Source organism: Nicotiana sylvestris, chromosome 10 (genome assembly GCF_000393655.2).
Source record: "Nicotiana sylvestris chromosome 10, ASM39365v2, whole genome shotgun sequence".
Lineage (NCBI taxonomy): Eukaryota > Viridiplantae > Streptophyta > Magnoliopsida > Solanales > Solanaceae > Nicotiana > Nicotiana sylvestris.
The window spans coordinates 66,122,683-66,194,771 of record NC_091066.1 but is presented as its reverse complement, the minus strand read 5'-3'; the positions used below and the strand labels follow the sequence as shown (position 1 = coordinate 66,194,771).

General features: G+C 40.5%; 2 protein-coding genes across 2 annotated transcripts; both read left to right on the top strand.

Annotated features, from left to right (window-relative positions):
- The first annotated feature begins 47,585 nt into the window (after window positions 1-47,585).
- LOC138879454 (uncharacterized) lies at window positions 47,586-50,628 on the top strand. Its single transcript, XM_070159064.1, has 5 exons — window positions 47,586-47,792; window positions 47,944-48,225; window positions 48,382-48,551; window positions 48,783-48,992; window positions 49,794-50,628. Exons 1-5 carry the CDS (start codon window positions 47,586-47,588, stop codon window positions 50,626-50,628), a joined length of 1,704 nt encoding a protein of 567 aa, XP_070015165.1.
- A 42-nt stretch (window positions 50,629-50,670) lies between these two features.
- LOC138879453 (uncharacterized) lies at window positions 50,671-51,183 on the top strand. The gene has a single exon (XM_070159063.1). The coding sequence runs from the start codon at window positions 50,671-50,673 to the stop codon at window positions 51,181-51,183; it is 513 nt and encodes a 170-aa protein (XP_070015164.1).
- The last annotated feature ends 20,906 nt before the right edge of the window (window positions 51,184-72,089 follow it).

Below are 72,089 nucleotides of genomic sequence, written 5' to 3'. Positions count from 1 at the left end.
GCAATGCTCACACTGGAGGGGCGGGACCCTAGGTGTTATAAGAATTTGAAGTGGATAGTGATTTACAAAAGCAGTTTTAAACTTTCAGGAAACCAGAAGAAGACAGAGTCATTCAATCCCTGGAACTTAGGCAAAGGCTCCAGCAAATAAACAACATTCAAAAATGGGATTACATAAGATAGCTATTACTAAGTGACCAAACACAATGCAAGGCATACTAAGGATCAAACAACCACATACAAAAGGGACGCATGGATTGGCGGTCATATTGGACATGAGAAATGAGCATGAATCTAATTCATATAGATACACAGAAGATTTACTGAAGCAGGAACCAAATAGGTTGAGAGCAAGGTACACAGAGATTCAACCAAATAGAAGAAAACAGGTGATAGCAGTAGACATGCAAGTTTGATCATAACAGAAGGAAAAAGCCTACTAATTATAACGAATCATACAAGTCAAGTCAAATAACAGGAACCATTCAGCATACACAAAGGTGATACATAGGCTGACTGAGAACAGGAGGCATGAAACACATAGGTTCAATTATAGATAGGCTATTCTAGAAGATTCTACTGATTAAATAACATAAGAAAGGACATGTTAGGAACATGCAGTATACAAATTAAATGCTTGCAGAGGTTTACATGATAGTAAAATGGGAGCATACCAGTTAGAAATTTGCAATAAAAGAATGAGGTAAAGAGGATCCAAGACCTAGTCTTGGCTTCCAGTCGACTAGACAGTGCAATAAACAAGTGACAAAAGTTTGCAACAAAGAGAGAGCAAGAATTTTTTAGTGCTTTGTCTTAAGTCCGTGTGTGTATATTGTGAACTGATGCCTTTTTTGAGCCAGAACAATTGGGGGTTTTATAGTATGCAACAGAGTGGGACACATAAGGTAATGAGCCAATCATATGCACCTAAGGTATGGAAATCAATTAACCATCAGTCATGGGTCAATTAAGGGGCCAAAATTTCGTAGATGGTACTTAATTTAGGGAAGTCTCACATGGAATCCCTTAGCAAATCAGAACCAGGTTAATATGGTAAGAAATAATCAGACAATTTATCAAGTGGAAGCAGCCATGAACAAATTAGCCACAAAATCAGACTAGTATCACTTAATTTAAGGAAAGTTATAGATGGAATCAACCAGTAATTAAGGACTAGGCTAAATAAGGCAAGAATCAACTCCGAAATTAATCAGAAGTTAGTTCTGAACAATCAAAGCATAAAATCAATCTAGTAGTATAAATTAATAGTTACACATAAGGCAAGAAGGTAAAATCTAATAAAGAAAGCCCAATTTCAAGCCCTAATTTAAGTAAGTAAACCAATTAACACTTAATTGACAGAATCAAAGGTGAACGGGCAAAAGATAGTAGGATAAATAGTCGTATAACTAAAACCCTAAGAAATACAAAGACATATAGATGGATATTGATTAAATCAAGTAAAAATTAGTCGAAAAGTAAAAATAAGAAAATCAGAGATGAAAACATTTAAACGATAAAACCTTTTTTGCAGAAATCTATCAGAAATCAAAACCCTAGCTTTTTAGGGTAAAATAAAATCGGTTAACGAATACTAGTAAGATGGAAATTCTTAAGGGAGAATTACCAAACAAGCTCAAAATCGCTTCTGATCTAACGAGATCTAAACGGATTCAACCAGAAAATAGCTAGGTTCGTAACAATAGACATAAGAAAATAAAAACTGGTTTGAACCAGAGATTTGAAACCATATGAACACAAAAATTAGTACTCACGGATATCAGAGTGAACATGGACATAATAATCGAGAAATGAGAGACTTTGAACTAGATTTGGTTCGAGTCTCTTGAGATTCACATTAAGAAACATAGAAATCGTATAACCAATAAAGAGATGAGGCCGGATTGGGCATGAAATCGAAGGAAACCCCCATGAATCAAAAGGGATATTAGTGACGGCGGGTTAGGGTTAGAGGGTGAGGAGAGCAGATGATAGAATACAGAGGCAGTGGGTTTGGGCAAATGAGTTAGGGTTTGGGGGTTTTGATATATTAAAGGGGGGCGGTTGGTTTAGGGCCGTTGATCTCAAAAGATCAACGGCCAGGATTGAACGTTATGTAGGGCGGATTAAAACTTACAAGGTATTTAGGTATGGGTTTGGGTCGGACGGGTGGGGGTAATTGGGCTAGGTTAAGTTTGAAATTGGGTATTTTTTGGGGCTATATTTTAAATACTCGATTAATTTAGTAAAATAATTTTATAAAATAATAAAAATATTATTTCTATGTGAAATTTTTTTAAAATACTTACTTAATATTTTAAAAAGATGAAAAACTATTTTTTGTATGGATAATATAATTTTGCATATATATAGGCTATTTTTGCAAAATACATAATTCTAGCCGAAAAATGCAAGTGTGACTGTAAAAATACAATTAAAATATTTGAGGGTTTATATGGGCATAAAATAATGAATTTAAATAATCAATATTCATAAAAATAATATAAAGAATAGTTATTGAATATTTGTTTAAATAAAATACAGAAATATATTGGTTTTTAAGTCCTTTCAAAATTATAGAAAAATTATAAAAATATTTGTACATGTTTGTGAGTGTGTATGCAATAGTTTGAATGTATGTATGCATATTTAAATATATATATATATATATATATATATATATATATATATTTAAATGAAGGAAAAATTGGGTACCAACAACTGCCCCTCTTTACTTGGGAAGGATGAAAGAGTTTTCCGGTAAAGAAATGATGGCCAATTTTGACTGAACGGGATGTCTTGAAAAATATAGGTCGAACCCTGGTACTTGATCTACCTACATATCTCTGATTTTACAGGAATCAGGCCATGTGTAGTTCCGGATCCATCGGTGGAATAAACTGATGATGTCATTACAAGAACGGACACAAGATTTTGGGATGGGTGGTTATGATGAATGTTCAAGTTTGAGATAGTTGAAGGAACTGGAGCAAGGTCTCTCCTACTGGGATAGAGGTTGTTTACCGGTCACCTACAAATAAAGATACGCTACAAACATGTATTTGTGCGAAAATGTTAAACATGATGCAAATTCCCTTTGGACCATGAAAGTTGTTTTTGGACGGTTAAGGATGATGTCCTCAGACCATGATGTCCTGGGCCATGAATTGTTGAGTGAGGGATTTGTAGGCCATGAAATGATGTTCTCAGGCCATGAAAATAGTGCCTCCAAACCATGACACCTTTGAATAATGATATGTAAATTTGTGAGATCCTCAGACCATGGCATGGTGTCTTCCGGCAATGAGGATGATGCCTTTTAGACTATGACGCCTTTGGATAGGTTGGCGATATTTTAGCCCAAGAGATGAAATAATATTATGTTAACAAGACAAGGCTTAGTCTTGTGAAATGGAGGGCAGAGCTTATGTCATGACCCAAACTGGATGGCCATGACTAGCACCCGACCATACTTGCCGATCACCAACGTACATTTTATCTAACCTTTTTTTTATTATCTTTTAGGGCTGACGAGATCAATATAAATGGTAGACCTGGATCATGGACAACCAACAATAAAATATGATGGCATGAACATACATAGCAGGGGATGACCAGACAATCAAGAAACTACATATAAGGTACGAGCTACCACGCTACCATGAAAGACTATAAAACAAAGACCAGCCGACAAGGCATACCAAACTATACATGAGTCGACACTTGTCTATGAGCCTCTAAATGAACATAAGTGCTGCAACGTAGCCGGAACAGGGCCCCGACATACCCATAATGTCTATAACAAAAATGCATACCAAGACCACAGCAAGTCCGGAGAAGGGATCTCGCCAATCACTGCTGAATTGGACAACCTACTGTGGTGGGGGAGCTGCACCTGCCTGTCTATTAGAGCCTGCAGCATGACATGCATCATCCACAAACAAAAGGACGTTAGTATGAATAAAGTACTGAGTATGTAAGGCAGGGGACCATAAATACGAACAGTAATGTAAGCAGGGATAGATAATATACAACCTGGAACATTTGAGTACCTCTGAGGGCTACTGACATAAAATGCATGATACATATGTATGTATACATAAACTTTTAAAACATATGCCTTTGTGGGCATCATCATCAACATATCGTACCCAGCCATTATAGGCTTGGTAAAAACGTACCCGACCGTCATAAGGCTCGGTAGAATCATACCCGGCCACGTGGAGCTCGGTAAAACCCAACTGATCAGTGGTTGCACAATATGTGTCGTACCCGGCCGACTATAGCGCGGATCGGTAGATTAAAATATATACATATATATAATGCATGGCCGACTCATGGAATCACATTCTAAACCTTTCGGAGTGACGTACGGTCGGTATCCTCTGTACATGTTATTAGGACCAACTCTTCATTAAGAACCTTAAAAGAATTAGGAAGTACCAACAACATTGATAACACAAGAATAAGAGAAGCAACATTAACATCAATCGTTCCATAAGAGGGAAAGCAATGTACGTACTGCTAGCTTCTAAGAGTAGAGTATCTTTGGAAGCTCGTTCATTACATTATGTACAATCGGAGTCGTGCAAAAGAAGAATAGGGATAGCCTCACATACCTTGTATATACTGCCCCAATCACAAGCTATGCAATTGTCACAACTCCTTAGTTTACAATAAGAGAAACGATACTATCATTATCATTTAAGCGTCATAACTATTATGTATCGACCACAACCTATTTTAAGTTGAAACGGATAGCACCTCCCCTATATATATGACTTCACACCATTTCAAACAATAACCAAACAGCCCAAACAACATCAATAATAAACATATTGAGCCTCCCAAAACAGTCCACGCACAACCTAATTACATCATACATACGACGACCACGGTAGTCGTGTCAAACGACCCGGAAATGTTACGAATCACTATCAGACCACAACCCTACATATATATGGTGTTCCTCCACACCCTTCCACCTCCAAAACTCCACAAAATAGTAGTAAAACACGCAGCCCAATAGCAACACAAAACAGTCCACAAAACAGTCTGCTACAAGTGAATAACTCGAACTCACGACTTCCGATCACCGTCCCGTGAGTTCTTACATGTATAGAACGAATTACCATGAATTCACAGCAGATAAAAATGTATGAAAGATGGCAGTAACTTGTCTTGCTTGTTGGATAACTCAGCCCTTCCCTTGGTTTTCAAACTCTAGGTCTTACCTTCAAATAGAACTTGAAAGAGAGGGAAAATTGATTAGGGTTTGTGTGGGATTTTTGGGGAGGAGTTGCAGGGGTTAACGTTGGTTTTGAGGGTCTGAAATATGGATGAAATAACTGAGTTCATAACCCCTTAAATTTCCTCTCTTGTCCGACTTAGGTCTTTTAATTTTGTCCTATCATTTTGGCAAGTAGGTGATGCACATACTTGTCATCTACCAATCTGCGCAGGCTTGCAAAAATATGAATATCTCTATACTCCGAGATCGTATTGACAAATGGTTTAATGAGTTGGAAACTAGACTCATATATCTTTAATTTGGTTTGTAGATAACCCTGTAATTCCTTGAAAATTAGGAGAAAAGCTTAGAAACATTCAACCTAATGTTTAAGTAAAATTATGAACCTAAGTTGCGACAACGTTTGTCGACTTTTGTTTCATAACTCGTTTGACTTCAAGACTTATGATACGGATATTATATGATTCAAACACCTTAATACATGACCTTGAGTGTATTAAGAACCTCTAGGTTTACCTGAAAATACGAGTTACCACATCCTTGATTCGTTTAACTTCTAATACTTGTTAATCACCCTTATACACCCTTGTATCACTTAAGACCAATAGGATTAACTTCTTATCATCTCAAAGGTAATTCCTTCTTGAATTTATGTTAACTAATATATGGAATGAACTAACGCGTGTGGATATGGGTTGTAACACCCTTCCACCTTTAGGAACATTCACCCTCGAATGTAAGGGTTCATGGGGAGTTTAAATCATCGTGGATTTCGGTCAAGTTTCTCCCATAAATAGAGGACAAACTTGCAAGCGGTTAACTCAACATATGGCATTACAAGAGTATGCAAAGCATTATTGACATATACATTATCTGCATATCGCCATTTTGTATTAAGGAAGAGTATTCTCAAGTTATTGCTTACCTCATAGAGCCATTTCACCTTCCAATGTATCATGTGTTCCACCAGTATCCTTGTTATCTTCATTCTGGAATAGGTACGGGTATTTAGACTTCATCTACTCTTTTGCTTCCCATGCTATTTATTCCATATTCTTGTTTCTCCACAATACTTTAATAGAAGCTACATCTTTTGTTCTCAGCTTGCGGACTTGTTGATCTAATATAGCCAATGGCACTTCTTCATATGATAGGTCCTCTGTAACCTGTACATCTTTGATAGGGACGACTCGAGAAGGGTCTCCAATACATTTCCTCAACATAGATACATGGAATACCGGGTGGACAAATTCCAATTCGGATGGCAATTCTAACTCATAAGCAACCTGTCCAATCCGTCGAAGAATTTTATACGGCCCGATATACCTTGGACTCAGCTTACCTTTCTTCCCAAAATGCATAATACCCTTCATTGGTGAGATCCTCAGGAAAACCCAATCACCAACCTCAAACTCTAGATCACGACGTCGGACATCAGAATAAGATTTTTGCCTGCTTTGTGCCGTCCTCAATCGCTCCTGTATCACTTTCACCTTCTCAATAGCTTGGTGAATCAAATCTGGCCCATATAATTCTGTTTCACCGACTTCGAACCATCCAACTGGTGATCTACATCTTCTCCCGTATAGTGCCTCGTATGGGGCCATTTTAATACTGGAATGGTAGCTATTATTGTAGGCGAATTCTATGAGTGGAAGATGGTCATCCCAATTTCCCTTAAAATCTAGAACACATGCTCGTAGCATATCTTCCAGTGTCTGAATGGTACGTTCAGCCTGTCCGTCAGTCTGCGGATGAAATGCAGTGCTGAGATTCACTTGTGTGCCTAAACCCTTCTGAAAAGACCTCCAAAAGTTAGCTGTAAATTGAGCTCCTCGGTCTGATATAATAGATACCGGCACACCATGAAGCCTAACAATCTCCTTGATATACAACTTCGCATAATCTTCAGCCGTGTAAGTTGTCTTAACTGGCAGAAAATGGGCACATTTTGTAAGTCGATCAATTATCACCCAGATGGAGTCAAACTTATGATAAGAGCGAGGTAATCCAATAATGAAGTCCATATTAATCACCTCCCATTTCCAGGTCGGAATCTCTATATTCTGAAGCAATCCACCGGGTTTCTGATGTTCTATCTTTACTTGTTGACAATTGGGACACTGGGCTACAAATTCTGCAATAGACTTCTTCATATTATCCCACCAATATTGCTCCTTGACATCATGATACATCTTTGTCGAGCCGGGATGGATGGAATATCGGGATTGATGAATCTCATTCATAATCTTCTCTCGCAACCCTGCCACATTAGGCACACATAATCGGCCCTGGTATCTCAGTGCCCCATCTCTTCCGATCTCAAAAGCCATACTTTTACACTGCTGAATGCTCTCTCTTAATCGTACTAAGATAGGATCTTCATATTGCCGTGCTTTTACCTCGGCTACCAAAGATGATTCTGATGTATTCTGTACAGTAACACCTCCATCATTAGAGTCTAACAATCTGATTCTCATATTGGCTAGCTGATGAAACTCTTTAGTCAACCCCCATCTACCTGCCTCAATATGTACTAAGCTTCCCATTGATTTACGGCTGAGAGCGTCTGCCACAATATTGGCTTTACCGGGATGATACAATATCTCGACGTCATAGTCTTTCAATAATTCAAGCCACCTACGCTGCCTCAAATTCAACTCTTTCTGCTTGAAGATGTATTGTAAACTCTTGTGATCTGTGTAGATGTCAACATGGACGCCGTATAAGTAGTGCTGCCATATCTTCAAAGCATATATTACTGCAGCCAATTCCAAATCATGGGTTGGATAATTCTTTTCATGCTTCTTCAATTGTTTTGATGCATAAGCAATCACCTTCCCATGTTGCATCAATACGCACCCCTAACCTATACCTGAGGCATCACAATATATCGCATAACCTTCTATTCCTTCAGTAAGTGTGAGCACTGGTGCGGATGTCAATCGATTCTTCAGCTCCTGAAAACTACGTTCACAAGTGTCAGACCACTAGAACTTAGTAGCTTTCTGTGTTAACTTAGTCAATATTGGTGATATAGAGGAAAACCCTTCCACAAACCGCCTATAATATCCTGCTAGCCCTAGGAAGCTGCGGACTTCTGATGGTGTTGTAGGTCTTGGCCAATTCTTTACTTCATCGATTTTCTGAGTGTCGACACTAATACCCTCGTCAGATATCACATGGCCAAGGAACTCTACTGAGTTCAGCCAAAATTCACATTTGGAGAGCTTATCATATAACTTACGATCCTGAAGCGTCTGTAATACTATCCGCAAGTGGCCTGCATGTTCCGCCTCCGAACGAGAATATACTAGAATGTCATCAATGAATACAATCACGAACACATCAAGATAGAACCTAAATATAGTATTCATGAGATCCATAAAAGTTGTTGGGGCATTTGTTAGCCCGAACGACATCACCAAGAACTCAAAGTGCCTGTATCTTGTCCGGAAGGCCATCTTTGGAATATCCTTCTCCTTAACCCTCACCTGATGATACCCTGAACGTAAATCAATCTTGGAGAAATACTTGGCACCCTGGAGTTGGTCAAATAGGTCATCAATTCTTAGAAGTGGATACTTGTTCTTTATTGTAGACTTATTCAACTGTCGATAGTCGATACACATCTGTAACGACCCGTCTTTCTTCCGCACGAATAGGACTGGTGCACCCTAAGGTAAAGTGCTAGGTCTAATGAAGCCCTTATCTAGCAAGTCCTTCAACTGCACCTTCAACTCTTGCAACTCTGTCGGGGCCATTCTGTATGGAGGGATAGAGATTGGTTGATTGTCAGGCAACACATCAATGCTAAACTCAATCTCCCTTTCAGGACGAAGGCTTGGGAGTTCATCTGGGAAAACATCTGGGAATTCGTTGACCACGGGGAGTGATTGTAAAGTAGGCGGTTTTGCCTCCGCATCCCTAACGCAAACAAAATGATAAATGTAACCTTTTGAGATCATTTTCCTTGCCTTAACATAGAAATAAACTTACCTTTTGGTGTAGCAATATTCCCTTTCCATTCAATGATGGGTTCACCATGAAATTGAAACCTAATCATCTTCGTACAGCAGTCAACATTTGCATAGCATGAGGCCAACCAGTCCATTCCCATTATCACATCAAAATTAACCATTTCTAACTTAAATAAATTTGCCGAGGTTTGATGACTACAAATCATCACAGTGCAACCTCTATATACCCTTCTAGCAATCACAGAATCTCCTATTGGAGTAGATACCGCAAGGGGTTTACTTATCAATTCATGTTCAATGCCAAACTTATTAGCCACAAAGGGTGTAACATATGATAATGTAGATCCCGGATCAATCAGCACATATACATCATAAGAAAACATAGATAATATACCTGTAACAACGTCTGGAAACGACTCGAGATCCTGTCGACCTACTAGAACATAGGTTCGATTTTGACCATCCCTCAAACTCGGTACTGCACCTCTACCTCTACCACGACCTGTCGACTGCTGAAAACCCCTTGCTGGAGGTCGAACTGATGGGGAAGAAGCAGACACAGATCCAGTCGGCTGAGCCATACCATCAACTCCCCTATTAGGACAATCCCGCATCATATGGCCAGAATAACATGCATCAGAACCTCGACGGCACAGTCCAAAGTGGGCCTTGCCTCATTGATCACAACGTGGTGTTGAGGGTCTCGTCTGACTAGTATCCATGTGATGTTACGAGCCTGATGCCTGCGAACTCTGACCTAGACCAGAATGGGTAAATCGATCATATTGAGGCCTCTGAAACTGTGGGGGCGCACTAGCTACAGGTGGTGCCGAACACCTCAAAGACTGGGGCATGACGTTGCCTCTAAAGTTATTAGAATACCTTGCAAATCTTGCCCTCTTATGTTGGCCCTTATCCTGTTCCCTATCTGCCCTCTGTAGGCGCTTACGATCCTATAGGGTCTGGGCATAAGCCTGAATACGGGAAATATCTATGCCCTCCACCAAGAAGGCTGTCGTGCACTCATTTATCAGATGTGGTCCCAATCCGTTCACGAACAAATGCACTATATCACTCATCTCGGCCACCATATGGGGAGCATACCTTGCTAAAGAATCGAACTGCATATTGTACTCTTGCACACTCATATTACCTTGTCTAAGGTTCAAGAACTTATCAGCTCTAGCTCGTCGTATCTCAACTGGAAAGTAGTGATTAAGAAAGGCCTCAAAAAATTCCTTCCACATAGTTGGAGGAGCGTTCGAACCCCGGGATCTCTCCCAACTATAATACCAGAGAACCGCTAAATCACGTAGCTGATAAGAAGCCAACTCTACTACCTCTATATCACTAACATGCATAATCCGAAGTGTACTATGAACATGGTCAATAAAAGTCTGCGGGTCCTCCTTGGGGTCTGATCCGGTAAACACTGGAGGGTCTAAATTAATAAAATCACAAATTCTCGTACTAACTTGTTTCTTAGAAGCACCTGTATTCTACCTCTGAGCCAGAGCAGCGACCAAGCTAGTCAATAACTGCAAAGCACTCCGCATATCCTGGTCTGTAGTTCCATACGGAGGAACTGGAGGTGCAGGGTGCCTCCTAATATCCTCTAGAGGAGACGGGGTAGATGAGGTATGAGACGACATCTCACTCTGAGCCTTACTTTGGCCTGCTCTGGCTTGGGGAACCTGACTGGTACCCTCTCCCGCAGCTATATCAAGCTATCTACTAATTGTTTGCTTCCTAGTCGAAGGCATCGTTGAAAGAAAACAAGGTGAATATTAGAGACAAACACTTACGACTCAACTCTACGCACGATCTAGATTCAGGAAGAAGGTAACAACCCTATATGTCATGTAGCCTACTGATTATAAATGTGGCGCTCTACACATCCATAATCAAGACTCTACTAGACATGGCTCATAGACAATCCCTAGGACAGACTAGCTCTGATACCAAGATTGACACGACCCAAACTGGAGGGCCATGACTAGCACCCGACCATACTTGCCGAGCACCAACGTACATTTTATCTAACCTTTTTTTATTATCTTTTAGGGTTGACGAGATCAATATAAATGGTAGACCTGGATCATGGACAACCAGCAATAAAATATGATGGCATGAACATACATAGCAGGGGATGACCAGACAATCAAGAAACTACATATAAGGTACGAGCTACCACGCTACCAAGAAAGACTATAAAACAAAAACCAGCCGACAAGGCATACCAAACTATATATGAGTTGACACTTGTCTATGAGCCTCAAAATGAACATAAGTGTTGTAACATAGCCGGAACAGGACCCCAACATACCCATAATGTCTATAACAAAAATGCATACCAAGATCACGGCAAGTCCGGAAAAGGGATCTCGCCAATCACTGCTGAACTGGACAACCTACTGTGGTGGGGGAGTTGCACCTGCCTGTCTATTAGGGCTTGCAGCACGACATGCAGCGTCCACAAACAAAAGTACGTCAATACGAATAAAGTGCTGAGTATGTAAGGCAGAGAACCATAAATATGAACAGTAATGTAAGCAGGGATAGAGAATATACAACCTGGAACATCTGAGTACCTCTGAGGGCTACTGACATGAAATGCATGACACACATGTATGTATACATAATCTTTTAAAACATACGCCTCCGTGGGCATCATCATCATCATATCGTACCCAGCCATAATAGGCTTGGTAAAAACATACCCGACCGTCATAAGGCTCGGTAGAATCGTACCAGGCCACGTGGAGCTCGGTAAAACCCAACTTATCAGTGCTTGCATAATATGTGTCGTACCCGGCCGACTATAGTGCGGCTCGGTAGAGTAAAATAGATACATATATATAATGCATGCTCGACTCATGGAATCACATTCTAAACCTTTCGGAGTGATGTAAGGTCGGTATCTTCTGTACACGTTATTAGTACCAACTCTTCATTACGAACCTTATAAGAATCAGAAAGTACCAACAACATTTATAAGATAAGAATAAGAGAAGCAACATTAACATCAATCGTTCCATAAGAGGGAAAGCAATGTAAGTACTGCTAGCTTTTAAGAGTAGAGTATCTTTGGAAGCTCGTTCATTACATTATGTACAATTGGAGTCGTGCAAAAGAAGAAAAGGGATAGCCTCACATACCTTGTATATACTGCCCCAATCACAAGCTATGCAATTGTCACAACTCCTTAGTCTACAATAAGAGAAACGATACTAACGTTATCATTTAAGCGTCATAACTATTATGTATCGACCACAACCTATTATACGTTGAAACGGACAGCACCTCCCCTATATATATGACTTCACACCATTTCAAACAATAACCAAACAGCCCAAACAACATCAATAATAAACATATTGAGCCTCCCAAAATAGACCACGCACAACCTAATTACATCATACATACGACGACCACCATAGTCGTGTCAAACGACCCGGAAATGTTACGAATCACTATCAGCCCACAACCCTATATATATATGGTGTTCCTCAACACCCTTCCACCTCCAAAACTCCACAAAATAGTAGTAAAACACGCAGCCCAATAGCAACACAAAACAGTCCGCTACAAGTGAATAACTCGAACTCACGGCTTCCGATCACTGTCCCGTGAGTTCTTACATGTATAGAAAGAATTACCATGAATTTACAGTAGAGAAAAATGTATGAAAGATGGCAGTAACTTACCTTACTTGTTGGATAACTCATCCCTTCCGTTGGTTCTTCAAACTCTAGGTTTTACCTTCAAATAGAACTTGAAAGAGAGGGAAAATCGATTAGGGTTTGTGTGGGATTTTTGGGGAGGAGTTGCAGGGGTTAACTTTTGTTTTGAGGGTCTGAAATATGGATGAAATAACTGAGTTCATAAACCCTTAAAAGTCCTCTCCTGGCCGACTTAGGTCTTTTAATTTTGTCCTATCATTTTGGCAAGCAGGTGATGCACCTACTTGTCATCTACCAATCTGTGCAGGCTTGCGAAAATATGAATATCTCCATACTTTGAGATCGTATTAACAAATGGTTTAATGCGTTGGAAACTAAACTCGTAGATCTTTAATTTTTGGGTTAGATCACCTCGTAATTCCTTGTAAATTAGGATAAAAGCTTAGAAACATTTAACCTAATGCTTAAGAAAAATTATGAACCTAAGTTTTTACAACGTTTGTCGACTTTTGTTTCATAACTCGTCTGACTTTAAGACTTATGATACAGATATTATATGATTCAAACACCTTCATACATGACCTTGAGTATATTAAGAACCTCTAGGTTTACCTGAAAATACGAGTTACAACATCCTTGATTCGTTTAACTTCTAATGATTGTTAATCACCCGTATACACCCTTGTATCACTTAAGACCAATAGGATAAACTTCTTATCATCTCAAAGGTAATTCCTTCTTGAATTTATGTTAACTAATATATGGCATGAACTAACGCATGTGAATATGGGTTGTAACAGCTTAGCCCGATCGAAAAGCAAATAGATAGTATCGGAATAAAACGATATTTATGCAAGGAGGAACAATGAATAGTCCCATGCGAATGTGGAGGCAGGGATTAGCCTCATGCAAATATGGAGGTAGGGATTAGCCTCATATAAGTATGGAGGTGGGGATTAGCCTCATGCAAGTATAGAGTCAGGGATTAGCCTCATGCAAACATGGAGGTAGGGATTAGCCTCATGCAAATATGGAGGAGGGAATAGCCTCATGCAAATATGGAGGAGGGATTAGCCTCATGCAAATATGGAGGAAAGTATTATCCTCATGCAAGATAGGGAGGCAAGGATTAGCCTCATGTAGGTGTGGAGGCAAGGATTAGCCTCATGCATTTATGGAGGCAGAGATTAACCTCATGCAAGTATGGAGGCAGGGATTAGCCTCATGTAGATATGGAGGTAGGGATTAGACTCACACAAATATGGAGGCAGGTATTAGCCTCATGCAAATATGGCGGCAGGGATTTTCCTCATGCAAGATATGGAGGTAGGGATTAGCCTCATGTTGGTGTGGAGGCAAGGATTAGCCTCATGCAGATATGGAGGCAGGGATTAGCCTTATGCAAATATGGAGGCAGGGATTAGCCTCATGCAGATATGAAGGCAGGGATTATCTTCATGCAAATATGCGGGACAGGTATTAGTTCCATGCAAAAAATGAGTAGCAAATAAGGGTAGCATATTTCTTAGCTGAAGATATATTTGGTGTCTGATGGCCGGTTTTATACTGATTTTGTTACATGTACATTTGTTTGTGAATGCTATCGCTATGTCAGATGTGCCGGCATTCAAAGAAAAATTTTAAGTTTCGTAGTGGGAGGTTGGTTCGTATCTTTGTCTGCTGGCCTTGCTATGTTCCGTTCTGGAGGCCTTGTTTGAGTTTCCCTGGGTAGCACCTGACTGTTACGAAAATAGAGTTTTTGAAAATATGCAATTATTGATAAAAATAGAGTTATTTAGAAACATATTGAAATATCGAGTAATTTTAGATGAACCAGTGACTGTAACATATTTTAGAGACATTGCAGGGTCCTTCTCAAAATTCTGCCCCAGTTTGGTAGATGATCCTTCTGCCATTTGCGGGTAACGAGCTTTGTTGAACATTCTTTAGAATTTTGGGAATCCTTCTCAAAATTCTATCCCAGTTTTCTTAATCGATTTCTAATCGTCTAACATATGTCGGCATCGGCTAGACTTGCTCTGGAATTTTGAGGGTCCTCCTCAAAATTCTGCTCCAATTTCTGATCTTGGGAGAAAAGGAAATTTTACTATGATATTACCAAACCCATAAGGATGCCTTTATATCCACTCTTAAATGGGAATCAGGTCAAGCATAGTTAAATTACATCAGATGAGGAAATGTAAATAGTCTAAGCATAATATCTTTTGACTATGTCTGAATTGATTGGTTTTGGCCAAACTTCTCTATCCATTTCTGCAAGTATGAGCGCTTCTCCTGTCAGCACCCTGTGAACCATGTAAGGACCTTGCCAGTTGGGAGAGAATTTCCCTTTGGCTTCATCTTGATGTGGAAAGATCTTCTTCAGCACCATCTGTCCTAGTGCAAATTGTCTTGGTTTGACTCTTTTGTTGAAAGCTCTGGACATTCTATTCTGATAAAGCTGACCGTGACATTCTATTCTGATAAAGCTGACCGGATGTTGTATCATGGATGACAAGTTAGCTAATGCATCGGCAAACTCATTCTGAATTCTGGGCACATGCTGGAATTCTATCTTCGTGAACTTCTTTCTCAATTCCTGTACATGGTGCAGATATGGCAATATATTGGAATTCTCAGTGGCCCATTCTCCTTGTACCTGGTGCACAAGCAAATTTGAATCACCGATTACCAGGAGCTCCTGAATATTTATGTTGATTGCCATGTTGAGTCCTAGTATGCAGGATTCATACTCTGCCATGTTGTTAGTGCAGGGAAATATGTGTTTAGCAGACACCGGATAATGATGACCTGTTTCTGATACCAAAACCGCTCCATTGCCCACTCATTTGAAATTTTTAGCTCTGTTAAAGAACCTCCTCCAACCGTCATATACTTCCGTAATGTCCTCTCCTACAAATTACACCTCTTTATCAGGAAAATATGTTTTCAAGGGTTCGTATTCTCCTCCCACAGGATTTTTAGCAAGATGGTCTGCCAATTCTTGTCCTTTGACCGCCTTTTGAGTTACGTAGACGATATCGAACTCACAAAATAGTATATGCCACTTGGCTAGTTTCCCAGTTGGCATGGGTTTCTAAAATATATACTTCAAAGGGTCCATCCTGGATATGAGGTATGTGGTATAGGCACTGAAGTAATGCCTCAACTTCTAGGCCGTCCAAGTCATAGCACAGCAAGTGCGTTCCAGTAGAGAGTACCATGTTTCGTAAGGTGTGGACTTCTTACTCAAGTAGTATATAGCTTGCTTCTTTTTCCCTCTCTCGTCATGTTGTCCCAGAACACATCCGAAGGCCCCATCCAATACAGATAAATAGAGTAGCAAAGGTTGTCCCAACTCTGGCAGGACCAAGATCGGTGGTGTGGACAGGTACTCCTTGATTTTATCTAAAGCTTTCTAACAATCCTCGTTCCAGCTTGTTTCAGCAACTTTCCTCAGCATCTTGAAGATGGGTTCGCATATAACTTTGGATTGTGCTATGAAGCGACTGATATAGCTGAGATGTCCTAGGAAGATCATCACGTCCTTTTCGCTCCTACATGGTGGTAATTCCTTAATAACTTTGAATTTAGATGGATCCAGCTCGATCCCTCGACGACTAATAAATAATTATAGTAACTTTCCTGTGGGAACCCCGAATGCACATGTTGCCAGGTTCAGTTTCAAGTTGTACCTCCTTAACCTGTCAAAGAACTTTCTCAAATCTGCTATGTGATCTACGACCCTCTTGGATTTGATAATGGCTTTGTCCACATACACCTCTATTTCTTTGTGTATCATATCATGGAAGATGGTTCTCATGGCTCTCATGTAGTTAGCCCCAGCATTCTTTAGACCAATTGGCATAATCTTATAGCAGTATGCCCCATATGGTGTAACAAAGGCTGTTTTCTCTGTGTCTTCTTCATCCGTCCAGATCTGGTGATAACCCGCAAAGCAATCTACAAAGGATTAGAGTTCATGTTTAGCACAATTATCAATCAGGATATGTATATTCGGCAGTGGGAAGTCGTCCTTGGGACTTGCTCTGTTTAAATCTCGATAGTCAACACATACTCTAACTTTCCCATCTTTCTTCGGAACTGGCACAATGTTGGCTAACCAGGTTGGGTACTCATCCACCCTGAGAACTTTGGCTTTGATCTACTTAGTAACATTTTCCTTGATTTTCAGGCTCATATCTGGGTTAAATTTTCTGAGTTTCTGTTTCACTAACGGGCACATGGGATTAGTAGGCAACTTGTGAGACACTATGGATGTGCTCAAACCAGTCATGTCATCATATGAACATGAGAAAATATTCTCATACTCCCTTAAAAAATGAATGTACTCCTCTTTCTCGGTTGGCGATAAGTAAATGCTGATGCGAGTCTCTTTGATGGTCTCGGCGTCCCCCAAATTTACTGATTCGATTTCGTCCAGGTTGGACTTAGGCTTATTCACAAATTTTTCAACCTCCCTGACAACTTCCTCGGGTATCCCGTCTTCTTCATCCGAATCACTATCCTTATGTTGCGTTGCCTCATTACATGTCACAGTCACCGGTTCATCAGGAAAAGTAATAATAACACTATAGAAAGAAGAAATATGGAAGATAATAATGAATAATAAAGAGCAATGCATTTGATTAAAACTAAAACATCCAAACAAGTATGGCTCGATGAATCGAGCATTTATTTTGAAATGAGTAAGTCTTTAAAGCAAAATTACTGAAAATCTTAAATGCCTAGAATGGCTATAGAAATAAAATCTACCAAGCTACCCAAGGACTCGGCGGGCCCGGGATGGTGTGGCGGTTCAGTACCTGAGGATAGCTCCCTTCTCCATAGTCTGAATAATGAGGCCTTCTTCCTCCTTCTCTTCAATTATTGCACTGCAATCTATATCCTCATCCTCTAGGAACAAATTCCTTAGCCCAGCTAACACTTCTTCTTTTGTAGTTCCCCATATTGTATCAGCTCGGTGAAAAGTCTGACCCAGATGTGGCACTGGTTGCTCGAGAGGGTAATAAGGTCCACGCCATGGAGGTGACCAATCATCATACTCCTGCCATGTATACTGGTATCCAAACCTGAAGGTAGTACCGTGACACTACAGCTGTATCGGTTTAGTAATACCCTGGAGATTCTTCCCAAGCCCTTTGCCGGGTTCATACCCAGACCATGCTAGTATGCTTTCTATTTTGCTACTCCACCATTTTGTCTTTCTCAACGGTATTGACACGTTCTAAATGATGGTAGGTTTCCCCTCCAAGCCTTCTCATGTTCCCGACAAATGGGATTGTTTGACTGGTGTAAATGGGGTTACTCCCATCTCCGTGAATGATCACCTACTGAAGGCTCCATTTGAATTTTATAGGTTGATATAGCGTGGAAGCCATGGCCCCAGCGACATATATCTATGGTCGTCCCAACAAAAGATTGTATGAGGCTGGTATGTCAAGCACCTGAAACTCGACGTCGAACCATGTTGGCCCCATCTGCAAGCAAAGGTTAATTTCCCCAATCGTGTCCCTTTGAGACCCATCGAAAGCTTTCACGTTCATGATTCCTACCCGTATTTCATGAAAACCTTTGTCCAACCTTTTCAGAGTATCCAACAGACAAATAATGAGGTTCGAACCCCCATCAATCAAGACCCTAGTGATGAATTTGTCCTCAATTTGCACTGTGATATGCAATGCTCGGTTGTGATTCAACCCCTCAGGTGGTAGCTCTTCTTTGTGAAAGATTATCTTATAACTTTTCAGCGCCTGCCCTACCATATTGGCCATCTCTCCGCAGGTGATATTGTTGGGTACATAAGTTTCACTCAACCACTTCATCAAAGCATTCTTGTGTGTCTTTGAATTTTTCTTTTGAGTTGAAAGGAGGTGTGGTTGATACTGTCACCGTGAAAGGTGTAGCCACTTCCACTTTAAAAGGAACAGGGGTGGCCGCAGGTAAAGCTACCTCTACTTCAAATGGATCTGTTGTAGTTACTTCAACTTCGATCGGTGAATGAGTGTGCAGTATAGGAGTAAGTGTGACTACAGGTTTAAAGTCATCGCCTTCTCGAATGAGCCAGATTGACCGCTTAGGATGCCATTCCTCATCCATTTCTATCACTTGTATCCTGCTACCCCTATGATTAGGGAGGGGGGTTTTGCAGACATTGAGTGCAACTTCTTTTGCCTGTATAACCTTGTTGTCAATTAGTGTCTGGATTTTATCTTTCAATGTTTGGCACTCGTCAATGGTGTGCCCTTTCATACCGAAATGGTATGCACAGGTTTTGTTTGGGTTAACCCATTGGGATGGATTCTCTAATGCCACAGCGGGAATTGGGGTGATGTAACCAGCAACTTTCAACCTTCAATATATCCGGTCGATGGGTTCAGCAATGGCAGTATATTGTCTGGGTGGCTTGTGGTCAAAGTTTGGTCGCGGTCTTGGATAATTTTGGTGAGTTGGAGGTGACTAAAAATGAGATGGTTGGGAATTATAGGTATGATAGGCAGTGGCTGGCTGGGAATATCTGGGAGATGAAGGTTGATATGTGGGTGGCGGTGCTTGGTATGTGAGAGGAGGTGTTTGATATGTGGGTGGAGGTGTTTAATATGTAAGTGGTTGTTTCGGGCCCTGAGCCACCATTACTGCCCCAACGTCTCTTTTCTTCGATATGTCGCCTGATTGTAATGCCTTGTTTGTGGTCTGTAATGCCTCAAAGTTTGTCATCATCCCGATCTTGATTCCTTTCTTCGATTCTTTCTACAAGTTTGATGATATAAGAGAATTTATAATTTTCAATAACCATCAACCTTTCATAATATTGTGGATCATGTGCTCTGACGAAGAACTTGTTCATATTTTCCTCGTCCAAATATAGCCTGATTTTGGCTGCTTTTGACCTCCAACGAGTATCGTACTCGCAAAAAAATTCAATGGGCTTCTTCTTAAGGTTTTGAAGGTAGAATACATCTGGTGCATTTTCTGTTTTGAACCTGAATCGGTCCATGAAATCAGACACCATACTCACCCAGTTGGACCATTTCTTAAGATCCTGGCTGATGTACCATGACAAAGCATCTCCTGTAAGACTTATCATAAAGAGCTTCATCCGGATCCTTTCATCCTTTCCAAACCCAACAAGCTTGTCACAATAAGTCCTCAAATGAACCCTAGGATCACCTGTACCATCAAACATCTCGAACTTGGGAGGTTTGTAACCCTCTGGCAGTTCTACATCTGGCTGTATGTTTGAGCACGCGATTTTTTGCCTCATACGAATTACTCCAAAAGAATTCCCAAAATTAGGTCTTTTCTTTAATTATGTGTTATTTTTAGGAATTATTGTGTGATTTCCCTGATTGTTCGCATATATTTGTGTGCATGTTTAATTTTGTTAATGCATTAAAAATACAAAAATATAACATTTTCATTTGAGATTTGATTTTTACATTTTTTGGAATTAATTAATAATTAGATGTTTTGCAAAAATAAAAATTCAAAAAAAAAATATAACATATTTTTGTAATTTTAGTCAAATTGTGTGATTTTCTTTTAATTCGGCATTTAATTATTTGTAATAATTATTAGTTAGAATTAATTAGTATTTTTATGTTAATTTGGTGTTTTATAATTAATTAGGATGTTAGTTTTAATTGTTGAAAAGAAAAAAGGAAAAGAAAATTGAAAAGATAAAGAGAATAAGAAGAGGAAAATCTGGTTGGGCCAATTTAGCCATGCCCAAAACCAAAACTCAGCCAAACCCATTGAGAATAAGAAGAGGAAAATCTGGTTGGGCCAATTTATTAATTGAGAAGCTTATAATAGTGGTAGGGTAGTATTTGCATTATCAAATTAACTAAAAGCACTAATTGAGTGGACAATTAAGTGGATGATTAAAGATATGAAAAGTTGAATTGGTAGTGGAAAATGCACCAATTGAATGCCCATTTAAGGGAGCTGAAAATTAGATTAGAGAAGGAAAAAAAAGGAGGGGGCAGAGAGAGCGGTATACACTCTATATACACTCTGGATACACTGGATATACAGGGGCAGAGAGCTAAGAAAACTTGGACGAGATTCTGAGAGAGGGAGACAAGAAAACATTCTGAAAATACTGGGAAAAAAAACTGGAATTTACTGTTTCATTGATTTCTATTTTCTGGTTTTCAATTTCGAATTGGCTGAAACCATCTTTCATATACTGTTTCATTGAACTATCTGGGGTTAATAGCTGGATTAAAACTGGGACTGTTTTGTTGTTGCTGGTGATTGCTGTTGTTTTTACTTCTGATCTCACCCCCTTTTGACTTTCATTTCCAGGTATTCCTTCATACCCTTTGCTAACAAATGAAGTGCCACAAGTTGGAACCAGATTGAATTTGTATACAGATTTGGATGTTCGAATTGGAATTTGAATAAGAGTCTTGTTTGAATGTTAAATTCTATTAGCTTCTGTTGTTTATACTTTTGTTTTCTTGTTATGATTCATGTGTTAAGTTGTCCAACTGTGCTCAAGGTATAGATTGTATACAACAATAGCTTCTGCTGAAATTTTGGCTATGTATGTATAGATTGCCTGGTCTTAACTGTAACCAATTGATGTTTCCATATAGTTTATGCCTTAGTTTAAAAGGGGATTATTGTTGATTGATATATATAAAGTTCTTATTCATGTCCCGACTCATTTTTCTCCCCTCCTCAATGGTTAAAAAGATTATTAAAGATCACTGGTAGGTATGGCTTCAGGGATTCGATCCTGAAGTCCTTGCTTGCAGCCGGCGTTGTCAAAATATTCAGGCCCTTCCGCTAATAAAATGGTTTAATAAAGCCTTGTTGTTTGGAAGGGACTTCTCAAGTACTTTAGTGTTAAATAATTATGGTCTTAAAAAATGGAAATTTGAGGCAAGCCATAGTTAGACACTCAGTAACAAATGGCTCTTGTGTTAATTTCATAATGTAGAGGTAAAATAATAAATATTCCTAGATAAACCTTTAGGGCCGTTTAAAATATTATCGTGATTGTGGACATATTTGCGTGACATAATTACGAATTTTCAAAAATAAATTAAGGTCCGCATCCGCGCGACTTTGACTAAGTTTTTTTCTTAAATAAATTAAGTGTTGTGAATTGTGTACACGTACGCGTGACATGACTATTGACACGCCAAACCACACAAGTATACGTATGCGTAACTCGATAATTCTTCAAGTACGAGTAAATCAAGTAATTAAAAGCGGTAAAGGTAAAAATGCATGTAGTTTCTAAACACATAATTAAATAATTTAAGCCAAGTATAAATGGTTAAGCGACCGTGCTAGAACCACGGAATTCGGGAGTGCCTAATACCTTCTCCCGGGTTAACAAAATTCCTTACCCGGATTTTTGGTTCGCAGGCTACAATACAGAGTCAATCTTTTCCTCGATTTGGGATTCGAACCAGTGACTTGGAACACCATAAATTATCCCAAGTGGCGACTCTGAATCTTTAAATAAACGAATCCCATTTCGATTGTCCTTTGATTGGAAAAACTCCCTTATACACTCCTTCGGGTGTAGGTAAAAAGGAGGTATGACAGCTCTGGCGACTCTGCTGGGGATCGAACCCAGAATCTCTGGTTCAGGGTTCAAGAATTCGAGCTTAGAATAATTGTTATATTTGGCTTTATTTATTGTCTGGTTTTATTTACATGGTTGGGCCTAATTTGCTAAATGCTGCTTTTACCGCTTTGATATTTGGTTGGACTGTATATAAATTGTTACGAAACCCTCCTCTATCTGAGTCTTCTAAATCATCTGGGAAGTGTGCACTTCGTGTGACTTCTTTTCTCTTAGAGTCATATCCCAATTTTAGAACGAGGTTCGGACAAGTTGCAAAGCCGGTGAAGCTTCTGTATTCCCGGTACGGTGCCCCCCCCCCTCCCGGCTCGAGTTTTCCGCTCGGGTAAGCCAAGTCTAGAACAAACAAACCTAGGTTTTTAAACCTAGTATAACAATACCTCATGTCGGATCCCTAGTAGGAACGCTTGTTTGCATCATGTGCATTTTGTTTTGGGGACTCAACACAGGGGTTGGATCCGTCTAGGACAGGTGTACCCAAAATAACAGACCATCTTGATGCATCCTATGTGCTACATGTTGCATTTCTTCGAGGGTAAAAGGGTCATTTGGCGGACTAATGATAGTTGAGGGAAAATGAAAAAAAAATAAAAAAAAAATAAAACAAAAGAGAGGGTGAAGTGTGAAGATAAAGCGAGTGGGGCCTAATTATGTTTTCTGTTACATTTTTTTAAGAGAAAAGAAAAAAAAAAGAGCTTGGAAAATTCAAAAGATTTTTATACTTTTTCATCATTTTTAAAAAATCAAAAATCAAAAAAAGGGAAAAAGAAAATTAAAAAAAAAAAGAGTTTACATGTTTCATCATTTTTTTAAAAAAAAAAAGAAAAAAAAACATATTTTCTCTAAATTAGTTGTTATTTTTACTTCTCGCCCGTATCTTATTAGCCCGAACTACGCGAACCTGATTCTCATCTCTCGGGGTGGGATACGTAGGAAACCCACATTGGGTTCGGTATTCCTAGTAAATCTTAGGTTCTTGGCTTTGCGGGGTCATAGCCAAATTTTGCACTTCTAGCCACCTTTTGGCCAAATAAGTCATTTTGCAAAAGTAGCCTCAATCATGTCAACCATGTGTCTAGTAAGGAATGTTTTTATCTCACATAGTGTTGGTTTAAGTTTTCTTATACAGGTGTGGATTTATTTACCGGAGTCTAAGCATGACATACACCCCGTGACCATCCAGTCAGGATCGCTCAGTCGGGAGTTGCTTAAGGAGATTTGTTTTATTTTTATGTCCTGAGGTTGTTCTTCATTTTATGTCGTCTTTTACTTTCTACTTTTGTACAGAAATGTCAAGTCCTTTGTTATTGTTATTTTCTGCTTTATATTTTCCTTTATTTAGAATACTAATTTTAGAAATGGAAAAAATTTCGAGGTTGTTTTTCCATTAGGCAATTAATATCTAGTTCTTAAAATGGATATTTTTTATGTTCCCTTTAGTATATTAAGACCAAAAATTCAAAAAAAAAGAGAATTTTCTTTAGTACCCCTTTAAAAGTTTTCTTTTAAGATATTAAATCCAAAAAGATTTTCTGTTGAGGTTTTTCTTTGGGAAATTGATGAAAAATGACTTGAAAAAAAAATTCTTTTATTTTAGGACATTGTACATATAAGAAAAAGAAAACAACAATACTTTTTCTTTGGTTTATTTTCAGAGTTTCTTCCTTAGGTAATCAAAAATTCAAATTCAAATTCAAAAAACAGTATTTTTTATCTTTTTCATTTCTGGTTTCGAAGTCTTTTCTTCAAGATATCAAGTGAAAATTCAAAATATTTTTCTTTGGTCTAGCCTTTAGATTTCCTTCTTAAAAAAAGAAAAAAAATAAATTTTTTTTTCTCTTATAGGGATTTTCCTTAATAATTTCCCATAGAGTATTTATTTCAAAAAAGGGGGGGGGGAATATGTGCTCATTAAGCTTGAGTTTAGAATAGGTTATAGAGCATTCAGTCTAGAAAATAAAAAAAAAAACGATTTGCTTCTTTTATTTCTCTTTTCTCATCGGATTAGTCACTAAGGTAAAAAGTGAAAAAAGAAGAAGAGAATGAAAAAGGAAATGTTGGTTTGTTACTTCGTTCCCGATCTTCCAAGAACTACGCAAAGATCTGATTCATGCGGGGTCATGATACGTAGGCAACCTACATAGGGTTCGATCGAATCACTTTTTTTTATTGTTAAAAGAAAGGAAAAAGGGAAACGGAAAAGAGAGAAAAAAAAAGAAGATGAAGTCATGGGATGTGAGAAATGAGAAGGAAGAAAAAGAGCGATAGTCAGAAAGAAAAAGGGGAAGGAAAATGAGCGAGCTAAGAAGTACCAGAAAAACAAAGAAAAGAGAGGTTGAAATGAACAAAATGGGATGGTGCCAACTGACCTTTGTACCCTCGAAGTCATTTTAGAACCGATAACTGTGGCTAGGTGCATTGCACATGAAGTGAGATTATCTTATGTTAGATGCCCTAACGCTAACGTGATGGTTTCCTTTTGTTATATTCAAGAGCAGAAGGGTGGTTGGTTTGTGGTTTTTAAAGTTGTAACTCTTCTCCACAACACCAAGTCAAAAGGCAATGGCAGACAACAACAGAACTGAGTTGGTTGATACCGGTGCCAGAAAGCAGTTGGTTGAACAGGATAAGGGGTTGGTTGAAGAGGTGAGGATGTTAAAACAACACATGAAGGACATGTATCAGGCCTGGATGACTGGGAGGGCACCACCCTCGCCACCAACTAGCTTCCTAAATGTTACCCTTACCCAAACACCGATCACAGTGCCAAATGATCCCCAAAACTCTCCAGATTCACCCGCTTACCATGGTTTTCCCAACCACCCTAGTAGCTCTGTCACTCATCTTCCAATTACCTTTCCTAAAAATTGCTCTCCTGTCTTTTCCACCATCCCCAACAATGAGCACCCACTCAAAGCTCACGATGCCCGCTATTACCCCTCAGAGGTTGCCCACAAAGTTCCCAACTCATACAAACACAGCCCTCGGGATAAGTTGCATGTTGAAAATGAAAGGTTCACAGGAAGAGAAAGGAAAGAGGGGATACCCAAGAGGCTGAAAAGCATAGAACAATCCTCGAAGAACAAACAAGGAAGGGTAGATCAGTGCAGCATGTCCTACAAAGAACTGTCTGTGTCCCCTGACGTTCGCCTGCCCGCGGGGTTTAAAGTGCCAAAGTCTAACTTGTATGATGGGTGTGAAGATCCAGTAGCCCATTTGAGGGATTATTGCAGTAAAATGAGAAGTGTTGGCGAGAAAGATGATTTGTTGATGTCGTACTTCAGTGAGAGCCTGACTGGGGCAGCTTTAGACTGGCATGCTCGTCAAGATGTTGGTAAGTGGCCTACATTGGGTGACATGACTCAAGATTTTGTTCGGTTCTTTCAATACACATCAGGTTTTACCCTAGACCGCTCCTCCCTATCTAGGATGGGAAAGAAACAGCAGGAAAGCTTTAGAGAGTTTGGGCTCAGATGGAGGGAGCGGGATGCTCGAGTCAATACCCCGATTGGTGAAGAAGAAATGGTTGAGCTTTTCCTACAAGCCCAGGGACTTACCTACTTCAGTTGTTTGATCCCGGCCCTGGGGAAACCTTTCAATGATGTGTTAAAAATGGGGGAGCTAGTAGAAGAGGGAATCAAGTCAGGCAAAATCATGAGTTGTTCGAAAAATATTCACAACATCCCAGTAAACTTGGGTGGAAGAAAGAGAAACAGAAAAGATGATCGAATGGGCTTTCCCGATCAACACTTCCTACCTTGACATCGTCCCCGTGGATATTCTTATGCACCACTCTCCCAGTACCCAGCTCCACAAAATACCTATCCACCCCCACGAGCCTATCGAAAACCCTCTAGATCAGGTTTCCGGCCCAATTAAGAATTTAAGAATGAGAGATTTCTGAAAAAAGAAAAGGCTTTCACCCCATTGGGAGTGTCATACACCAGTTTGTTCCAAAAGTTGAAGCAATTGGACATGTTGAAGCCGATCCAGATAAAAATGTCGAACCCCCTGTACAAGAAGTTTGATTTTTCTCAAAGGTGTGCATATTGCTCAGATGCCCCAGGGCATGACATAGAGAAGTGTTGGAATCTAAAGAATGCGATTCAGAAGCTTATTGATGCAGGCGACATTGTCGTGCAAAATCCAGATGCAACAGACACCAGCCAAAGTCCATCGCCTGTGCATAATGAGACGCATATGGTGGGTATGATTTATTTTGAAAAGGAATGTGAGAATTCTTATGGGAGCCTCAGAGGCTCACATGCTACTAAGCTTTCAGCGTTGTTAGAGGTTGATCTTAAGAATGAGCCGGCAGAAGGAACCCAAAAGCAATTTGTTAAGAACAATGTGATGAAGACGTGTGAAGTTCCTAGTATTGTTGATGCAGAAGTCAGTGGCTAAGATGTTGAGTTTGAGGATTGGAAAGATGCTCTTTTCTTGGTGAGCCAGGGAGGAGCTTTGGTGGCTTAGTTTGTTGTCATTTCTGTTGTCCGGGTTATTTCAGGGTTGTAATCCGGATATTATCTTGTGACTCAAACCCTTCTATCCTTTTATTTTGTCTAGTTCCTTTAGTCGTAATATCTCATTTAGTAATGTCTAGGTTTGTTCCAAGGTTGTATCCCAGTTTGTTTTACTTGTTTTGTTATTCGAACCGTTTCACCGTCTGTCTAATGCAATGTCCTGTCTTTTGTTATTTCCAGTTGTTTTCTTTGTTTAGTTCTTTTCTATCCTTTCATTTTGTCTTTTGTCTAATGCTGGTTCTAGTGACATGACATGCATGCAAAATTCTAGGCCTGGTCTTAAAGTCAGCTTAGTTATGAAGCAATGGAACAATTTTGAAGATGATAGGGACATTTGAGGGAAATAAGTAAAGGCATTTTGAGATCACTTCCAGCCCTAATTGTGTGAAACTGGGGCAGGTAGAACGTAAAGAAAACCCTACTAAAATGCATCATGCCACATCGAGTTGAAGCTAAAGGCAAGTTTGCCCAAATTGAGAGGAGTCGTTCGTGGTAATGAGGGTGAGAGTGTTGTCCAATGGTGCTTTATATTTAACAGATGTAGAAGGCGAATGTGTAGATATGGTTATCAAGACTGGTACAATCAAAAGATGTTACGATTGTTTTCCTTGGTTTGTTTAATTGTGTTGTTTGTACTTGGCATGTTTTGAAGATTGGAATGACGAAGGAATTTTGTTTTGATATCTAAACACCTTATCCTTCGTTACCCCTTTGAGCCTCATTTATTTTCTTTCATACCCCTCTTTCGGAATCAGTAGCAAAGATCAGAAACACAAGCGTGAAAGATAAGTAAAGAAAAAGGAGAAAAGAATAGAACGAAAAAGGAGAGAAGAAAAATGAAAATTAAACAAAAAAAAAGAGAAAAGAAGAAAAAGAAAGAAAAAAAAGAGGAAAAAGAAGAAAGAAAAAAACAACAAAACAACAAAAAAAAAAGAAAAAGGAAGAAAGAAAAGAAAAGAAAAGAAAAGAGAAAAGAAAAATCACAACAATAGAGCAATTCCTATGACATGAACTACGTTCGACCTGATTCCTTTTAAGGATACGTAGGCAGCCTCACGGTTCGGTCTCATCAAAATAAAAATACAAAAGTCCCCAAGCAAAAAACTTGGGCAGAAGTGGTGGTTGTGGTAGGAAATCTGATTCCGAAAGTTGTAATTTTGAACCCATTCAAATTGTTTTGAGCCTTTGATATCATTTCTTCCTAACCCCATCCAAAGCCCACATTACGGTCCAAAGAAAGACCTTCCGACCAGTTTTCAAAAGATGCCAAGTCAAGAGATTAGAGGTGAATCATATCAGGGGCATCACTCTGGTCCAAGAAGAGAAATAAAATGAGAGTCTTATAGGTGAAAACCTTAACGAGCAACGTAAGGCGACGAGAGCTGAGAGAAATAAAAATGAGAGAGTCTTATTGGTGAAAACTCTCGCGGGCACCGTAAGGCGATAGTAAGTTGAGAGAAAGAACAAAATGAGAGAGGCTTGATGGTGAAAACCCTTCGGGCATTACAAGTCGAATAAGGACTGTGAATCGGATTGGATAACCAGAGCATTGAAGCCCAGTTTCACGGTTTAGGGGTATAACAGGAGTTGAACATTAGACTTGCTCAACAGAATAGCCACAGGTGCATGTCATGGTCATTAAAGTTGGTATCCACATCTAATAGGTTTCTACTTTGTAATTTTCTTGTTAGAAATCATCTCTTTCCTTTGTCCTTTACTCTGTTCCTCTTGTCTTATTTACTTCCTCTTCCTGAGTCTGTTGGGTCAAAATAAGTGAGAAATGACTTCAAAATTTGCCACAGGCTGTCCAATTGCACAAAACGGGGTCTGGCTAACACATCGAAATGTCATAAGTCAGAAAACAACAACAAGCGCATTGAGCTGGTAATAATCAACATGCTTTGGGATCCTTATGAAATACAAAGGTTTGGTACATATAAATTCATGGACAATGCAACAGATGGAGGGTGTTAGGTGAATAGATTAAGGGTATTTTTTGTGATAAGATTCACAAAAAGTGGTTAACCAGTGGCAAGCGAGGTCTTCCATGCAGAAATCAAAGTTAGCATGGCAAGCGAGGGAGCAATAGACTTCAAATCCAAGGGCAGTGGTTTAAGTCAAGGAAGAACAACATCCATACTAAGTTGGTAACAATCAACATGCGTTGGGATCCATGTGAAATACAAGGGACAAAAAAGGTGGTAAACCAGTGACAAGCAAGATCTTCCATGCAGAAATCAAAGCTATCATGGCATGTGATGGAGCAATAGACCTCAAGACCAAGGCTAGTGATTTAAATCAGGAAAGAACAACGTGTGCATTGAAGTTGGTAATAATCAATATACCGTGGGGATCATGTGAAACACAAAGGTTTGGTAGATGTTGGTTCATGAGCAATGCAACAGATAGAAGGTATTGGGTCTGAATGAAAGAGGTATTTTCTGTGGTAAGGATGACAAAGAAAGTGATTAGTCAAGGAACAAGCAAGGTCTTCGAGTGGAAATCGATTATCATGAGAAGTGAAGGAGCAACTGCCCTCAAAGTCAAGGCCACAAACCAACCACCACATTTTAAACTAACAAGATTTTTCTTTGATTAAAACAGGGGCAGGAAAAGTTCGTTTGTTTCGGAGAAACCCTCCGTGGAGAAAGGCAGTCACCAAACAGGTTTGATTTTTAATTTTCAGGACCCTCGTGGATAATGAGATTTAGTTCTAAGACCTTCATAGAAAATAAGATTTAGCGTAAATTTTACCTTTAGGAAATATGATTTAGCTTTGAAGTTGTCACTCTTAAGGTGAGATTTAATTTGAAATTTTCAGGACCTCCTGGAAAATGGGACTTAGTTTAAAATTCAAAACAATCATGAGTAGTAATATCTAGCATAAATGTACCCCAAAAGAATATAAGTTGGTTTCAAATTTTTTTTCTGTAGATAGAATTCAGCTAGGAGTTGTCAGGACCCTCCTAGAAAATTGGACCTAGTTTAAAAAAAACGAAACAATCATAAATAGAAAAATCTAGCATAAATGTACCCCAAAGGAATATAAGTTGGTTTCAAAGATTGCATGTTTAAGATAGGATTCAATTAGGAGTTTTCAGGACCCTCCTGAATAATGGGACCTAGCTTTAAGATTTCCATTAGATAACAAGATTTAGCATAAGTTCTGTTGTAGGGTAATATAGTTTAGCCGTAAAATTATCACTCTTAAGATAAGACTTGATTTTTGATTGTCAGGACCCTCCTGGATAATGGGACGTAGTTTAAAACTGGCTTGGATAACAAGATTTAGCATAAGACATACCTTCAGTAGATATAATTCAGCTTTAAAATTGTCGTTTAATTAAGAGTTATTAGGACCCTCCTGGATAATGGGGAATAGTTTAAAACTGACCCTTTTAGATAACAAGATTTAGCGGAAGTAACACCTTTAGAAGATACAACATAGATTTAAAATTGTCGTTTAGTTAAGAGTTGTCAGGACCCTCCTAGATAATGGGGAGTAGTTTAAGACCCTCTTAGATAACAAGATTTAGCGGAAGTCATACCTTTAAAAGATATAGCATAGATTTAAAATTGTCGTTTAGTTAAGAGTTGTCCGGACCCCCCTGGATAATGGGACATAGCATTCAAATTCTTAGTAATATTTGGTAATATGATTCAATTTAACACTCACATATGCGCTCAACTACCAAACTGGGGCAGAAAAACTTCTTTGTTTTGTCTATTTTTGTTGAAATCAAGGACCTGCTTGGAGAACAGGGAGAAGCAAGTCAATTTTTAGCAATCAGGCGCCCACCTGGAGAGCAAGGGAATACAATTCATGTTTCAGCAATCAGGCGCCCACCTTGAGAGCAAGGGAATACAATTCAAGTTTTGGCAATCAGGCGCCCACCTGGAGAGCAAGGGAATACAATTCAAGTTTTGGCAATCAGGCGTCCACCTGGAGAACAAGGAGTAACAGTTCAAGTTAGCAGTCAGGAGCCCACCTGGAGAACAAGGGAGTACAATTCAAGTTTTAGTTTTCAAGTTCTTATTGATATTTTGTAATGTGATTCGTTTTACACTTACATATGTTCCCAGATACCCAAACTGGGGCAGAAAAATTTCCTTTGTTTTCGTCTATTTTGGTTGAATTCAGGAACCCGCCAGAAGAGCAGGGAATACATTTCAAGTTAGCAGTCAGGAGCCCACCTGGAGAGCAAGGAATACATTTCAAGTCTAGCAATCAGGAGCCCGCCTGGAGAGTAAGGAATACATTTCAAGTCTAGCAATCAGGTACCCGATTGGAGAGTAGGGAATACATTTCAGTCTTTACATTTTTCAAGTTTTGAAGTTGGGAGCCCGCCCATATAACAGAGGAATACATTGAAGTTTGAAGTCAATAAAGCAGAGGGTTACAACAAAAATCCCCAGCAAAAATCAGAAGGAAGACCACAAGTCGAGCCAAAAGTAAAGAAACAGCGGAGGAAGCACAAAGCAACAAGGCAACATCAGTCACAAGATCAAGTTTGGAAATAAATCTTTGTAAAGCATAGATTATAGCTATAAGGACGTCAGTTGGCAGTATCAGCAGCAACAACAGTAACAGCAAAACCGCAGCTTCATGGTAGTCCCAGCTACCAAAACTTTCCGAACTACATTGACTTGATTCCTTTATAGCCAAGGATATGTAGGAAACCTTTGAAGCAGAGGTTCGGTCAAATCTTTCAAAAATGTTTCCCCACGGAGTATTCAAACAGGCAAAAATCGCTCGTATCCGCTCACTTTATCTTTGCACGAAAAATCTTCATGTATCCGGACAAAGAGAAGCAGTTGTGAGCACGCGATTTTTTGCCTCATACGAATTACTCCAAAAGAATTCCCAAAATTAGGTCTTTTCTTTAATTATGTGTTATTTTTAGGAATTATTGTGTGATTTCCCTGATTGTTCGCATATATTTGTGTGCATGTTTAATTTTGTTAATGCATTAAAAATACAAAAATATAGCATTTTCATTTGAGATTTGATTTTTACATTTTTTGGAATTAATTAATAATTAGATGTTTTACAAAAATAAAAATTCAAAAAAAAAATATAATATATTTTTATAATTTTAGTCATATTGTGTGATTTTCTTTTAATTTGGCATTTAATTATTTGTGATAATTATTAGTTAGAATTAATTAATATTTTTAAGTTAATTTGGTGTTTTATAATTAATTAGGATTTTAGTTTTAATTGTTGAAAAGAAAAAGGAAAAGAAAATTGAAAAGGAAAAGAGAATAAGAAGAGGAAAATCTGGTTGGGCCAATTTAGCCAGGCCCAAAACCAAAACTCAGCCAAACCCATTGAGAATAAGAAGAGGAAAATATGGTTGGGCCAATTTACTAATTGAGAAGCTTCTAATAGTGGTAGGGTAGTATTTGCATTACCATATTAACTAAAAGCACTAATTGAGTGGACAATTAAATTGGTAGTGGGAAATGCACTAATTGAATGCCCATTTAAGGGAGCTGAAAATCAGATTAGAGAAGAAAAAAAATAGGGGGGCGGAGAGAGCGGTATACACTCGATATACACTCTGGATACACTAGATATACAGATGTAGAGAGCTAAGAAAACTTGGAAGAGATTCTGAGAGAGGGATAACATTAAAAGAGGGTAGAAGGCTAGGAAATTTGGAGAGGAAAGAAAAAAAGAGGGGGGCGGAGAGAGCGGTATACAATCGATATACACTCTGGATACACTGGATATACAGGGGCAGAGAACTAAGAAAACTTGGAAGAGATTCTGAGAGAGGGAGACAAGAAAACATTCTGAAAATATTGGAAAAAAAACTGGACTTTACTGTTTCATTGATTTCTATTTTCTGATTTTTAATTTCGAATTGGCTGAAACCATCTTCTATATACTGTTTTCTTGACTATCTGGGGTTAATAGCTGGATTAAAACTGGGACTGTTTTGTTACTACTGGTGATTGCTATTGTTTTTACTTCTGATCTCACCCCTTTTGACTTTTATTTCCAGGTATTCCTTCATACCCTTTGCTAACAAATAAAGTGCCACAAGTTGGAACCAGATTGATTTTGTATACAGATTTGGATGTTCTAATTGGAATTTGAATAAGAGTCTTGTTTGAATGTTAAGTTCTATTACCTTCTGCTGTTTATACTTTTGTTTTCTTGTTATGATTCATGTGTTAAGTTGTCCAACTGTGTTCAAGGTATAGATTGTATACAACAATAGCTTCTGCTGAAATTTTGGCTATGTATGTATAGATTGCCTGGTCTTAACTGTAACCAATTGATGTTTCCATATAGTTTATGCCTTAGTTTAAAAAGGGATTATTGTTGATTGATATATATAAAGTTCTTATTCATGCCCCAACTCGTTTTTCTCCCCTCCTCAACGGTTAAAAAGATTATGAGAGATCACTAGTAAGTATGGCTTTAGGGATTCGATCCTGAAGTCCTTGCTTGCAGCCGGCGTTGCCAAAATATTCAGGCCCTTCCGCTAATAAAATGGTTTAATAAAGCCTTGTTGTTTGTAATGGACTTCTCAAGTACTTTAGTGTTAAATAATTAGGGTCTTAAAAATGGAAATTTGAGGCAAGCCATAGTTAGATACTTAGTAACAAATGGCTCTTGTGTTAATTTCATAATGTAGAGGTAAAATAATAAATATTCCTAGAGAAACCTTTAGGGCCATTTAAAATATTATCGTGATTGTGGACATGTTCGCGTGACATAATTACGAATTTTCAAAAATAAATTAAGGTCCGCGTCCGCGCGACTTTGACTAAGTTTTTTTCTTAAATAAATTAAGTGTTGTGAATTGTGTACACGTACGCGTGACATGACTCTTGACATGCCAAACCACACGAGTATACGTATGCGTAACTCGATAATTCTTTAAGTACGAGTAAATCACGTAATTAAAAGCGGTAAAGGTAAAAATGCATGTAGTTTCTAAACACATAATTAAATAATTTAAGCCAAGTATAAATGGTTAAGTGACCGTGCCAGAACCATGGAATTCGGGAGTGCCTAATACCTTCTCCCGGGTTAACAGAATTCCTTACCCGGATTTCTGATTCGCAGGCTACAATACAGAGTCAATCTTTTCCTCGATTTGGGATTCGAACCGATGACTTGGGACACCATAAATTATCCCAAGTGGAAACTCTGAATCTTTAAATAAACAAATCCCGTTTCGATTGACCTTTGATTGGAAAAACTCCCTTATACACTCTTTCGGGTGTAGGTAAAAAGGAGGTGTGACAGTATGCATAAGTCTTCATAGTTCAAACCTTTTATTCCTTTGCTGCCTTTGACACCCTGAACTCGACTCGTCAACTTCTTAAGTTCCTCAGCCATGTTTTTAACAAGTAGGTCCTTCTCAGTAGATTCTAGTGTATAGGAGGTTGGTTGGAAATAGTGAGGTATGATTTCTACATATATATGGTTGTTTTGGTAAGTGTCGGGTGCCTGGGTGTAATAGTGGTCATTGGTTGAGTTTTGAGGATCAGGAATGGGTTGTGGTGCGTTCTGGGGAGTGTGATAAGTGGCGGTTGATGGGTACTGAATTGGTTGATGGTGATGTTATGGTAGAGTTGGTATTGGTAAGGGATTGAGATTTTGGGGTGGGGCTGCATATTGATGCGGTGTAGGAGGGTTTTATGGATGTTGGTTTTGTGTGTTTTGGGGAGGTGCTAGTTTCTTTGTGTTTTGTTGGTTGATGTCGGGGACATTTAGGGTGAGTGATGAGTTTGCCAAGTTGTGGACCTGCTCAAGCTCTCTTTGTAGCTCCAGTATCTTTTGTTCAAACCTCAAGACTCGATCATTTGGTGCCGGAGTATCCCAACCGTCTGAAGTTTCTGCGTTCTTAGCATTCTCTTTTCGAATACCACTTATGTGACAACCCGACCAGTTGTGTCATGAGTTACCACTCTGTTTCCCCCATTTCTGCTTCTTATTGCATTGTCTATCAGTTCTATGAGTGATCGAGTTTGTTGGCTTGGGTTCGGAAAGGTTTTTAGAAGGTTTGAGACACTTAGTCTCTTTTGAGGAAGTTTAAGTTGGAAAAGGCAACTGGATGATGAATTATGTGTTAGAAGGCTCGGATGTGAGTTTCGATGGTTTAGATAGCTTCGGGAGATGATTTCGGACTTTGGAGCGTGATCAGAATATGTTTTAGAGGTCCGGTGTAGAATTAAGCTTGAATTGGCGAAATTAGATTTTTTGCGTTTTCCGATTGATAGGTGAGATTTTGATATTGGGGTCGGAATGGAATTCTGAGAGTTATAGTAGTTTCGTTTTGTCATTTGGGATGTGTGTGCAAAATTGTAGGTCATTCAGACGCGGTTTGGTTGAGTTTTTGATCAAAAGTGAAATTCGGAACATTTTTGGAAACTTAGGCTTGAATCCGATGTGTTTTGGTTGATTCGATGTTGTTTGAGGTGTTTTGAAGATTGGTATATGTTTAAATAAGGTTTTGGGATATGTTCGTGCTTTTGGTTGAGGTCCCGGGGGCCCCGGGGTGATTTCGGATGGTTGACGGAGAGTTTAGAATTTTTGGTGAAGCTGTAGATTTTTCTGCTTCTGGTGTTTCTGCATTGGGGACCGCAAGTGCGATGCCACAGAAGCAAGGAAGAAAGCCTCAGAAGCGGAAAAGGACTGGGAAGGGTGGAGCCGCAGAAGCGGTTGGGGAGCCGCACCTGCAATGCCACAGGTGCGGGAAAGGCATCGTAGATGCGGAAAGTTGGGGCTTAAGTGGGAACCGTAGAAGAGATTCGTTGACCGCAGAAGCGGGAATTGTGCCACAGATGCGTAATGCCTGGGCCAAAACATATAAATTGTTTCCTTCGCGATTTTTGAGCTATTCCACCATTTCTAAGTTGGCTTTGGAGTTTTTGGACGATTTTGAAGAAGGATTTCAAGGGAATTTCATAGAGGTACGGATTTTGGACCTAAGACTCGTTCCTATGGTATTATTTCACGGATTAGAGCTATAATTAATGGAATTTTAGGGTTAAAAATTGGGAAAACTAGGGCTTGGTATTGGAGACCTAGACTTGAGGGACCTTTTGTGGTCGGATTTTGGTACTTTCGATATGTAGGAACTCGTGGGGAGATGAGGAATCTGTTGATGTAAATTTTATTGAATTCCGAGATGTGGGCCCAGGGGTCAGGTTTTCGTAATTTCAGGATTTAAGTTGTAAATTGAGTATTTTCGCTTGGGCTTCATTCCCTTAGAATATTTTGTCGCCGTGATTCTGATTCTGGATAGATTAGATGTGAGTGGAGGCCGATTCGAGGGGAAAAGGTGTCGCGGGCTAGAGTTTGGACCGGATTGAGGTGAGTAATCATTGTAAATGAGGTTCTGAGGGTATGAAACCCCGGATGGCACATCGTTGTGCTATATTGAGGTGACACACACTAGATGACGAGCGTGGGGCCATACACTATTGGGAATTATGACTTAGTCCGTTCCGAATGACTATTTTACAGCGTATTTGATTGAAAATTGTTTGCTATCATCATGTTTTGGGCTGAACACCATAGTTTGGCCTCGTGCCAACTATTTGAATCCTTAGGGGATATTTATTGATATTTCCTCACTATTTTAATTTTGTACTTGAACTTAGTCATGCTATATTCTACTGTTTTTTAAACTCAGCCATGTTTACTCTACTTTAACAGTAAAAATGATATTCCAAATGATATTTTGGGATGTGCATCATGTTTTAGTATTGCCCGAGTTGCTTTTGAGATTCTGACTAAGTAAGGCCGAGGGCCTATGTTGTGAGGAACATCTAATTATTATTATGAGACGAGGGACTGAGATTTGTATGCCACGACGAGGCTTGTTAATATGAAGCCGAGAGCCTAGTGATTATGCCACGAGATGACTTGATATTGCGCTTGGGCCGTAAAGGGCCCCTCCAGGAGTCTGCACAACCCAGTGAGCGCGGGTACCCAGTGTGATGTGAGAAAGAGCCCGAGGGGCTGGTGTTGTTCTATGATTTTGCCCGGGGGCAAACATTTATGTGTTTATCTTCCCTATTTGCCTGTCATTTGCTTGCTTAATTGTATAAAAAAAGGGCATTTTGTGAAGTTTTAAACTGAACTCACAATGTGCCTTACGTGTTTTATTGCTTTTAGTCTTTATTTATGATTATTACTCACTGAGTTGGAGTACTCATTTAGTCCCTGCACCCCGTGTGCAGATTCAAGCGCTGCTGATCCTGTTAGCGAGGGCTGAGAGCTCCCGGTAGATTTCGGAGTTCACGAGGTAGCTACTTGGTGTCCGCAGTCCCGTGCTTCTCCCCATTTAGCTCATTTATTTCTCTTTCTTAGTTATTTTGTAATAGCTTGGTAGACATTTCAGACTTGTAGTGTATTGATAGATGCTCATGACTAGTGATACCTTGGTGTCGGGCTGTGGTGGGTTTTATTTCCGCAAATTGTAATATTCACTGTTTACTCTTGGATTATTTACTACGTGTAGAGTTAATTATTATTGTTTAATTACTTAAAACTAAAATGGGAAAGTGTCGGCTGGCCTTGTCTTCATGAGAGGCGCCATCACGACTAGGTTCGGGTTTAGGGTCGTGACAAGTTGGTATCAAAGCCTAGGTTACATAGGTCTCACGAGTCATCAGTAGGTTTAGTAGATTATTGCATATCGGTACGGAGACTTCTGTATTTATCCTCGAGAGGCTGTTGAACCGTTAGGAAAAACGTCATAGTCTTGAAATTCTTGTCGTGTGAATTGGTTGATCCGAGTACTAAACTTTTGTTATTGTATTCTCTCACAGATGGTGAGGACACGCTCTACAAGTCAAGATGGACGACCGCCAGTACCACCAGCTATGGCCACTAGAGGACAAGGAAGCGGACGTGGTCGCGGTAGGGGCAGAGGTGTGGCCCACACAGTAGCTAAGGCAGCACCTGCAGATCCACCAGCCGCCCAGTTCAGGATCAGGTCCAGTTGTGGATGCTCCAGCAGCACTAGCTCAAGCACCAGCTGTGCCCATTATGATTTCAGGTCTTCAAGAGGCCTTGGCTCAGATTCTATCAGTTTGCACTGGCCTAGCTTAGGCGGTTTCAGTTACTTCAGCCGCAACTACTTCTCAGGCCGGGGGAGGCAATCAGACTCCCGCCACTCGCACACCTGAGCAGGTCGTGTAGGGACTTCAAACGCCGAGGGCATATCCAGTCCAGCCGGTTATAGCTGCTGAAGACTATGTAGTTCCTGCCATGCCACAGGATGAGCAACTTAGGTTGGAGAGGTTTGGTAGACTTCAGCCTCCAACCTTCAGTGGTGCACAGGGCGAGGATACCCAGGGTTTCTTGGATAAGTGTCTGAGGATGCTTCGTACAACAGGTATTCTGGAGACCAGCGGGGTCGCTTTCACTACTTATCCATCTTCTGGAGATACCTTCACTTAGTGTAAGAGTTTTGAGAGGCATAGGCCTGTTGGTGCATAACCCCTTACCTGGCAGCAGTTCTCCGTTCTCTTTTTGGAGAAGTATGTGCCACAGTCTCCCAAAGATGAGTTGCGCAGGCAGTTTGAGTGGTTGCGTCAGGGAGAGATGACTGTGATGCTGTATAAGATGAGGTTTTCTGAGTTAGCTCGTCATGCAATTTGGTTGGTTCCGACAGATAGATAGAGGATTGTGAGGTTTGCTGATGGCCTCACTTATCAGCTTCGTATTCTTATGAGTAGGGAGAGGGTGACTGGTGCTACCTTTGAGGAGGTTGTTGATATTGCTCGTGAGATTGATTTAGTTCGTCACCAGGAGCAAGAGGAGAGGGAGGCCAAAAGGTCTCGGGGATCTGGTAGTTATAGTGGTGCTCCTTTTGAGAGGTCAGTTTCAGCACGGCAGAGGTCGTCTATTCAGGCATGCTCAACCAGCTCGCCCAGGTCATTGTGGGGCATCATCGGGTCATGGTTCTCATAGTTCTCATCAGGGCTAGTCATCACTTAGTGCCCTTCCAGCTCAGAGTTCATCTCGTGCTCTATCAGTTTAGGGCTCTTCTATGTCAGGTGCATCTACTAGTCATTCCGGTTCTAGGGGTTCCCTTTAGTCACCTTCTTCAGCACCCGAGAGTTGCTATCAGTATGGAGAGATAGGTCACATGTGGAGGTAGTGTCCTCGTAGTCTTGCGGGTCCATCTCAGTAGAGGGGTCAGTCATCGGCTTCAGTGCTAGTTACTTTATCATCAACCACCCAGTCAGCTAGGGGTGTAGGTCAGTCAGCTAGGGGCCGCCCTAGAGGGGGAGGTAGATCAGGTTGCGGTCAGGCCCATTTCTATGCACTTCCAGCTAGACCCGATGTTGTTATCACGGGTATTGTTTCAGTCTGCCACAGAGATGCCTCTATATTATTTGGTCCTGGTTCCACCTTTTCTTATGTGTCATCATAATTTTCTCGTTATTCGGGTATGCCCCATAAGTCTCTTGCTTTCTTTATTCATGTATCTACCCCGGTGGGCGATACTGTTATTATAGACCGTGTGTACCGGTCATGTGTGGTTATTATTGGGGGCTTGGAGACCCGAGTGGATCTTTTATTATTGTGTATGGTGGATTTAGATGTCATTTTAGGCATGGATTGGTTATCTCCATGTCGTGCAATCCTTGACTGTCATGCCAAGACAGTCACATTGGCTATACCGGGTGTACCACAGATTGAGTGGTGAGGTTTGTCTAAATATGTTCCCGATAGAGTGATCTCATTCTTAAAATCCCAATATATGGTTGGGAAGGGTTGTCTTTTGTATCTAGCCTTTGTGAGGGATGTCGTTGCTGAGACTCCTAGAATGGATTCTATTCCGGTTGTGATGGATTTTCCCGATGTGTTTCCTGCAGACCTGTCGGGCATGCCACCGGATAGGGATATTGATTTTGGTATTAACCTGGTGCCTGGCACTCAGCCCATTTCTATTCCGCTGTATCGTATGGCACCAGCGGAGTTGAAGGAGTTAAAGGAGCAGCTTTAGGAACTCCTCAATAAGGGGTTCATTCGGCCTAGTGTGTCGCCTTGGGGTGTGCCGGTTCTATTTGTGAAGAAAAAGGATGGCACTATGAGTATGTACATTGATTATAGGCAATTGAACAAGGTGATAGTTAAGAATAAGTATCATTTGCCTCGCATTGATGATTTATTCGACCACCTTCAGAGAGCGAGAGTATTCTCCAAGATTGATCTCTATTCAGGTTATCACCAGTTGAAGATCAGCGACTCGTATATTCTTAAGACGGCTTTCAGGACTTGGTATGGTCATTATGAGTTCTTGGTAATGCCTTTTGAGCTGACCAATGCCCAACAACATTCATGCATTTGATGAACAACGTGTTCTGGCCTTATCTCGACTCGTTTGTCATAGTCTTGATTGATGATATTCTTGTGTATTCGCGTAGTCAGGAGGAGCACGCGAAGCATTTGAGAGTTGTGTTGCAGAGATTGAGGGAGGAGAAGCTTTTTGTAAAATTCTTCAAGTGTGGGTTTTGGCTCAGTTCAGTGGCTTTCTTGGGGCATGTGGTGTCCAGCGAGGGTATTCAGGTTGATCTAAAGAAGATAGAGGCAGTTCAGAGTTGGCCCAGAACGTCCTCAGCCATATAGATTTGAAGCTTTCTTGGTTTGGTGGGTTATTATCGCCGGTTTTTTTAGGGTTTCTCATCTATCGCATCGCCCTTGACCAAGTTGACTCAGAAGGGTGCTTTATTTGTGTGGTCGGATGAATGTGAGGAGAGCTTTTAGAAGCTCAAGACAGACTTGACCACAACTCCAGTGTTAGTTTTTCCATAAGTTTCATGTTCATATACCATGTATTGTAATGCTTAGAGAGTTGGTATTGGGTGTGTGTTGATGCATGAGGGTAGAGTTATTGCTTATGTTTCTCATCAGTTGAAACCCCATTAGAAGAACTACCCCGTTCATGATTTGGAGTTGGCTACCATAGTTCACGCGTTGAAGATTTGGAGGCATTACTTGTATGGTATGTCTTGTGAGGTGTTTACTGATCATCGTAGCCTCCAGCACTTGTTCAAGAATAAGGATCTTAATTTGAGGTAGCGGAGGTGGTTGGAGTTGCTTAAGGATTATGATATCACTATATTGTACCATCCGGGGAAGGCCAATGTGGTGGCCGATGCCTTGAGCCGAAAGGTGGTGAGTATGGGGAGTTTGGCATATATTCCACTTGGGGAGAGACCTCTTGCAGTTGATGTTCAGGCGTTGGCCAACCGATTTGTGAGGTTAGATATTTCAGAGAACAGTCGGGTATTGGCTTGTGTGGTTTCTTGGTCTTCCTTAAATGATCGCATCAAAGAGTGCCAGTATGATGATCCTCATTTACTTGTCCTTAGGGACAGAGTTTAGCACAATGATGCCAGAGATGTGACCATTGGTGATGATGGGGTGTTGAGGATACACGGCCGGATTTGTATACCCAATGTGGATGGGCTTCAGGAGTTCATTCTGGAGGAGGCCCATAGCTTGCGGTATTCCATTCATTCGGGTTCTGTGAAGATGTATTAAGATTTAAGGCAGCATTATTGGTGGAGGAGAATGAATAAAGACATTGTGGGATTTGTGGCTCGGTGTCTCAATTGTCAGCAGGTGAAATATGAGCATCAGAGACCAGGTGGCCTGCTTCAGCGAATGGATATTCTAGAGTGAAAGTGGGAGAGGATCACTATGGACTTTATAGTTGGACTTCCACGGACTTTGAAGAAGTTTGATGCTATTTGGGTGATTGTGGATTGGCTAACCAAGTCCGTGCACTTCATTCCTGTGTATACTACCTATTCTTCAGAGCGGTTGGTAGAGACCTATATCTGGGAGATTGTTCGTTTGTATGGTGTCCCAGTTTCCATCATTTTAGATAGGGGCACTCAGTTTACTTCACAGTTTTGGAGGTTTGTGCAGCAAGAGTTAGGTACTCAGGTAGTTGAGCACAACCTTTCACCCATAAACGAACGGGCAGTCCGAGCGCACTATTTAGATATTGGAGGACATGTTACGTGCTTGTGTCATTGATTTCGGAGGGTCATGGTATCAGTTTCTACCACTCGCAGAGTTTTCTTATAACAACAGCTACCAGTCGAGTATTCAGATGGCTCCATATAAGGCTTTGTATGGGAGGCGGTGTAGATCTCCAGTTGGCTGGATTGAGCCGGGTGATGCTAGGCTATTGGGAACAGACTTGGTGCAGGATGCTTAAGAAAAGGTGAAGGTAATTCAGGAGAGGCTTCGTACAACGCAGTCGAGGCAAAAGAGTTATGTTGATAGGAAGGTTAGGGATGTGTCCTACATGGTTGGAGAAAAGGTTCTATTGAAGGTTTCGCCCATGAAGGGTGTTATGAGATTTGGGAAGAAAGGTAAATTGAGTCCTCGATTCATTGGGCCTTTTGAGGTGCTTCGAAGGATTGGGGAGGTGGCTTATGAGCTTGCTTTGCCACCCAACTTGTTGAGTGTTCATCTAGTATTTCATGTTTCTATGCTCCGGAAGTATATTGGGATCTGTCTCATGTTCTGGATTTCAGCACGGCTTAGTTGGATGGTGATTTGACTTATGATGTAGAGTCAGGAGCTATTTTGGAGCATCAGGTTCGAAAGTTTAGGTCAAAGGATATAACTTTAGTAAAACTGTAGTGGAGAGGTCAGCCCGTGAAGGAGGCCACCTGGGAGACCAAATGGGAGATGCGGAGCGGATATACTCACCTGTTTGAGGCTTCAGGTATGCTTCTTGACTCGTTCGAGGACGAACGTTTGTTTAAGTCGGGGAGGATACGATGACCTGGCCAATCGTCTCATGAGTTACCGCTCGGTTTCCCCATTTCTGCTTCTTATTGCGTTGTCTATCGGTTCTATGAGTGATCGGGTTGGTTGGCTCGGGTTTGGAAAGGTTTTTAGAAGGTTTGAGACACTTAGTCTCTTTTGAGGAAGTTTAAGTTGGAAAAATAACTGGATGTTAACTTATGTGTTAGAGGGCTAGGATTTGAGTTCCGATGGTTCAGATAGCTTCAGGAGGTGATTTGGGACTTAGGAGCGTGATCGGAATGTGTTTTGGAGGTCCGGTGTAGATTTAGACTTGAATTGGCGAAATTGGATTTTTGGCATTTTCCGGTTGATAGGTGAGATTTTGATATAGTGGTCGGAATGGAATTCTGAGAGTTGTAGTAGTTCCGTTGTGTCATTTGGGATGTCTGTGCAAAATTTCAGGTCATTCGGACATGGTTTGGTTGGATTTTTTATCAAATGCGGAATTCGGAAGATTTTTGGAAACTTAGGCTTGAATCCGATGTATTTTGGTTGATTCGATGTTGTTTGAGGTGTTTTAAATATTGGTATAAGTTTGAATAAGGTTATGGGATATGTTCGTGCTTTTGGTTGAGGTCCCAGGGGCCTCGTGGTGATTTCGGATGGTTGACAAAGAGTTTAGAATTTTTGGTGAAGCTGCAGATTTTTCTGCTTCTGGTGTTTCCACTCCTGCGGAATGGGGACCGCATATGCGATGCCGCAAATGCGAGGAAGAAGGCCGCAGAAGTGGAAAGGGCCTGGAAAGGCTAGAGCCGCAGAAGCGGTTGGGGAGCCGCACCTGCGATGGCGCAGGTGCGGGAAAGGCATCGCATATGTAGAAAGTTGGGACTTAAGTGGGAACCGCAGAAGCGGAAATTGGGCCGCAGATGCGAAATTCCTGTGCTAGAAAATATAAATTGTTTCCTTCGTGATTTTTGAGCTATTCCACCATTTCTAAGTCGGCTTTGGAGTTTTTTGGACGATTTTGAAGAAAGATTTCAGGGGAACTTCATTGAGGTAAGGATTTTGGACCTAAAACTCGTTCCTATGGTATTATTTCACGGATTAAAGCTATAATTAATGGAATTTTAGTGTTAAAAAATGGGGAAATTAGGGCTTGGTATTGGAGACTTAGACTTGAGGATTTGAGGGACTTTTTGTCGTCGGATTTTTGTACTTTTGATATGTACGAACTCGTGGGGAGATGAGGAATCTATTGATGTCAATTTTATTGAATTTCGAGACGTGGGCCCAGGGGTCGAGTTTTGGTAATTTCGGAATTTAAGTTGTAAATTGATTATTTTCGCTTGGGCTTCGTTCCCTCCGCATATTTTGACGTCGTGATTCTGATTTTGGATAGATTCGACGCGAGTGGAGGCCGATTCTACGGGCAAAGGCGTCGCGGGCTAGAGTTTGTACCAGATTGAGGTGAGTAATGATTGTAAATGAGGTTCTAAGGGTATGAAACCCCAGATTGCACATCGTTGTGATATATTGAGGTGACGCACATGCTAGATGAAGAGCGTGAGGTCGTGCTCTGTTGGGGATTGTGACTTAGTCCTTCCCAAATGAATATTTTACCGTGTATTTGACTGAAAATTGTTTGGTATCATCATATTTTGGGATGAACGGCATACTTGGGCCTCGTGCCAGCTATTTGAACCCTTAGGGGATTTTTATTGATATTTCCTCACTCTTTTGATTTTATACTTGAACTCAGTCATGCTATATTCTACTGTTTTCAAAACTCAACCATGTTTACTCTACTTTAACACTAAAAATGATATTCCAAATGATATTTTGGGTTGGGCATCATGTTTTACTATTGCCCGAGTGGCTTTTGAGATTCTGACTGATTAAGGCTGATAATAGGCTAGATTTATGTAATTTGGCGACTATTTATGCCCCAGCTTGATTATGTTTCACTGTTATAATATAGTTGAATGATAATAAATTTTCTCTAATTGTGAATTTCACACGTTACATGAGTGAGTAGCACGTATGAGGACTTAAAATGTGATTGGAGCTAAATTGAAGCAAGAAGAGGCCCTAAGAGCTGAGTAAATGGGATAAGAAGAGATGAAATGAAGACCTGGACGAGCGCGGCCACTAGCGCGTTCACTAGCGCGACCGCGCTAGCCTAAAAAGTCGAGGCAGAATGATAGGCCATATACATGGTCATTAGCGCGTCCACTAGCGCGACCGCGCTAGCCTAGTTCCAAAAAATTAAACTTTAGGGGTAAACTTGGAAGTTCGGGGGTAAATTCACTTAACCTATAGAAGGTCCAGCTCGCCCAAGGAATCATTATCAAGGTTTTCATAGCTTAGTTGAAGGCAACGAGAGGCAAAAGGCAATGAGGATAATTCACCATCGAGTTGTTCCTTTCTTCCTTTTGTTTTTTACGATTTGTGATGAATTTGAATATTGTTATGATGAACACTAGTATGAGTAGCTAAATATTTAGTCTAAGGTTTTGATGGAAACTATTGAAGGATGAACTTCTTGTTATGTTTATATAGTTTGCCCAGTTTAATCTCAATTTGTTCAACTATGTGCTTGTTGTAGTTAATTGATAGGATCTTCAATTATTTGTGCCTATTTAGTGTGCATAACTCGGGAGAGAGTGCATATTTAGGTAATTGTTGAACAACATCACTCCCGAAGTACATGAGGGATCAATAACTGAGGGTTTAAAGGCGGGATTAGGGATAACGAAGCCTTGGGTGTAATCCACAGTGAGCTGTAATAAACAAAGCCAGCTAGCGTATATCGAGAGAGTGCGTCTAGTAAATTATCATGATTACTCGGCAGATATTTATGGTAATAAGAGTGCTCATAATTGATAGAGATGATTAGGCAATTCTATGAGAAACATAACCGGAAGGAATTCCATCAATAGGGGAAATCATAACCTTAGAACCTTCTCTTAATTGTTTACAAGTTAATCATAATTAGTTTTCAGTTGTTTATTTATATTCATTCTTAGTTATTAGAAACATCCTCAATTGTTATTCATAACGTTTGGGAAGTTTATTCCGTGGAGTTTAGTAAGTTTAACGAGAGTAATTGATAGGTTAATTCCTTGTGGGTTTGACTCTAGGCTAAATACTCAGATTATATTTGCAACGTCCGCGTGTCCTTTTTATAAGGCATAGTTGGGCATGATCAAATTTTGGCGTTGTTGCCGGGGAAGTTAACGGTGTTATCAATTACAATTGAAATAAGTACAAAATTCTTAGTGTAGTCAATTTTCTCTATACCCAATCTATTTATTGAAATTTTAACGTTTGTTGACTCGGTTGTACAGGTGCATGCCTAGAAACTCATCGAGAACTGGTGAAGTATTTGAAGCATTATCAGATCCCGAGAAAGTTTTCAAGGCCTTGAATCGGGCCAACCGTAAAAACAAACAACTGAACAATTCGAACCAGACATGGGGGATCACATAGTAGACCTAACTGCACCAATAGCGCTAGTGGCACCTCTTGTACCAAAGGCTGCGCTATATGACTTGGCATAACCCACAACAGGGAACTTGGCCACAATGATTTTAGTCCCCCATATACAGGCTGAATTGCTTCAAGTCACGAACAACATGCTGCACTTGTTGCAAAACAATGGACTATTTTCAGGGTCACAAATCGAAGATCCTCAATAACACTTGAAGAACTTCCTGTCAATCTACAAAAATCAAAGGCAGCCCAACGTAACTCAAGAAGCAATCAAGCTGTTATTGTTTCCATTCTGAGTGACAAGAGCTACCCAGACCTGGCTAAACTCACTCCCCATTAATTCCATAGCAACTTGGGAGGATTTAGTCAAGCAATTTGTGAACAAGTTACATCCACCCAACAAGACTGCCCAACAAATTGATAAAATCTTGAGTTTTAAACAGAGACCAATGGAGACACTACAAGAAATATGGGAACAATTCAAAGGTATGTTGGTTATATGTCCGCACCACGGTATTCTAGATCAGATGTTGGGGCGGCGGTTTTACATGGGTTTGGCAGATGGCGTGAAGGGTAATGTTGATGCTCCAGCGAGTGGAGCATTTTTGAGCAAAAACATGGAGAGAAAGCCGGAGTCTGCTTGACAAAATGGTAAAGAATTCAGGATGGACAAACAGGAATGCACCTATCACTTCAGTGGTTCACTCAGTGCCATTAGATCCATCCAACACTCTTGCTGAACATATGGCCACCTTAATGACATAGATGAGTATACTCACCAAAAAGGTGGAAGAGTCAGTACAGAAGCAGCATGTACACATTGTTGATACTACCAATGGGGGCTTATGCACATCTTGCATTAGTCAACCAATTGGTAACCAGTGGAATGCAGAAGATGATCATCATCACTACCCTGAGGACATGAATTATGTTTCTAATTATGGAGGCCAGAGACAGGGTGGTCAGAATTGGGGCCAGCAAAATTAGTCGTACAGGTCAGTCCAACAACAGTTCAACAATGGAAACATGAGAGGTATGAGACCTCCTAATAATATGGCACCTTATCCAATGCCACATGGATATAATAATCAAAATTAGCAGCAGGGGTATGATCCTTCTCAACAGCATCATGGTGGACATCAGGAAGATGGGTTTGCTAGACTTGAGGCAATGATGTAGCAGGTTATTGGGTCAAATGCAAAAATCAGTGAAAGAGTAGATGCACATAAGTCAGCTATTAAGAATATTGAAGTGCATATGGGCTAGATTTCGATGTCTTTAAATAATCGTCCTCATGGGACATTACCTGCAGACATTCAAATAAATCCAAAAGATCAAGGCCCAAGGCAACTGATGGAAGTGAGTCTATGGAATGGCAGAGATATAGACGTGGAGCAAGGGAGATATCGAGAAAGCAGACAGGCTAAGACACTTGTACCAGTTCCCATTCAGCTAGATGATTCAACGAAACTGACAGAGGTGACAGTATAGCCTGCCTAGGAGGAACCTAACACCCATAATGAAGCCGAGAGAGAAGCTGAGATAGACCGGGAACCAGTAGTTGAAGTGGTGTCTGACAAAGAAAATATCCAAATCATTGGGAAGAAGACATGAAGCATCATTCCCACAGAGGCTGGCCAAGTACCAAAAAGAGGAACAATACAAGAAATTCTTGGAGATGCTGAAACAAATCCAGGTAAATATTCCATTGATTGATGCTTTGAAGGAGATGCCTGGTTATGCAAAAATGATGAAGGACTTGATGTCCCGAAAATTTGATTTTCAAGACTTGACCACAATGACACTTACTCAGACCTGCAGTGCGGTGGTGACTAGACCAATTGCTGAGAAACTGTCTGACCTGGGGAGTTTCACAATTCCCTGTACCATTGGTAATTTTGCTTTTGCCAAGGCATTTTGTGATCTAGGGGCCAACAAAAATCTTATGCCCCTGGCGATTTATAAAAGTCTGGGGATTGGAAGAGCTAGACCCACTTCGATGTTGTTGCATCTGGCTAACAGGACTGTAAAAAGACCCTCTGGTATCTTGGATGATGTTTTGATTTAGGTAGGGAAATTTGTGTTCCCTGCAGATTTTGTGATCCTAGACTGCAAGGTGGATGATGAAATTCCCTTAATTTTAGGAAGGTCATTCTTGTCCACTGGGAGAGATCTCATTGATTGTGAGACTGGGGAGCTCAAGATGAGATTGAACGATGAAGCGATAACATTCAATGTGTAAAAATCTATGAGGCGACCAAGTGAATTTGCCAATTTCTCTCTTATTGATGACATGGATGTAATCGTAGAAATTGATGATGAGCCCTTGCACTTAGAAAATAGAGAAACTCCTTCAGCCAAGCCATCCATTGAAGAACCACCAAAGCTGGAATTGAAGCCACTGCCCGCCCATCTCAGGTATGAGTTCCTTGGACCTAACTCCACATTACCTGTTATTATCTTATTTAGTTTGTTAGATGTGCAGGCACAACAACTCTTGCAAGTCATCAAGGAGTGTAAGACTGCCATTGAGTGGACCATGGAAGACATTAATGGGATCAGCCCCGCCTATTGTATGCATAAAATTCTGCTGAAAGAGGGGCACAAACCTTCCAAGGAACACCATAGAAGGCTGAACCCCAACGCAAAGGAAGTGGTGAAGAAAGAAGTGATAAAGTGGTTAGATGCGGGAGTCATTTTCCCAATCTCTAACAGCAGCTGGGTTAGCCCGGTTCAATGTGTGCCTAAAAGGGGTGGCATGATGGTAGTCAAAAATGATAACAATAAACTGATCTCTAAGAGAACCGTCACGGGCTGGAGAATTTGCATGGACTACAAAAAGTTAAATCTGGCCACCCGGAAAGACCACTTCCCACTTCCATTCATTGATCAGATGCTAGACAGATTGGCAGGGAGGTCACACTTCTGTTTTCTAGATGGGTACTCAGGGTACAGTCAAATCTCCATTGCACCAGAAGATAGAGAGAAGACCTCATTCACTTGCCAATATGGCATTTATGCTTTTTGGAGGATGCCCTTTGGCCTATGCAATACACCCGCCACATTCCAAAGGTTCATGATGGCCATATTCACTGACATGGTAGAGGATATAATAGAGGTATTCATGGATGATTTCTCAGTGGTGGGGTACTCATTTGATGAGTGCCTTATAAATCTGGCTCGTGTGCTGAAACGGTGTATTGAGACTAACCTGGTTTTTAATTGGGAGAAGTACCATTTCATGGTACAAGAGGGCATAGTCTTGGGGCACCGGATGTCAAATAAAGGAATCTAGGTGGATCGTGCTAAAGTTGACGTGATAGCAAAGCTGCCACCTCAAACTTCAGTCAAGACAATCAGGAGCTTCCTTAGGCATGCTGGTTTTTACCAGAGATTCATAAGAGACTTTTCAAAAATTGCCAACCCGCTCTGTAAGTTGTTAGAAAAAGATCACCCCTTCTTGTTTTCTAATGATTGCAGGGTAGCATTTGAGGAGTTGAAAAAGAGGCTAGTCACAGCACCCATCATTGTTTCCCCCCACTGGGAGCAACCTTTGGAACTCATGTGTGATGCCAGTGACTACGCAGTGGGGGTAGTACTGGGACAACGAAAAGACAGGCTAATGCATCCAATCTACTATGCTAGTAGAACGCTGAGTGGAGCCCAGTTAAACTACACCGTGACTGAGAAGGAGATGTTGGTTGTGGTGTTTCCTTTCAACAAGTTCACATCATACATGATTGGCTCTAAGGTAATTGTATATACTTATCATGCAGCTCTCAGGTACTTGATTGAGATGAAGGAGTCTAAGCCGCACCTGATTCGTTGGGTGCTGTTATTGCAAGAATTCAACCTCGAAATTTGTGACTGTAAAGGCACAGAAAACCAAGTCGCTGACCATCTATCACGACTTGAGGGAGCTGAAAACTTAGTTGAGGTTGAGGATATTCTGGAAACCTTTCCAGACGAGCAGCTGCTCGCTACTAGCCTTGAGGAAGTTCCATGGTATGCATACTATGCAAATTACCTAGCTAGCGGTATAGTTCCCCATGACCTTTCATATGTACAAAAGAAAAAGTTTTATTGTGATTGCCGCATATATTATTGGGATGAGCCTTATCTGTTTAGAATATGTGTTGACAATATGATTCGGAGGTGTGTCCCCAAGATAGAACAATCTTCTATTTTGCATGCTTGTCACGCATCGGCGTATGGAGGATATTTTGGAGGGGTCAGAATGGCTGCGAAAGTGCTAGAGGCCGGATTCTTTTGGCCAACAATGTTAAAAGATGCACACCAATGGGTGAAGGGCTGAAATGAATGTCAGCGAACTGGGAAAATTTCCCATCACCATGAGATGCCCATGAACCCAATTCAAGAAGTTGAAGTGTTTGATGTCTGGGGGATAGACTTCATGGTCCCATTCGTCAGCTCCTATGGCAATAAGTACATACTTGTTGCTATAGATTACGTGTCCAAATGGGTGGAAGCTTCTTCACTTCCCATCAATGATGCGAGAGTGGTGGTGGGATTTCTAAAGAAGAATTTATTCACCCGTTTTGGGATCCCGAGAGCTATTATTAGTGACGGAGGCACCCACTTCTGTAATCGAGTTTTCGAGAAGTTTCTAGCAAAGTATGACGTGCGCCACAAGGTGGCAACCCCATATCACCCTCAGACTAGTGGACAGGTTGAAGTGTCCAATAGAGAGATAAAGATTGTGCTAACCAAGACTGTGAACGCCACAAGAACTGATTGGGCGAAAAAGCTAGATGATGCACCCTGGGCTTATAGAACCGCTTTTAAAATACCAATTGGTATATCACCATATAAGTTGGTGTTTGGGAAGGCCTGCCACTTGCTAGTGTAACTTGAACATAAAGCTTGGTGGACACTGAAATAGGTGAACCTAGACATTGAGGCTGCGGGCCCAACGAGAATCACTGAATTATATGATCTTGACGAATTCCGACATCTTTCTTTTGAGAGCACAAGGTTGTACAAGGAAAGAATGAAGAGGTTGCACGACCAGAATATTGTTGAGCGACATTTCAAACCCGGGAACATGGTATTGCTCTATAACTCAAGATTACGGCTATTCTCGGGTAAACATAAGTCACGATGATCCGGTCCATTTAGATTGGTCGAAGTATTCCCTATATGGGCTGTAGAGATTGCCTCAGAGAAAGATTGTCACACATTTAGAGTCAATGGGCAGAGATTGAAGTTATATGTAGGCATGAATGGACCAAAGGAAGTGTCAAAGATCCACCTGAAGGAACCTCAAAGGTCGAGCGAGCCTTAAATGCGCTTGTTTGCATCGTGCCGCGACGTTAAATCAGGCGCTGCATGGGAGGCAACCCATTGAATTGTTGTAATCGTCGTGCCACGACTAAGGTACTAGTTGGGAGGCAACCCAACGGTAGTAATAGTTGTTAATTGTGAGTTTTGAGAAGTACTAACTATTGCAGGTGACAATGGGCAGATGATAAGGCCATCGAAAGTGGTATGTGTGAGCACGCGATTTTTGCCTCATAAGAAAACTTGGAAGAGATTCTGAGAGAGGGAGAACATTAAAAGAGGGTAGAAGGCTAGGAAATTCGGAGAGGAAAGAAAAAAAGAGGGGGGCAGAGAGAGCGGTATACACTCAATATACACTCAATATACACTCTGGATACACTGGATATACAGGGGCAGAGAGCTAAGAAAACTTGGAAGAGATTCTGAGAGAGGGAGATAAGAAAACATTCTGAAAATACTGGAAAAAAACTGGAATTTACTGTTTCATTGATTTCTATTTTCTGGTTTTCAATTTCGAATTGGCTGAAACCATCTTTCATATACTGTTTCATTGAACTATCTGGGGTTAATAACTGGATTAAAACTGGGACTGTTTTGTTGCTGCTGGTGATTGCTGTTGTTTATACTTCTGATCTCACCCCCTTTTGACTTTCATTTCCAGGTATTCCTTCATACCCTTTGCTAACAAATGAAGTGCCACAAGTTGGAACCAGATTGAATTTGTATACAGATTTGGATGTTCGAATTGGAATTTGAATAAGAGTCTTGTTTGAATGTTAAATTCTATTAGCTTCTACTATTTATACTTTTGTTTTCTTGTTATAATTCATGTGTTAAGTTGTCCAACTGTGCTCAAGGTATAGATTGTATACAACAATAGCTTCTGCTGAAATTTCGGCTATGTATGTATAGATTGCCTGGTCTTAACTGTAACCAATTGATGTTTCCATATAGTTTATGCCATAGTTTAAAAGGGGATTATTGTTGATTGATATATATAAAGTTCTTATTCATGCCCCGACTCGTTTTTCTCCCCTCCTCAACGGTTAAAAAGATTATTAAAGATCACTGGTAGGTATGGCTTCAGGGATTCGATCCTGAAGTCCTTGCTTGCAGCTGGCGTTGCCAAAATATTCAGGCCCTTCCGCTAATAAAATGGTTTAATAAAGCCTTGTTGTTTGGAAGGGACTTCTCAAGTACTTTAGTGTTAAATAATTAGGGTCTTAAAAAATGGAAATTTGAGGCAAGCCATAGTTAGACACCTAGTAACAAATGGCTCATGTGTTAATTTCATAATGTAGAGGTAAAATAATAAAAATTCCTAGAGAAACCTTTAGGGCCGTTTAAAATATTATCGTGATTGTGGACATGTTCCCATGACATAATTACGAAATTTCAAAAATAATTTAAGGTCCGCGTCCGCGCGACTTTGACTAATTTTTTTTTTCTTAAATAAATTAAGTGTTGTGAATTGTGTACACGTACGCGTGACATGACTCTTGACACGCCAAACCACATGAGTATACGTATGCGTAACTCGATAATTCTTTAAGTAAGAGTAAATCACGTAATTAAAAGCGGTAAAGGTAAAAATGCATGTAGTTTCTAAACACATAATTAAATAATTTAAGCCAAGTATAAATGGTTAAGCGACCGTGCTAGAACCACAGAATTCGGGAGCGCCTAACACCTTCTCCCGGATTAACAGAATTCCTTACCCGGATTTCTGGTTCGCAGGATACAATATAGAGTCAATCTTTTCCTCGATTTGGGATTCTAACCGGTGACTTGGGACACCATAAATTCACCCAAGTGGCGACTCTGAATCTTTAAATAAACAAATCCCGTTTCGATTGTCCTTTGATTGGAAAAACTCCCTTATAGACTCCTTCGGGTGTAGGTAAAAAGGAGGTATGACAGCTCTGGCGACTCTGCTGGGGACGCAAACCCAGAATCTCTGGTTCAGGGTTCAAGAATTCGAGCTTAGAATAATTGTTATAGTTGGCTTTATCCATTATCTGATTTTGTTACATGATTTGGGCCTAATGTGCTAATTGATTGCTTTTACCGCTTTGATATTCCGTGAATTGTATATAAACTGTTGTGAAATCCCTCTTCTCTCTGAGTCTTCTAAATCATGAAGAAGTTTGCACTTCGTGTAACTCCTTTTCTGTTAGAGTCATATCCCAAATTTAGAACGAGGTTCGGACAAGTTGCAAAGCCAGCGAAGCTTCTGTATTCCCGGTACGCTGCCCCCCCGGCCCGAGCTGTCCGCTCGGGTAAGCCAGGTCTAGAACAAACACCCAGGTTCTGAACCTAGAATAACTCAACTTCATGCCGGATCCCTAGTAGGAACGCTTATTTGCATCATGTGCATTTGACTTAGGGGACTCAACACAGGGGTTGGGTCCGTCTAGGACAAGCAACCTGAAAATAATAGACCATCTTATGGCATCCTATGTGCTACATGTTGTATTCAGTCAAGGGCGAATGGGTCATTTGGTCATTTCCAGCATGATGTTATTTTAATCAAAGCATGGGGAACATTTGTGGAATCCAAGAAGCCTTGGAATTCCCTATGTCCCCCACGCTTGCTTTTTGGGAAAGCACATGGGGAACATTTGTGGAATCCAAGAAGTCTTGGAATTCCCATATGTCCCCCACGCTTCATAGGTTGGGAAAAGCGCATGGGGAGCATTTGCGGAATCCAAGAAGTCTTGGAAATCGTTATGTCTCCCATGCCACATTTTTGAAATTATTATTCTCACCCGTATCCAATATGCCCGAACTACGCAGGTTTGATTCTCACCGGATGTGAGATACGTAGGCAACCCTCATCGGGTCCAACTTCCCCTTTTGCAAAAATAGCCAAAAATGTCAAATTTTAATTTTCATCATAAATAAGTCGGGTGATGCCGGTTTTGTCAAAAATAGCCGATTGTCCCCAAAAGGGACGCCGGAAGCCGATTTTGCATAAATATCCAACTTTGGTCATTTTTAAGATTTCAATCAGTTAATCCACACAGCCTTAAAATCTTCGTCTCCGAAGTGCTGAAAGGCCGTGTTTGAAAAACCGGGTCTTTCATTTTAGTTTGGAAAAAAAATAGTAGTTTTGCTTTGAATCAAATAAATTTACCTTTTTCTTAATCACCTTAATAAATGTACAGGATGAGCAAAAATGCAAATGAATCTTTCACCATACTTAATGAGGTCCCCCTCCAGCTCCACATGTGGTGGAATGATCTGGGAGAAGGCAACAAAGAAATAGTGGCTAAAATCCTGGGAGGTCTTGTTGGTCTACTAAATGTCAAGCCAAAGTCGGATGTCATCGAGGCCTTAATACCATTTTGGGACCCGACCTGCAATGTGTTTCGCTTTGGGGGTTTTGAGCTTACGCCCATGCTGGAGGAAGTCGTGGGTTATGCGAGTCTGAATGGAAATATGAGGGGTCAATATTTGTTGTCACCAAGACCGGTATCTCCGCACAAATATTTGGATTTGCTAAACATCAGCCGGATTGTTCAGAATGATGATTTGTCGGGAGGATGTTGCACTCTTTAGTTCCTGTATCAGCGCTATGGTAATCCTCGGGGTTTCGAAGAACCAAATCTGGGACTAACCCATGCTGGGAACAGAAGTAAATGGGAAGCAAGACGAACCTTGGCGTTCATAACGGCATTCTTGGGAATCATGATTTGTCCACGAGTAGATAAGAAAATATAGACAAGTCTCGTGGGGATGGTTGATATTGCAATTAAAAGGGCAGATAGCACTATAGTTCCCTTGATTTTGTCAGAAATTTACCGAGCATTGACTGTTTGCAGGGAGGGAGGACATTTTTTCCAAGGTTGCAATTTATTACTTCAGTTGTGGATGCAAGAAAATCTATGCCACCGGGCGGGGTACATGAACTATGGGCTGACTGGGTTAAGCTGTATCGAAGAATTTGAAAAGCGGGTAAGGGGTATTGCATTTCCTGAGGGTACCGAAACTTGGCTCACACGATTGAGGTCATTGACTGTCGATCAAATTGAATGGGCATTTGGGTGGTTGCCCGTTACCGAGGTGCTATATATGTCAGCATGAGAGTGTCATATTCTTTTAATGGGTGTTCAGAGTATCCAACCATATGCTCCACATCGGGTACTATGCCAACTGGGAAGGTTTCAAGTCATCCCCAAAGATGAAGACTTGAGCAAGCACGTCATTGAGTTAAGGCCGAGAGCCACATTCACGGAAGATAAAAATCGCAAATTGTGGAACGAATGTCGGTTCCTCGAGCCTAAGACTATGGTCCGAGATCTGGCTAAAGGTAAGGTGGACCCGAAGTATAATGCGTGGTTTGGGAAAAGGTTCCAGATTCTCCAAAGGCCCGCCAAAAGAGCCCATGTCCAACAGTTTACTAATGATTCACAAGAGCAATGGGGTTGGTTAGCAAAAGAAGAGAATTACAGGGCATAAATAGGCAAGCTGAAGCAACAGATTAGAGACCTGGAATTTAAAAATAGTCTGCAAGTTGATGCCGATCAGGGAGAAAAGAACAAATTGGCCCAAGAAAATGAGGCGTTGAAAGCCCAAATCCGACAAATGAGGATAGATGCTGACAACCAACAAAGGAGTCGATCGGATGAGAGGTTAATAAAAGGGTTGAAAAAGGAAATCAGTGAGTGCCGGGATGATTTGAAGAAATCTGAGGGTACCATAGCACAACTCTAGGCACAATGGGCAAAAAGAACAAAAGAGCGCACACAGTACTTACAACAGGCGAGGAAGGATTATGAAAAGACCATTGCCAGTCTAAAAAGGAAGGTGACCACCCTAGAGAGAGAGGCGGATAAACAAACCAAGGCTTTTGAAACTGAAAGTGAACACTGCTATGATCTAATGGCCTTGATGGAAGATGAAATACAGCAGTTACAGAAACAACATCTGCATGATTCTCGAGTTTTGAAGGCTAGAGGGGATCAGATAGAACGCCTACTCCTAGAGAAAGACTGAACCAGGGACAAGATTTTAACTATTGCTCATGCTATACCAGGAAATGTCGGGTGTGTGAAAACATGACCCGCACTACTTTCTTCTCAGCAGTGATGATATTTGTAAAGCAAATCATGTATGAATTGGAACAGCTGGAAAGGGGCCTTAAACCTAAGCCCGCGGCAAGGCCGAATGATGCCCCGCGGGCACCTAAATTTAAAACTTTAATGTATTCGTAGTTCGAGTCTGCATTTTCTTTTTCCTTAGAGTCTGTTGTCTGTTAGAGTCTGTTTTTCCTTTCGCATCAGAGTCTGTCAGAAGTTCTTAAGTTTGTACTTGGTTTGGTTTCAAGTCTGTTATTTTCCTTTCCGAAATCATCTAGTTTGTAATATAATGTTTATTAATGAAAATAAAAAATTTCCAAAAATTGTCTCTTTGCTTTTCGCACTTATTTTGATAGAACTATGCACGGTCTGATTCATGCGGGGACATGATACGCAGGTAATCTCTATAGGATTTGACCACCACTAAAAAGAAAAAGGGGAAATAAAGAAGGATAGAATAAAAGAAGCTTAAAAGAAGGGGCACAATTATGAGAGGCCGGGATGACGCACGCAACCAAAGCAAATGCATGATAGAAAATGGTTAATTGCCTAGGTGCATTGCACCCCAACGTGTAATTACATATGTGTTAAACTGTAAGAACTAACAAGTTTGTTATTTTCCAGAGAGTTCAAGCAGTTTGTTTATTTAGAGGAAACTGGCACATTATCATTACCAAACCAGATCAAAGGGACCAATACCAGAAATCATGTCTATCCCGGAGGTCGACACTAGTGTTGAGGTAGAGGAGTTGGACATCAATAAAATGAAAGAGGATATGTTCAAGCTTAAGCAATAGATGGCCGAAATGTACTAGGCCTGGTCCCAAGTGCAATCACCACCGTCTTACCCAGCCAACCCGGCTTTTACCCCACCATTAGCTCAGTCTCAGGATCATCCCACCAACGATCCAGGTTTACCCATTTATCAACACTACCATGGCACTACTTCTCATACGCCACAAGCTCCACTACCAAAATCAATTCCATACCCTCCTCCGCCAATCACCCTTGTCTTTGTGGCATGTCCACCAGCTGCACTCCATAAATCCCCAAGTGAACCTGTGTTCCAAGCTCAGGACAACCAGTATTATTCCCCGGAGCCCACTTTCAAAGTTCCCGAAACCTACCCCTATGATCCACGTTCTGATCTCCCGAGAGAAGCTGAAAGACCAGCCAAAAATCCCGAACATGAAGAGATGTTTAGAAAAATGAAAAGCATAGAACAATTCTTCAGGGATATGAGAGGGCTAGGAGGTCAGGTAAGTGTGGCTTACAAAGACCTGTGTTTATTCCCAACTGTACAACTACCGGCTGTATTGGGAAAAAACTGAGTTTATATTAAAGATGATGTGGCATGACATGTGGATTAATTAAATGGTCAAAGCACAACAATTGACTAGGAGGCACGGATGGAGACAGCCACGGGAAGAAGAATTTAAATAGGCATGAGACGACGTATAGATACGAGTCTCGTACCAATTTAAATTATTTACAGCCAACGGATTAGAAGGCATTGAAGACAAAGATCTGATGACAGAAAGGAGTCCAAATTCATTATTAAATACTTGATACGTTACAAAATTGGTATTTAATAGGAATGATTGTATAACGGCTTATTTAATGTCATTTATTACTCATAATTATATCATTAAAGCTGAGGCTTCATTCTTTTACCTAGAATTATCTATAAAAGGAAGAAGTATCATCATTTGTAAGGACATGGAATACTATTGAGAATTCATTGAAATACACGACTATTTGCTTTTTTTACCATCATTCTCAAAAGTATTTTATTTTGTCTCCTGATTATCTATAACCCAAATTTCTTTTTAGCTTTGACCAAAGACTCAGATTTTTGGTTAAACAAATTGGTTCCGTTACCGGGAATCTGATAATCTTTTCTTTTAAACTATATCTTATCTGTATTGTTTATCGTCACCATGTCAAATAAAAACACCAACAACAACAGTAATAACACATTGGGAAACCATGAGAATCAAATACATCAAAATCAAGATGACGTGGTTCCCTCTCCTCTAAATTCACCACGTCAATCTCGTGAAGGCACTCCTGTTACTGAATCCCGTGCTGATCAACAAGAGCAATCTGAACATTTTGAAGGAGTTACAACTGAAGCTTTGCAAAAGCTAATTGATGCACAGGTCGGCAAAGCTCTTCAGGCACTTGTTAGTCGATTGCCTGCTGCGCCACCTACACCAACTCCTAATAATAATACATTGGAGAACCCCCGTTCTGGTCTTGATAATTCTGGAAACGGAGCAACCCCCAGTGAACCACAGGAAGGGGGACCATGTAATTTAAATAATTCGTATTTGCAAAATTTAGTACTAACCTTGCAGAAACAGCTTAAGGAACAAAATGAGCGTATTGAACAAATCCCTGGAGTTCCGCCTATAATAAAAGGAGTAGACATGGACAAATACTCACAACAACCATGGAAGCCTAGTGCTGCTCCCCTTCCAATTCCGAAAAAGTTCAAAATGCCTGACATCCCGAAATATGATGGTACTACAGACCCACGTGACCACGTGACTGCATTTACAACCGGCGTAAAAGGCAACGACTTGACCAAACAAGAAATTGAATCAGTATTGGTCAAGAAATTTGGAGAAACACTCACCAAGGGTGCATTAACCTGGTATTCTCTTTTATCTGAAAATTCTATTAATTCTTTTGCTGAGCTTGCAGATTCTTTTATTAAAGCACATTCGGGAGCACAAAAGGTTGAGAAAAGAATGGAAGATATTTTCAAAATCAAACAAGGGGATTCGGAGCTGCTTAGAAACTTTGTTGATAGATTCCAGCGTAAAAGAATGACTCTACCTCATGTGCCTGACAATTGGGCTGCTATAGCCTTTGCAAGTAATTTAAATGACAAAAGTTCTGAAGCCACGAGACGACTCAAAGAAAGCCTTCGAGAATTTCCTGCAACCACATGGAATGATGTTTACAACAGGTATAGCACGAAGCTGCGAATTGAAGAATATACCGTACCTAAGCTTCATCATGAAGAAAGAGGCGGCACCCGAAGGTCAGAAACCGAAAAAAGATCAGGTAAAAACAGGTACGATCCATATATGGGACCTGTAGGAAAAGACCCACGGTCGAAACAAGATAGCCAGCAATATGATCAAAAATTGAGGAAACGAGATTCTGGCTCTTCTTCAAAATTCAGGAATGATCGGAACAGACAAGAATCACGAGATGATGACAGAAGTTTAAAGGCACGATTCGGCGGATATAATTTTAATGTCTCTACCTCCGAGCTCGTAGCTGTTTTAAGAAGCATGGGAGATAAGGTACGGTGGCCAAAAGAGATGCGGTCAAATCCAAGTAGACGCAATCCGGATCATTGGTGCGAATTTCACAACGATCACGGGCACAAAACTTCAGAATGTAGATTCCTGCAGAGTGAAGTGGATCATTTATTGAAGCAAGGATACCTCACTGAGTTATTTAGTGAGAAAGGAAAACAAGCTTATATGAAAAACAGACAAGAGCCACCACAACCTCCTTCACCCAAGAGGACAGTGAATGTCATAAGCGGGGGAGAAGATATTCACGGCATAACCTACACAGCCTCCAACAAGGTTTCTAAGGTAACGATTACACACGGGAAACGGGTGCGGCAGGTCCTTGAAAATGAAAGTATTTCGTTCAATGACGCAGATACCGAAGGGAGTGACAACTCCACATAATGACGCACTGGTAATATCTTTACTTGTACATGATACTAATGTAAAACGAGTTTTGATTGATCCAGGGAGTTCTGTAAATATTATATTACTAAGGGTACTACGGGAAATGCAAGCTGAAGACAAAATGATACCCAAGGCGCACACCTTGTCAGGCTTCGACAATTCAAGTGTAGTAACAAAAGGTGAGGTATTTCTAACAACTTTTGCTATGGGTGTTGTGAAGGAAACTAAATTTCAGGTAGTTGATATGGAAATGGCCTACAATATGATCATGGGGAGACCATGGATACACGATATGGATGCTGTCCCATCAACTCTACATCAGGTTATTAAATTCCCATCACCATGGGGAATTTGCCAAATTCGTGGGGATCAGCAGATGGCTAGAAGTGTCAACGCTGTAACAAGTACGAGCACCGCAAATAAAGAAAAGTAGCAATTACAGGAAACAGTTGAAGGTAAAAAAGATCAAACTTCAACTGAACAGGAAAAGACGGATTTGGACTCAAGACCTGACACAATTCAAGAACCTGAAGAAAATGAAAGCATCAAAACGACAATTGAAGAGCTTGAGGCAGTGATGTTATTTGATCAATGGCCTGAACGGAAGGTTTATGTCGGGGCCAATTTAAGCACGAACATGCGAGGTATGATAATCGAATTTTTAAAAGCTAACTTAGACTGCTTTGCTTGGTCCCACGCTGATATGACAGGGATACCACCAAATGTGATGACTCACAAACTCAATGAGGACCCTTCTTTCACACCAATAAAGCAAAAGAAACGGAAACAAGGTGCTTTCAAGAACCAGGTGATTCAGGATGAAGTCCAAAAATTATTAAAAATCGGATCAATCCGTGAGGTAAAATATCCTACTTGGTTAGCTAACACGGTGGTTGTACCCAAGAAAAATGGTAAGTGGCGTGTTTGTGTAGATTATACCGATTTAAATAAAGCCTGTCCAAAAGATTCCTTTCCCTTACCGCATATAGACCAACTAATTGATGCAACCGCAGGTCATGAACTTTTAAGTTTTTTAGATGCATACTCGGGATATAATCAAATTAAAATGGATCCTGGTGATGAAGAAAAAACTTCTTTCATCACAGACAGGGGGACTTACTGTTATAAAGTAATGCCCTTTGGCCTCAAAAATGCTGGGGCAACCTATCAAAGGTTGGTCACCAAAATGTTCCAAGAACATTTAGGGAAAACAATGGAGGTATATATAGACGATATGCTCGTCAAAACCCAGCAATCTCATGATCATATTTCTCATCTATCTGTTACTTTTGAAATTTTGCGAAAATTTAATATGAAACTCAACCCAGAAAAATGTGCATTTGGAGTTGCATCAGGTAAGTTTTTGGGTTTTCTTGTTTCTAATCGTGGTATTGAAGTGAATCCTTCTCAGATCAAAGCAATAGAAGAAATCCCTGATATCCTTACTAATAAAAAGGAAGTACAAAGATTAACGGGAAGAATTGCAGCTTTGGGGAGATTTATTTCCAAATCCTCAGAAAGGTGTTTTAAGTTTTTCTCTGCACTTAAAAAGCAAGATCATTTTGAATGGAATGAAGATTGTCAACAAGCCCTTAGAAATTTGAAAGCTTATTTGTCAAAACCACCGTTGTTGGCAAAACCAAAGGTGGGGGAAAAACTTCTCATTTATCTGGCCGTATCTGAAGTCGCAGTGAGTGTTGTTTTAGTCCGCAAGGACCAAGGTAAACAATCTCCTATTTATTATGTAAGTAAGTCCTTATTGGAAGCTGAGACACGATACCCACAGCTAGAAAAATTAGCATTAGCTTTGATCATGGCATCTAGAAAATTAAGACCTTATTTTCAATGTCATCCCATTGTTGTAGTTACTGCTTTTCCGCTTCGAAATATTTTGCATAAACACGAACTTTCAGGAAGATTAGCAAAATGGGCTATAGAACTAAGTGAATATGAAGTTATTTATCAACCCAGGACCGCTATAAAGTCTCAAGTACTAGCTGATTTCGTGGCTGATTTTAGCCAGGGGATGCATTTAGAAGCAGAAAAAGAATTACTAGTTTTTAATGGTGCGAACCCGGGGACTTGGGTTTTATTCACTGACGGTTCATCTAATGTAAAAGGGGCAGTCCTAGGAATAGTCCTCGTACCACCTACGGGTGAAACCATTTGACAGGCTATAAAATGTCATTCTATAACTAACAATGAAGCAGAGTATGAGGCTATAATTGCAGGTTTAGAATTGGCACGAGAACTCGGCATAACACAGATTATAATCAAGAGTGATTCTCAACTCGTGGTTAATCAGATGCTGGGGACTTATACAGCCAGAGAGTCACGAATGCAAGAATACCTCGCAAAGGTACGGGAATTAATAAAGCAATTCCAAACTTGGAAAGTAGTGCAGATCCCAAGAGATGAGAATGTAGAGGCAGATGCTTTAGCAAATCTCGCATCCGCAGCAGACGTGGCAAACAATACAGATGCTTCAGTCATACATCTATTTCATTCCATTCTTGAATCTGATAAAAACGAGGTAAATTTTAATCATCTAATATGGGATTGGAGAAACGAAATTGTTGCCTTTTTACAGCACGGTACCGTGCCTAATGACAAAGGAAAGGCTCACGCGCTTCGCAAAAAGCTGCACGATATTGTTTATATCAAGGAAATCTTTATCGAAAGATGTTTGGCGGACCACTAGCAAGGTGTCTTGGACCCTCTCAAACCGAATATGTCATGAGAGAAGTACATGAAGGACATTGTGGGAATCATGCAGGAGGACGGTCACTGGTAAGAACGTTAATTCGCACAGGATATTATTGGCCTAAGATGGAAGAAGAGGCAACCAGTTTCGTGTCCAAATGTGATAAATGTCAAAGGTACGGAAATAATATGCACAGACCAGCTGAGTTACTACATCCTGTTATAGCCCCATAGCCCTTTATGAAATGGGGAATGGATATCGTAGGTCCACTTCCACAAGCAAAAGGTCAGGTAAAATTTCTACTTGTACTTACAGATTATTTCACTAAATGGGTAGAAGCAGGGGCATTTAAACAGGTACGAGAAAAAGAAGTTAAAGACTTCATATGGCGAAATATAATATGCCGCTTTGGAGTACCAAAGGAGATCGTGTGTGACAATGGACCACAATTCATTGGAGCTCAAATCACAGAATTTCTTCGAAGTTGGCAAATCAAAAGAATAACGTCTACGCCATATCATCCAGTAAGGAATGGACAAGTAGAATCTACTAACAAAGTCATTATCAATAACTTGAAAAAGAGGTTACAAGATTCAAAAGGTAATTGGCCTAAGGTGTTACCTGGAGTATTATGGGCTTATCGTACAACGACCAAAACAGGCACTGGAGAAACACCATTTTCAATGGTTTATGGTACGGAAGCCTTAATTCCAATTGAAATAGGTGAGCCAAGAACACGATACAATCAGGCAACGGAGGAATCTAATAATGAAGAGATGCGGGTTAGCCTAGATTTACTTGAAAGGAGAAGAGAAGCTACTTTGATAAGGATGGCAGCACAAAAGCAAGTAATAGAACGATATTACAATAGGAAAGCATGCCTCAGATTTTTCAAAATTGGGGACTTCGTGCTTAAAAAGGTGTTCCAATCTGCAAAGGCTGCTAACTCAGGAAAGTTAAGTCCAACATGGGAAGGACCGTACAAAGTCCGTGGCATTGCGGGAAAAAGGAGCATACCAGTTGGAGACAATGGATGGTAAAGTGTTACCCTCACATTGGAATGCTGTCCACTTAAAAAGATATTACTTTTGAGAAAGTACCTACGGTCAGGTATCATCATGTTAAAATTTCTCTCTTGGTTTATTAATATTTTACTAACGATTTTAGATGCTAGGCAAAATATCCTAACTCGTGCCAAATGATGAGTCACAACCTGCAAGGCAAAATGGAGTATTCTTAAATTCCTAGCCCAGGGTTACAATTAATCTGATGGAAATACACACGAGTTAGGCGGTCTTCATCTACAATCGCACCTGCGAGTCCCGCATATCTTTCTGTTTCAGGAAAAAGGGCCAAAGTAAAAGAAATAAACAAGTGCTCGAGGCTTCATACTTCACCGCTCAAACACTTGGGGGACTACAATATTGTACACAGATACGTGTAGAAATGCAGATACGCAGATACGAATATCGAACGATAGAAGTCAAGTGTTGAGAAAAAATTATGAAGTCTTCAGCATTCATGAGAACAACAGAGTCATCTCTCAAACTCATAAACAAAGTCACCTCTCAAACCCTTCTTAATATGTAAATATAGGGTCATGACTATGTACTGAAACAGGTTATAAAGAAAAACCTTGTTTATTTTATGTTATGTACAAATCTGTTACAAGAAAAACAGTTACGAGAAAGTTGTAGATGTATTGTAATACATGTAACAGTCAAACACTTGTTAAAAGTTTATGAATAAAAACTTGCCAAAGTTGTTTCATACAAAACGTGTGTTTTCCTATTTCTTTCATCGTATTATAACACCATTATGAAGTTGAGACGTCTTCTTCATTAAGTGTCGATAAAATAAAAGGGCCCTCTTTTATAAGCCTCATGTTGATATTCTATGAGAAGAATCGTAAAGCATTTTAAAAGGATAAAAATGCTAAGCTATTCCATGAGTCCTAGATAAATAGGCAAGAATAGAATATGCAGAAGTACCGATAAAACTTCTTTTTTTTTAAACAAAAAACTAAGTACAAACTTAGTCAACTAAGCATTTGTTTTTTTTACAAATTCCACAGACTGGGTCATAGAAGTTTCACCCTCTGAAGCTGGAATTGCAACATTTTCAGCTGAAGCAGGAATTGTAATCCCAATTGCTGCAGTATTCACTTCTTCATTTAAAAGTTCTTCTGTTCCAGGAACTTCAAGTGCAGGAGAAGGAGTATCAGTAGACTGTTGGCTTTTCTCGATGGTATCTACGACTTTGGCCAGTTCAGACTGCAAGTCAAAACCTTCTTGAGCAGCTTCCGTCAAAGCATCACGACGAGATTTCAGGAAAGCCCAACTCACCTCTATGTTAAAATTTTCCTCCAGAAGTCCATATTCCTTTTCCCACATAGCAAGATCGTTTTTTAAGATTTGGTGCTCAGCTAAATGGGAATCAAGGGAAGCTTCAAGAGAGGCATGAGAACTCTTCAAGGCATGAATCTCGTCAGAAGAGGTCTGTAAGTCAGCCTGAGCTTGAGTCAAGCTTTGCACTAACTCTCCTGCATACTCTTCCTTCTTAGCCAAAAGTGCCTTCAGCTCCCTAATTTCTTCACTAGCCTTGGATAATTGTTCTGACAAAGTGCATTCCAAAAGCTCTTTGTCTCTTTTCAATTGTCTTGAAGAAGCTTTGGCAGTTGCCAATTCAGAAGCTAAACCACGGTTTTGCTGCTCCAGGAGATTTTTATTTTCTTGCAACTCCTCTATGGTCCCTTGAGCATTCTCAAACTGTTCCTTCCAATTGGTTGCTTCAAGCTGGGCTCCCCTAGCTATTTCTTCGGCCTCGTGGACGGTCTTTTCAGACTCACGGACTTTTATTTCCAGAAGGGAAATTCTTCCCATTAATTCCGTGCCAAAAAGGTTAGCCTACAGAGACAACTCATAGAAATGAGAGATTGAAGATAATTAAAAAAAAACTTGTTGGTAAGAAGAGAAAATACCTTCAAAGTAGAATGAACTATGTCATTCATCAGAGTTAAGCAGCTATGGCTCTCCATCTTCTTCTTCTCGATATCTCCAATTAGGGGCTCGAGCCAAACATCGGCTCTACCAGTCTTCCTCAAGAGGCTATGATTGGCAGGAACTTCCAGAGTAACACTTCTCATAGTCATACTTCCACTGCTAGAACCCGTCTCTGTACGACGAACAGAGGGAAGAGGAGCAATGGAAGGAATGGAAGGAGAAGATGAAGAAACAGGAATGGAAGGAGAAGATGTAGAAACCAACGCAGGAGCGGAAGCAGGTGCAGTAGAAACAGCCAAGGGAACGGACATAGGAGCGGCAGAAACTGGCAAAAGTACGGAAGTCGTCAAAGCTGGTAAAGAAATACTTACGGTTGGCAGTGGAATGGAGGAAATAGGAACAAATGAGGAAAGAGGAGCTTCATCAAAAACAGGGCCGAGCTCGCCACTCCCGAAACCACTGTCAAAAAGATGCTGAATTGACTCATTATTATCTCTTGGTTCGGTGTCCTCGTCAGAATGAATCAAAACAGGCTCGGTGGTGGAGGTTCGAGCAGGAGTGTTTTCAATTTCATCATCAATGATTATTCGCCTCCTGACCCTTGTCCTGGTAATTAGGGAGGTACCCTCCTCTTCTTCTTCAGAACTTTCCTTTATAGCTTTCCTTTTTGGCAGCAAGGCTCGAGCCTTATCCAAATCAAGAGCAGCATTCGCAGACATGCGAATGGCCATAGCTACTTCAGTCGTCATTCCTCTAATGCCAAATCCTGATTAAAGGATGGATATACATGATCAAAGTTGAGGAAAAAATGTTTAACATGTAAAAAAATACATATAAAAAGGGGGATACCATGTGTTTTGACCTTCCAGCCATGTAAGGAAGAAATTGATTTCCAAGTTCTTTGCTCCCTAGAAGCAATCTTCAAAAGTGAGTCTACCCAACCACGGAAGTTGGGAATAGGTTCCACATCTCCCATGGTTGCTACAAAAAACCAAGAAGAGACAAGGTTAAAAACAAAATTTCTTTTGAAATTCTCAAAAGTAGGTACGGTAAATAAAAGAAACCTACGTTCAAAATTCCACTTCTCAGGGAAGGGAATATTTGTTTCGCCAATCAAGTCCACCGTACGAACAGCAACGTAACGGATATACCATCCACGATCTTTGTCATCTTCAGGATTTACCAAAACTTTTTTGCTCCTTGCAGTTAAGGTAAAAACCCCATGGCGTATTAAGTTAGGATGGTACAGATGAATGAGGTGAGAAAAGGTGAAATTGACATTGGTTTTGGAGGATAAATATCTCAAACAAGCCACTGTTCTCCACACTAATGGACCGATTTGGGCCAAACAAATTGTAAAGAAACGACAAAAATCGAGAATAACTGGGTCAATCGGAGGATTAAAACCTAAAGTGAAGGGGTAAGTATAAACAGAAGAATACCCATTTCTAAAAGAGGAAATTCTTTGATTTGGGGAAGGAATTGACATTCGGAGACTATCCTTCCAGTTACAATCTTTTCTTATGGTGGGGATTGTAAGCTCGGTTACTATTGTAGGGTAAGTATCAGCTTTTTCTAAATTTGCAATTTGTTTTTGAAGAGACGTTTTGTCACTTTCAAAAGACAAATCGCTGGGAACTATTTCATCAACTGAGGGTTCTTGAGAGAATCAAGAATTTCCCTACTTTTAGAAGAAGGGGCCTTTGGGATAGAACTCCTTGAAGAAGAACCAGAGGAGCCGCCTCGAGTAGATTCTAACCCTCCTCCGCCTCTTCTGTGTCTAACAGGGGCGTTGGGGAATTGATCTAGAATTGGAACTTTTTACGGTTAGGGTTTGAAGAAGACATTGTTAAGAAGGAAGTGTGTGCTGAAGATTTGTGAAGAAGACAAAGGAAGAAAAAGTTATGTATAAAATGGGAACCGTCAACCTTAGAAGTGTAATGATGGAAAGCCTATAATAAAGGCAGCTATCACTTCGTAAATAGTGAGAATAAAGAAGTCTCGAAAAAGGGTGTGAATAGCAGAATCAATTAGAAAATGACACATGGGCATAACATTAAATGGAAAAGACTACTGAGGCGTTAATACTGTCATGAGCATTAATTGTGGCAAAAATTCCTTTTTCATGAAGATCCACTTCCCAATTATTTAATTGATAAATAAATGGAAAGTGGGGGGACTATCTGTATTGGGAAAAAACTGAGTTTATATTAAAGATGACGTGGCATGACACGTGGATTAATTAAATGGTCAAAGCGCAACAATTGACTAGGAGGCACGGATGGAGACAGCCACGGGAAGAAGAATTTAAATAGGCACGAGACGACGTATAGATACGAGTCTCGTACCAATTTAAATTATTTACAGCCAACGGATTAGAAGGCATTGAAGACAAAGATCTGATGACAGAAAGGAGTCCAAATTCATTATTAAATACTTGATACGTTACAAAATTGGTATTTAATAGGAATGATTGTATAACGGCTTATTTAATGTCATTTATTACTCATAATTATATCATTAAAGCTGAGGCTTCATTCCTTTACCTAGAATTATCTATAAAAGGAAGAAGTATCATCATTTGTAAGGACACGGAATACTATTGAGAATTCATTGAAATACACGACTATTTGCTTTTTTTACCATCATTCTCAAAAGTATTTTATTTTGTCTCCTGATTATCAGTAACCCGAATTTCTTTTTAGCTTTGACCAAAGACTCAGATTTTTGGTTAAACACCGGCAGGGTTCAAAATGCCCAAATTCGACTTGTACAACGAACAAGGTGATCCGGTGGCTCATTTGAGAGGTTTTTGCAGTAAGATGAGGGGAGCCACAGGAAAGGATGAATTGCTAATGGCTTACTTCAGTCAGAGTTTGAGCGGAGCAGCATTGGAGTGGTACACCCGCCAAGATCAGGGAAGATGGTACACATGGGATGACCTGGCACAAGCATTCACTTGTAACTTTCAGTATAATCTTGAGATCATTCTAGACCGACTATCTTTGACTAAGCTAGAGAAGAAGCACAGTGAAAGCTTTAGAGAATATGGTTTCTGGTGGAGGGAGCAAGCAGAAAGGGTAGATCCCCCAATGAAAGAGAGCGAGATGGTTGATTACTTTTTGCAGGTTTTGGAGCCAACTTGCTTTGGTAATTTTGTGTCCGCAATTGGCAAGTCTTTTAATGAGGTTGTAAAAATGGGAGGCATGGACGAGGAGGGGCTTAAGTCCAAGAAAATCATGAGTTATTCAGCGATCAAGGCAACCACTCAGGCCATTCAAAGTGGCACTGGGGTGTACTAGGGAAGAAGAAGAAAGAAGATGTCACGACTGTTGAATTTGGTGCCTGGTTCGGACTTAGAGTCCCGTCACCCTACTATAGACAACCACGACCCTACCACCAAAATTACCTCCACACTCCATATAACCCTCCACAAAATTACTACCCACCACCAGATCCCCATTTTTTCGTCCATCATGCACAAACCTATACCCAAAATCATTTACGCACAATGGCGTGCGCCGGCTCCACCAAATCCATACCCAGCTCCACAAAATGCATATCCATCCCCAAGAGCCTACAGAAATCCCCCTGGAATGGGTTTCCGACCAAACCAAGCCTTCAAGAATGAGAGGTTACAGAAGCAAAAGACTTTCACTCCATTGGGGGAATCATATACCAGTCTTTTCCACAGGTTGAGGCAGTTGGGCATGCTAAATCCAATTGAGCCTAAAATGCCAAATCCTCCTCCTAGAAATCTTGACCACTCGGTGAGTTGTGAGTACTGTTCAGGAGCCCCGGGGCATGATACAAAGAAATGTTTGAAACTAAAAACAGTTGTGCAAGAGCTTATTGATACTCATCAGGTCGAGGTTCAGGCCCCAGAAGCACCAAATATCAATCAGAACCCACTGCCAGCTCACCATGAGACCCATATGATTAAGTTGATACACAAAGGAGGGGATCCCAAGAAGCCCTCGCAGACGGTAATGATGGTCCATTCCAGTGAAACCAGCTTAAAGGAAAAGGTAACTAATGGGAAATCAATGGTCCAGTTGAAAGGGGTAGACAATAAGCCAACTGTGGTAGCCGAGAAAGGGTCGTCAAGCATTGTTTTAGTGAAACTCGAGAAAGCTAAAGTGGTAGTACCAGGAGTTGCAAGTGAACCTGTTGTGGTCGTGAAGGGGGCTCGCACAGAGCCTCTTATTATAAAACTAGTAACTCAGCTTCCAGTGATCAACAACAAAGTTGTTCCTTGGAATTATGAACGGGTGACGGTGATTTACAAAGGAAAATAAATCAAGGAAGAAGTTTGTGAAGCACAAGGTTTGACTCGCTCAGGAAGGTGTTTTACTCCCGAGGAGTTAAGAAGAACTAAGGATGATCCAATGCTGGTGAAGAAAGTTGTAACTAAAGAAGAGGTAGAGGAATTTTTGAGGAAAATGAAAGTGCATGACTATTCTGTTGTAGAGCAGTTGAGGAAAACGCCCGCTCAGATCCCATTGCTCTCATTGCTAATCCATTCAGATGAGCACCGCCGATTATTGATGAAAATCCTGAATGAGGCCCATGTTCCCGACAAGATCTCGATGAACCATCTGGAAAAGATAGCCATCATGTTTTTTGAAGTAAACAGAGTCACTTTTTCCGATGATGAATTGCCCATAGAGGGTACTGAGCACAACAAAGCCCTTTACCTAACAGTAAAATGCGAGGATTACGTGGTTACCCGGGTATTGGTTGACAATGGTTCAAGTGCGAACATCTGTCCACTCTCCACTCTAAGCAAGCTGAAAGTAGAAGATGAGAGGATCCATAAGAACAGTATCTATGTGCGAGGATTTGACGGCGGTGGCAAAGACTCAGTCTGGGACATAATGTTGGAGCTGACTATAGGTCCAGTAGAATTCACAATGGAATTCCAAGTGCTGGATATAGCTATTTCCTACAATTTGCTATTAGGACGACCATGGATCCACGCCGCTAAAGCAGTACCATCAACACTCCATCAGATGGTCAAGTTTGTATGGGACAGACAGGACATAGTTGTGCACGGCGAAGATAATTTGTGTGCTCACTGCAACACCATTGTTCCATTCATTGAGGTGGAAGATGACAAGGGACCATGGGTCTACCAAGTTTCTGACACAATGTCAGTCGAGAAAGTTCCAGAGGGAAGTGTATCCCAAATCCGAAGATAACCGCCACATCAGTCATGGTAGCGTATGAAATGCTGAAGAATGGTTTTGCACCAGGAAAGGGTTTGGGGTCAGATCTGCAAGGCATCATACAACCCGTGTCTCTTCCTGAAAACTTGGAAACATTTGGTCTGGGATTCAAGTCCACAGCCGCAGACCTAAAAAGAGCCAGGAAATTGAAACAGAGGACATGGGTCCTTCCAAAGCTGGTCCCACGTCTTTCCAGACCGTTTGTCAAGTCCGGTACGAGGAGTCGCCTAGTGACAGCAATTCCTAGTTCTGTGATTGATCCAGATAAGGAGTTAATGGAATGATTTGAGAAGTTGTTCGACAGTGTGAACATGGTGGAAATTGGAGAAGGTTCTAGCAACGCGGAAGTGCAATTTGTCGGGCCAACAACAAAGCTTAATAATTGGAAGGCTACTCCTCTCCCTACTCGGAAGGAGTCTTGGTAGTTTGCTTTGATTTTCCTTTAAGTTTGTACGGATTATTCTAGGGTTGTAATCCAGATTTCATTTTTTTTCTGTTTGAGTGTGCAAACCTTGTTATCTTTTATCATTCAATAAAATACAATTTCCCTTTCTTCATCATTCCTGATGGTTTTCCTTATTGTTTTGCTTTATTTTCTATACAGTTCTTTTTACGCTGGTTCTAATGATGTGGTATGCATAAGGAATCCTCAGCCCAGTCTTAAAAATCAATCTGATTCCGAAATGTTAGTTCAAGAAGTAGATTGTGATTACGAATCAGAATACGATGATGTGGATG

Bases quoted from the DNA above. Each gene is read 5' to 3' on its own strand.
- LOC138879454 (XM_070159064.1), top strand. From the start codon at position 47,586: ATGTCTTTAAATAATCGTCCTCATGGGACATTACCTGCAGACATTCAA. The intron at 48,552-48,782 runs GTAAAAATCTAT...TATCTTATTTAG, and splicing joins GAAGCGATAACATTCAATGT to TTTGTTAGATGTGCAGGCAC. The intron at 48,993-49,793 runs GTTAGATGCGGG...TAATGATTGCAG, and splicing joins AAGAAAGAAGTGATAAAGTG to GGTAGCATTTGAGGAGTTGA.
- LOC138879453 (XM_070159063.1), top strand. From the start codon at position 50,671: ATGCCCATGAACCCAATTCAAGAAGTTGAAGTGTTTGATGTCTGGGGG.